Source organism: Benincasa hispida, chromosome 4, assembly GCF_009727055.1.
Source record: "Benincasa hispida cultivar B227 chromosome 4, ASM972705v1, whole genome shotgun sequence".
Lineage (NCBI taxonomy): Eukaryota > Viridiplantae > Streptophyta > Magnoliopsida > Cucurbitales > Cucurbitaceae > Benincasa > Benincasa hispida.
This window is the reverse complement of record NC_052352.1, coordinates 21,867,196-21,936,699: the sequence shown is the minus strand read 5'-3', so window position 1 is coordinate 21,936,699 and position 69,504 is coordinate 21,867,196. Positions and strand designations below refer to the sequence as shown.

Genomic DNA, 69,504 nt, shown 5'->3' with positions numbered 1-69,504 from the left:
ATTTAAAAATTTAAATAGAATATTATTAGGGAAGGAAAAAGGGGGTAGCCGGTACCCGGTTGAGGTGGGCCCCACAGGCGGTACCTACCGCTCATGTCCGTTGCCGGTCGCATTCGCACTAATCAACAACTTATACGGTTGCACGCCATGTTTTCCACGCCCACCTTCCTTCAACAAATAAGAGAAATTTTCTCTCACAAAATTATGGCATATTTGCCCATTGTAAGTTAATATAAGGTCACGTTTATTACCATGTAATTGAAATTGTTGCAATTATAATGAATTTATATTTTTCTATCAATACTAATGAACCTCGATTATTAAAAGAATGAGAATTTGTTTATTTTTATTTTTTTTTCTTTGAAGGTATTATAATTAAAGTGTGATGTGGAGGAATCAAACCTTAGACATCGAGATCGATAATACAAACACTATATCAATCGAGCTACGTTCTTGTTGGCAAAAGGGTAAATAATGAAACGTTAGTAAAAAAGATGGTGTAGGTCCCAAGTAATAATCAAATGTAATTGAATTAATGATCTTCTCCTCTAGAATAGGACTACATTTGTTGATTACAAATTTCATAGTAGGACTCACGATTACAAAACACTAGTAAACAACAATAAATATAATCATATGGGATCCACTTTTCAAATTATCGTTAATGGACTACATTTATTAAGAAGTAAGCATGACCTAAATTTTATTTTATATTTTTTTAGTTCATTGAGTTCGGTTGACATTTATAGTAGGTATTTTTGTTTAATGTTGCTTTTATATTTCATGAATCAAATAGTACAAATTAAAAAAAAAAAAATTATTGGTTTTTTATTTTTTTTATTAAATGTATCTAAATTTTGAATTTGAAATTTCAAAATGTGAAATTATATTTTAAAAAATATAAAATTATTAATAAGTATAGTGTTTATATTGGACAATCCATTCATTTTTCTTCAACTAAAATATGTATTATAAATTATAAAATAACAATTATACCAAATTAGAACAAATACGTATTTATCAATTATAAATATATTATCAAACAGTTTAAATTAATATCTAATTTATGAACTTTCACATATCTAAAAACATAAATTTAAATATAGAATTATATTTTATATTTCCTGATTTTTTTTTTTTTTTTTATCAAAGAGGCCCTTATAATTGCAGTTTTATATTTTGGATAAGATTTCTATTCAAATTTTTTTAAAATGTTACGCTTATTTAATTTGAGTAGTTTAAATTTGACTTAATATTTTATATGATTTTAAAATTATGTTCACTATTAGGGATTTTATATTAATATTGTTGTTTTCAAAACTCATTAGAGAAATATTTGTTGTTTTGGGAGTTCGAGACTAGAAGTCGAGAGTTGAGGATTCGACTAATGTAGAGGTGGAAGGTTGAGAACTCGACAAACAAAGAAAAACTTGGAAACAATACGTAAATTAGGGTTGTCAAGGGTTGAAGTTTCGACTTCCAACAAGGAAAAGGAAATCTCGCTAGTTTTGACATACATAAGTCGTAACTTCAACCCTCGACAAGGAAGATAAGTGGGTGAAGCAGATTGTAAGAGAGAGCGAGATTGAGAGCGAGATTGTAGGATGGGACAATCTCCAACGTTTATAGGATTTATGCGCCTCGCTCTCTCCTACAATCTCGCTCTCTCTCACAATCTCGCTCTCTCTGAACATCTCGCTCTCTCTTTACAATCTCGCTCAGATCTCGCTCTCTCTTACAATTCAAAATTCTGTTATTGTTTTATTTTTTCATTAATGATTACTAGCTTTTTTTCTCATTGGTCATGTATGTATATATATATATTTCTATTGAAAAGTAAATAAATTTATTGTATATTCAATTTTTTTATTATAAAGTTGTACATTATTCTTTTAATTAAGTTGTACATTATTCTTTTAATTAAGTTGTACATTATTCTTCTAATTAAGTTGTACATTATTCTTTTAATTAAGTTGTACATTATTCTTCTAATTGAGAAACAAATATTTTTTTAATTGAGAAATAATTTTTTTTTTTTTTCAGATCATGGCTTTAAACCCAGGACCTGTTGATCTCGATGTTTTGTACGACCAGTCCATTCATCTATCATCTGTTGTATGGCGAGATCGTACTACTAGAGAAATATCTTGTAGGCGTCGAGAGGCAGTTCTCCAACGCACTATCCCATTCCACCCTCGAATACTACCGCTACTGCGCACATCTGGATTCTATGGGGTTGCCAGATTAAGATTTATTCGGTTGGACTAGCATCTGATCACAACCTTGGTCGAGAGATGGAGGCCCGAGATGCATACATTCCATATGTCTGTTGGAGAGTGCACTATCACTCTATAAGACATAGAAGTGTTGTTGGGGTTACCTGTTGACGTTGAGCCGGTCACCGGAGTGATGTACGATGACTGGTTAGAAGTTTGTCAAATGTAGCTCTGTGCGACCCCACCTCCCGACAAGATTAAAGCATCGAGGTTAAGTTTAATATGGTTAGGAACACAATTTCGTGAGCTCACAGATGATGCAGACGAGGAAACCGTCATAAGATATGCGCGAGCTTATATACTACAAATGATGGGTGGAAGTCTATTTTCAGATAAATCAAGTCATTTTGTTCACTTGATGTTCCTGTCACTGTTAGCTAACCTTCATGATGTGGGGCGGTATTCGTGGGGTGGATCATGCTTGGCATGGTTATATAGACAACTATGCAAAGCAACAAGACCTGAGGTTCGAGAGATAGCTAGCCCTCTCATACTTTTGCAACTATGGGCTTGGGAGCGATTTCCAACAATAGCTCCACAGCTACAGCATGTTAATGACGCTCAGTTAGTTGGACGAGCCTACGATTCTCGGTATGTTGTTTTAATTCAATTTAATATTTATATCACTGATCTAGTTAATTTAAATTCTAAATTATCAATTTAAAAATTTAGGTGGAGAGACAAATTTTGTATGACTAGGATAGCCACACATGTAGTCAGCCAGTATAAATACATGTTTGATCTGCTTCAACCTGAACAGGTACATTACACTAAACCTAATTGATTATTTTATACACATTTTTATTGTATTTGTCTTTAATATTCTCTAATATAATATTTTGTGTTTCAGGTTATTTGGGAGCCTTACAAAATTATTATGCATACTTTACCTAATTTTTATACGAATAGTCAAAACATATGGCGGACGATGAGTCCTCTCATATGTTTTTACATTGGTGAGTGGCATCTTCCAGACAGGGTGATGAGACGATTCGATTTTTAGCAGAATGTCTCATCGCCTTGTAATACTGAACTCGTACTGCATGATATTGACCTAAAGATTGGAGATTGATCCGAAAAAATTGCACATTTGGTAGTGCGATGGCACTATCGTACAAGGTTTATTACAGTGGGGTTTCTTTTGAACAGTTTGACACAGATGTCACTCCAGAATATATTCATTGGTATAATAATATCACAAGACACTGCGTCATTCGTCCGGGAGCAGTTGTGGGCCATCTGGTAAATGAATATTATCTAATTATTTTTAATTTAAATTTATTTTAAATATTATCTAATTGTTTTATAATTCACAAAGATCGAACAACCGTAGACTCCGTGAGGTTGCGAATGATTCAAACCAGGTTCTTGCTATATGTAGTGACAACCAAAGCTATGTGGAGGAAATTCATTATATGTACGATACCTATTGTTCCTCCACCAACTCCTAGACGTAGAGGACCTGTTCGGGAAGAGGACGAGTTTGATGAGGTTGCACATAATGTGGAAGAGTTGTCCCTATGATGTAGACGTAGAGTCAAACTGATTATGTTAGGCCGATGATGATAATGCCAGCACTTGGTTCAGGACAATATGACTCAGAGGCTGGTCCTTCGTCTTCATACGTGCATGGACACGGTCGGGGTCGTGGAGAGCATAATGGATATTTATATTATGAAGTGCCTGCAGAGGTACCAGAGCAACATCAAGAAGAACCCAAGCAACCTCAAGTTTGAAGTCGACGACGACAACCAACTCGAAATCAACGACATCCGCCTTGTGGGACACATTGATTTTTGTAATTATTTTTATATAAATGAGTTATTTAATTTACATTTTATTTTTATTTTTATGAGATACTATTTTTTTAATTTATTCTTTTTATATATTATGAATAGTAATTATATTGATATAGAAACTTTTAAATGTCACTAACATAAATAATAATATCAGATAGTCTAAATCTAATTAGTTAGGTAAAAAAAACTTCAATATTCAAATTTACATATTTTAGATAATAATTTGGGGACATAATAAATCAAATCAACACTCAAAACCTTCACATGCAAGTCTATAAATAAGACTGTATTAATAATACAGTCTTATTTTGGTACCAAGATTTTGATGGAGTTTTTTTTTTTAATTATAAATAATAATAAAATATTTTTAGAAATTGTTTTTATAAAATGAAAAATTTTAAAAAAGAAAAGAAAAGAAAGAAAGGAAGAAAGAAAGAAGAAGGTGGAATGTGTAATAATTAAAAAAAGAAAAAAGAAAAAAGAAAAAAGAAAAAAGAAATTTATACGGATATCTCACTCTCGCTCAAAATCTCGCTCTCGTTCTTAAAATCTTGATCTCACTCTCGCTCTCTCTCAAAATCTCGCTCTCTCAAATCTCGCTATCTCTCTTACTCTTCCCTCATTCGTTCTCTCCCAATATAAAATTATTTTTAACACATCAAATAATTATGAGTGTTATGAGGAAGGTCTTTCGTTCTCTCCACATCAAATAATTATGAGGAAGGTCTTGATAATTAAACAAACTCAATAATAATGTTAGGGCAAGGTCGATAGTTCAAAGTTTGACGTGCAAATGTAAAGCGAAAGGGAAAGGTCGAGGGTTTAAAATTCGACCTATCTAGGTCGAATTTTCAACTCTCGACTTATTTTTAAAAAAATAATAATATTTTTACAAATAGTTTGAAAACAACAATATTTTCCTAAATAGTTTATAAAATGACAATATCCTTTTAATTTATCCTCACTATTAGTCATCTTTATTAATTAATTTAACTCAACTCATTTATAAATATTTGGTCTTGGTTAATTTTTCTTCACTATTGTGATTAATTTAAAATAAGTTGAAATATCTTATTGGTCCCTATACTTTAGATTTTTTTCAAATTTGCTCCTCATACTTTCAAATGTTCAATTTTAATTTATGTATTTTCAATCAATCTTAAATTTATAGTATATACTACTAATTTATTGTTTTTTTTTTTTTTTTAAAAAAAAAACTTTTGGTTATCCATTAGATTTTTCACTATAACTTTTGAAAACATATTCTTCACATATTGTGTATTTCTTTACATGAAATTTATAATTATTATTTAGCTAATTTCAATAAAATTTTACTTTGATGGACTAAATTTAAGATTTATTAAAAGTAGAGAGACTAAAATTGAATAAACTTTTTGCCACTTAACTTCCCAATCAAATTTGAGAGTGAGATTATGAGAGACAACGAGAGTTTGAGAGAGCAAGATTTTGAGTGAGAGCGTGAGCATGAACGAGAGCGAGAGCGTGAGCGTGAGCGAGAGCGAGAATACCGTACAAATTTTCCTTTTTTTCCTTTTTAATTATTACACATTCCACCTTTTTCTTTCTAATCTTTTTTTTCCATTTTATAAAAAAAAATTCTAAAAATATTTATTATTTTATTATTATTATTTTATTTAAACTCTAAAAAGAATAAATTAAAAAAAAAATAATAACTCATAAAAATAAAAAAATGTAAATTAAATATCTCATTTATATAAAAATAATTACAAAAATCAATGTGTCCCACAAGGCGAACGTCGTCGATTTCGAGCTGGTTGTCGTCATCGACTTCGAACTTGAGGTTGCTCGGGTTTTTCTTGATTTGCTTTGGTACCTCTACAGGCCGCTTCTAATATAAATATTCATTATGCTCTCCACGACCCCGACCAGTCCATGCACGTATAAAGACGAAGGACCAGCCTTGAGTCATAATGTCCTGAACCAAATGCTGCAATATCATCATCGAACTAAATAATCAGTTGACTCTGCTTCTGCGTCTGCGTCATAGGGGGCAACTCTTCCACATTATGTGCAACCTCATCAAACTCAATCTTCTTCCCGAACAGGTCATCTACGTCTAGGAGCTGGTGGAGGAACAATAAGTATATCGTACATATAGTGAATTCCCCATATAGCTTTGGTTGTCACTACATATAGCAAGAACCTGGTTCGGATCATTCGCAACCTCACGGAGTCTACTGTTGTTCAATCTCTGTGAATTATAAAATAATTAGACAATATTTAAAATAAATTTAAATTTAAAAAAATAAATAATATTCATTCATTTACCAGATGACCACAGCTGCTCCGACGAGTGACGTAGAGCCTTGTGTTATACCAATGAATATATTCTGGATGACATCTGTGTCAAATTGTTCAAGAGAAACCCAATTGCAAATAAACTTTGCACGATATGCCATCGCACTACCAAAGGTGGCAACTTTTTCGGACCAATCTCCAGTCCTTAGGTCAATATCATGCAGTACGGGTTCAGTATTACAGGCGAGGGGATATCCTATTGAAAACCGAATTGTTTCATCACCATGTCAGGAAGATGCCACTCATCAATGTGAAAACATATGAGAGGTATCTCGTTCGCGCCATATGTTTGGACCATTCGTAAAAAAAATTAGACAGTATGGACAAGGCGATGGGATGACTTGATTTATCTGAAAATAGACTTCCACTCATCATATTGTAGTATATATGCTCGCGCGATATCTTATGACGGTTTCCTCGTCTGCATCATCTGTGAGCTCACGAAATTGTATTTCTAACCATATTAAACTTAACCTCGATCCTTTAATCTTGTCAGCAGGTGGGGTCACACCGAGGTACAGTTGACAACTTCTAACTAGTCATCGTACATCACTCCGATGACCAGCTCACTATCAACAGGTAACCCCAACAACACTTCTATGTCTTGTAGAGTGATAGTGCACTCTCCAACAGACATATGGAATGTATGCGCTCGGGCCTTCACTCTCTGACCAAGGCTTTGTTGAATCTTTTGAATTTGAAACTGACACCCTACACGATAAACATAAACTGACACCTGAAAAGTTCACGTTATCATATTCAATTTTTTATTATAATTTATTGTATATTCAAATTTTTTTATTATATTTATTGTATATATATTTTTTTATTATAATTTATTGTATATTCAATTTTTTTATAATAATCTACTGTATATTCATTTTTTTATAATCAATAAAGTTTTACATTAATACATTATATATTATGTAAATAGTATAATAATCCAATCTATTCAATTTATTGTCTAATGATTATTCAATTATAGTATAATAATCTAATATATTCAATTAAGTCTAATGATTATTCAATTATAGTATGATTATTAGATATTTTTTTCTCTTTTTTTAATATATATTTCTATGGAAAGTTCAAATAAAGTGAAGACTCTCGCTCTCTCCCAAGATCTCGCTTTCTCAGTATCGCTCTCTCCTAAGCTCTTGCTCTCTCTCCTAAGATCTCGCTCTCTCTCAATATCTCGCTCTCTCTGTTATTGTTGTTATTTTTCCATTAATGATTACTAGCTTTCATTTCTTCTGGAACAATCACAAACAGTTTTTTTTATTATGGATCTACTTTTTTGTTTGTAGACAAAGCTAATTCGGATTTGTCTTTCATTCCAAGGCATAACTTGTATCCATGCACTTCATATTCGCCTGGAGTTTGCTCCCAGAAATATAGTCATCCCCACCCCCTCATGTCAATCCCACAAGCCTTCGTCTAATTTGAAATGATAACAAAATGCATAGGTTGTTAGAAGCAGCTCGAGTACACAGATGCATATAGTATACCATCTCATTACCTTATTTTCTCTATGAGGGAAAAAAAAAGTAATAAACCTGTAATCTCGAGGGTGGATGTGTGTCAAAACTTCAACCTTCGACGACCTAAGCGAGATTCGCGAGATTTCCCTTGTCGAGGATTGAAGTTTCGGCTTATGTATTGTTTCCAAGTTTTTCTTTGTTCATCGAGTTGTCAACGTTCGACCTCCACATTAGTCGAGTTCTCAACGTTCGACCTCTAGCCTCGAATTCCCAAAACAATAATATTTCTCTAATAAGTTTCAAAACAACAATATCAATATTAAAGGTCCCTTGTATTAGGGGATTCTATTTTAATTTTTTGTACTTTTAAATATCTAATTTTAGTCTATATATTTCCAATAAATCTTTAATTTAGTCCTTCAATTTTTTTTTTTCAAATTTGGTTAGATAATAAGAATAATATTTTAGATACAAGAAAATATACTTTGTGAATATATATTCACAATTTACAAACAGAATGCTAATAAAGACTAGTCATTTTTTTAAAATAATCAACAAAACAAATTAATTAACTCAATATAGGATAAATTTAAAATTTGTTGAAACCACAAAATTAAATTGGACATTTAAGAGAAAATAAACCAAAACGTAAATATAGTCTAAAGTACATAAACCAAAATATAACATTTGAAATTGAATAATTCAAAATTTTGATACAACTTAACAAAAATCTTCAAATATTTTTATGAGTTCAATAAAACATTATTGCAACATTTTATTAAACACATGAGTACTCGTAATAAAAATAAGATTGTAAAAAAAAACATTTTAAAAGCACTGTAAAAACATATGATGTTAACATTAGATTGGAATTAAAAATTTGAGCTTCAAACCTATTATTAGTATTGAGCTTCTAACCTATTAGTCGATAATGTACATTTTATTATATTATTTAAATAGGTTGACATATTTTACTGATGTTATTGCTTATATTGAGGCTAAAATCTTAGGAAATATCACAAAAGTATAAGCTTATTCACATGATTTAATATTGGTCAAATTATTTACCTACTTTATATTAATTAGTAACATAGGGAGTTTTAAAATAATTATATAGTGTGGGTTTCATGTGCGTCATAATCAAAGTTAAGGGAAATTTTAGAGACTTTCTTGAAGTTTGTAATCAACTGGTGAAGGCTTCAACTGTTTGACAAATTATCGTCAATGAACGAAATCTTTGCTCAACAGACCCGCCGTCCTATTTGATCAAACGCCCTTTTTTTTCCCCTTCTTTTAATTGAATAATTCAATTACTTAAAAAATCACATTTAGTCTCTAATTCTTACGTTTTTTTCATGAAAATTAAAAAATAAGTTAGTCTTTGATTATTAAAAAAATTTATATTTTATAATTTGTGACAACTCCCTAATCTGAAAAATAACTATCGAAATTTATCGATATTTTTTATACATGTAGTTTGATAAAATGATTAAAAGTTTCTTAAAAAAAAAAAAAGAAGAAGGAGGAGGTTAAGGGTCAAATTTGTTAATAATGTATAAAAATAAGTAGTTACATCATCAAAATTGGTAATTACGTTTGATGAAAATTTTCATAATATGGACTAAATTGTTGTAGAGATGGAAATATAAAAATTTAATTCTTGTAAAATTTGAAGTAAATGAACTACATTATTATATATTAAAGTTTAATGACTAAATTTTTATAAAATTGACAACACAAAGACACCGAATCATTACAAATCAAATTTTTGAAACTAAATAGCTACTTTACAGCAATTCAGTATTTAAAAAATTGGGTTTTATACCACAAAAAATTTATGATTTCAAGATAAAATTGACATAGTTTAATTGTAATTAATATGTGTTGAGTTATTTGAGGGCAGAGAGGTTTAAATCTCCATTAATTTACTTATTGTACTAAAAAAAGATGATGATTTCGCTTTTGTGAATATCATTCATTTATATGGATTTTAAGATAATTCATGTATAGACACACATATCATATGAATTCATTAATCCTCAAAATTATACTCGAGCATCAACAAGGTTTCTTTCTTTCAAATGATATGCCCATTCATGTGTGTCTAAATTCGTTAATAAAATAATAATTTCATTAAATATAGACTCCATTTTGAACGGTTGTAACTTTTAAAATAATTATTAGTAGTCAAGTTTTTAGAAAAATCTGCTATAAAAAAAAGTAAAATAGTGTTTGGTAAATATTAGTTTAAATTTTAAAAAATAGGTTAGAGTGTTTGGTAAATAAATACAAAAATATCTTTAGATATGATAACTAAAATAGACTTATAAACATTTTTAATTTTTTTTAAATTATAAATTTGAAAATTAAATATTAACAAAAAAAAATCTACTTGATTTTAAGAGAATCTAAAAACTAGAAGGATACTGTTGTTTTTAAAGTTGACTTGAAATTAACCTATTTTTAAAAATGATTTTAATAGATTTAAATTTTAAATTTGTTTTACAAAACAAAAAAAATGTTAAGATTTTTTCCAAATGGTTTTTTGACACCGTTAACGAGATAGCAAAGGTAGCCATGACCTTTTAACAGATCTTTAAGAGTGTATTTGGAACAAGAACTATCCTAATGCTATAATAACCACTTTCTACTACAGTAAATATTATTTTGTATTTGCTACAGGCAACATTATTTTAAAATCTCATTTACTACCGTATTTATTATTTGTTATAGTTCTATTTTACGTTTATCAATTTTTTATTCTTTGCTATACTATTTCATTCTCAAAGTAAAATAATTTACAACCCAAAACTATAATAACCAATTTCTTACCCCAGACTTCCCCTAAAAGATTATGAACCAAGATGGTAATTTAATCCTAGTTTGCTTGATTAACTAGCTTATTCTTTTCCCTAAAAATAGGGTTTAAATTTTTTGTTTTAGTCAACAAATGTGGAATAAGATATCAAACCTCTGACCTCTTGAATCGAAATACATATTAATACCACTTAACTAAGTTCACTTTAGGAAAAAAAAATTCGTTTCGTGATTTAATCTTTTTGCAGTACTTTTAAATTGATAGTTAAATTAAGAAATATAATAATAATGATAATAAACAACCTTTATTTCTTAATAAAAAATAAGAAAAGTAAAATTTTATTTTATATGAAACGGACCTATAATTTGTTTAGTTCTTCTAGATACAAGATCCGAGAGTTTTGTTGACCTATTTCTTTGAAAGCTGTTGCCCTTCTAGATTTCTAGAATTATTTTTAGAATTATTATATCCCTCCATTATTCTAATTATAATTTATAAAATAGTCAATTTATATTTATATTTTATAAAATAGCATTCAAAAGTGGGGGGCATGCATTACTTTTAATATACGTATAACTTCTAGATATAGGAACATGGAATCATTATTCTAATTGATTTTTTTTTTTTTGCTATTTTAATATACAAATATAATTTTCTTTTCTTTTCTTTTTTCTTTTTTTTTAATAAAAAAACAGTATAACTTTTATTCTAACAACTTAAAAATTTTCTCCGTTCTTTTTAATTAAAAGAAAAAAATTAGAACCCTGGCAAACAAACTTGGAGGTGACCCATCTATAACTATTTATTTTTAACTTCTAAATTGTCACAAGTAAATCAATACAGGCCCTTTAGTAAAGTTACCTTTAGAAATCATCAATACACCAATTTTTATATGTGTGCAAACTTCTTTACGTGTTGGATCAACAATATCGACGTTTGGAAATGACACAATGACCATTTTCAAAGATAATTCTACCAAAGAGTCCAAATTAAATTGCTTATCAAAATTTGGAATTTTAATTGATAAATTATCTCATTTGATAATCATCCAAATGCAATCTAATAGATAGTATAACTATAAATTGATACAATTGTTAGTACAAATTTAGAATCAACACAATTTCGAAATTTATAATTATAAATTGATTGTTTCCAAAAAAAACAAAATAGTCTCATTCATCATTTTCAATTAACAATTAACAAAGGCAATTTTGTCAAAAAGAAACAAAATAAAAATATTCGTACACTTAACATAAACTTAACTTAATTCGTATAAATACGTATGTTTGCTAAAAGGATTAGAAATTTGAATTGGAACTAAAAGAAAAAGCAACAGCCCGTCAAGTTTTACTATAGCTTTAGAAACATTTGACTTTTCATAAAGTTTGACCAATAGTCCCAATCGGTCCATTTTGCCCCCCAAAACTAATCATATATGCAATTATGTACACACCAACAACGTTGAAATCTATTCCCTGTGTTTTCTCCTTGACTTTATTGGGGGCATTGACGGGAATACGACTTTTCATGTCGCCGCGTATCTAATATTTTATTATGATTAATTAGGAGAATCCGTCTCATGTATTATTGTCACTATCGTTTACCTGCTGCTCTATTTACTTAATTAACAAATAAGTCATATTACCACGCCCCTCAATATTCAAGAAAATTGTCGAACTTAATTTTCAATTTTTTTTTGAAAAATTTCAATTTTATCCTGTTGTAAATTCTCATTAAGGTCATAATTTTTTAATTTGTATTTACTAAATTTGTTGTGAAATTGAGAGCATAGATATGGAAAAAATATAATATAATAATAATAATAATAAATATAATAGAACATAATATAACATAAAATAACTAAAATTATAAAATTGGATAATATGAAAATTAATAAAATTTTGAAGTAGATTTCTCACCGATGTGCATTATTTTGAGATCCACCAAATGTCACTACTTATAGGCAAGTAGAATGTGGATTTATATAGACACCAAACATGAATTATTACAATGCACATAGACAATATGAAAAATGATACATGGCTTTTAGGACACTAAGCATCAAACATCTATTTTTATGATATTTATAATACTCCTCATTAGATGCCCATATATATATATATATATATAAAATATGTCTGGTTAAAACCTTACTAGGAAAAACCCAATGGGAGAAAACCCTAGTCAAAGAAAAAAAGTACATATTTCATATAATACAAACTTCTAAAAGAATACAATATATTTACTCTCTCTCGTGAAAATATCACTTAAGATCTCTAAGTCGCTGCAAATGTTGTGCACCAATTTTTCAAAAGTTGTGGTTGGTAATGCATTTGTGAATAAGTCTGTCAAGTTATCATTCGAACAAATTTGAATTTGCTGTACAGAGATGCCACCATTTTCTTCAAGATCACGAGTGTAGAAAAACTTTCGGTGAAATATGATTTGTTTTATCTCCTTTGATATATCATTTTTTGATTTGGGTTATGCAAGTTATGTTGTCTTCATATAATATTGTTGGAAGATTTTATTAGAAGACAAGCCACAGTTTCACGAATGTGTTGAGTCATTAACCTTAATCATACACATTCTTGACTAGTCTCGTGAATTGCAATAATTTCAACATGATTTGAGGAAGTGACCCTTATGGTCTGTTTCACCGATCACCATGATATAATAGTTCCTCCACATGTGAACAAATAACCTGTTTAAGATCTAGCTTTGTGTAGATCAGATAAATATCAAGAATCTGCATAATCAACTAGATCAAAATCTGATTTATTTGAATAAAACAAACTCATATCGATTGTTCCTCGGAGATAACGGAGTATATGCTTAATTTCATTCCAATGTTTTTTTACAACATATAGCTTTAAAACTTAAAATATTTCTCTTTGATTGACTAGAAAACAATGCATTGTTAATTGTAAAATTTGTTCTTTTAGGCAAAATAATATTTGTTTTTCCAAAACCTTTGATCAAGTTTGCAAAACCTGATATTTATTTACTTTTGCTTTCAGCGTTGTCAATTTGGAAAAGTATTTTTCATTTGTAAGCATCGTATGTGTAGTTCCATGTCTGCCATACATAGATCTTATCTGCTTGCTTTTAAATACCCAACATACAAAAATGATCTATGTTTCTTTAGGACCTACCTTCAACAATGGGAGCAATAGGAGTTCGTGCTGATAACGTGTTGTAAAATTGAAGAGCACAACGGGAACACGGATATGGAGAAAAAATAATATAATAATAATAAATAAATATAATATAAAATAAAATAACTAAAATCATAAAATAACTAAAATTATAAAACTGGATAATATGAAAATCAATAGAATTTTGAAGTGGATTTCTCACCAATGTGTATTATTTTGAGATTTACCAAATGTCACTATTTATAAGCAAAGTGATAAGCAAGATGTAGATTTACATAGACACAAAGCATGAATTATTACAAGGCACGTGAATAATATGAAAAATGATAGATGACTTTTAGAACACTAAGCATTGTGCATCTATTTTTATGATATTTATAATAAAATTACTATTTTGGTAATGTATTTGCATACTTTGACACATGTTATTTGGATCTAAAACAACATCACTTGAGCCGAGAGGTACATTTCGATAATATTTATTTATTTATTTATTATCTACATTTCAATAATATTTTAAAGGTAACATCATCATTTGGTTATACAAATTAATGGTAACTCTACTTACAACAAATATAACATCAATACTAAACTATGGAGATTAGACATCTCATTACCAAAGTTCTAGGCAAATAGAAATCAAATATCGAAATCTAGAAATTAAATAGAGAATAAGTTATCTAATAAAAAATGATTCTTACGAATTACAAATCCTAGATATATATATATGTTAAAACAAAAATATTATATAAAAATAGTTCATATATAATTCAATTGACCAATACATAATTAATTAATGATTCTCAATAATAATTAATATATTAGGGTCTCGTTTGATAATCATTTATTTTTTATTTTTTAAAAATAAAACTTGTAAACTCGGTTGGTTTATTTGTCTAATTGTCTAACTTTTAGAAGTATCTTCGAAATTCAAGTTAAGCTTTAAACTTTTATAAAAATTAGTTTTGAAAAATTATATATGTTTTTTAAAATTGGTTAATAATCAAAATCTTCACATAAGGAAAATGAAAGTATAATTAAGAAATTGTGAAAAACCATCACAATTTTAGAAAATTAGTAAATATAAAAAAACTAATTAAATGAATATCAATGGGGGTGTAAGTTAATCAACAAAATGTATGTTTATAACTATCATGTAAAATAAAATTGTAACAATTACCATATATTTAAGCAATTACTTATAAATCGAAAAATGTTTTAAAATACATTTTTTGTAATTAGTTTTGTTGAGAATATATATACACAGAGACCATGAATATATTAAAAATATTTATATAAAAAATTTAGAGGGAGGGGTTCAGCTTAAATCCACCTGGATGTCGTATGTCACTGATATACGACTTAATTAGGACCTAAAAATATGCCATTAGACAATAATAAATTACATTTTGATGTGATCGAGTATTTTTATAACATTGAGGTTTAAATTATTTTTTTTAATGTAACAAATGTTGGAAAAAAAACATATAACCTTATAATATGACAACTACACCCAGTTTATTTGACTGGGAGAAGAGTGTGACTGGCAAAGAAAGAAAAGTTGTACACTGTCACACACATTCCGATACTCATGAAGAAGTGCAACAAGTTAAAAATTTTGAGAGTGAGATTTAACTTACTTTTTTTAAAGTTATAATGATGTATTTTCAGGGATGGTTGACTTAGGTCCTTCGTGATAGAATTATGGGATCAAATTAAGATAGTTGTCAATCTTACTGAGTCAAGGTATGTCCCATTAAGAATTATGCTAGGTTCGGTGGAAGTCGAGTGTGTGTTGGTTTGGGCCTTTAGCCAAGGTTATTCCTTCTACTAGGCCCATTTGATCATAGGGTTCCATTTTTTGTCCAATCTTTTTGTTATTTTCTAGATCCGTGGCATTTGAACCTTTCACCTCAAGTGAGGAAGCACATGACAAATTAAATTAAATTTCACTCATGCCTATGACATAATTTAAAATCTTAAAAAAATTTAAAGAATAAATCAAAAGATTTAAGAATCATGGGTATATTTTGCATGATAAATAGTGATAGACAATCATATATATATATATTTTTATTATATTACTTTGAGTGCATCTCTAGTTGCACTAATCTTCATACACATTTCGTTATCAAACTACGGCTTGTCGTGTAATAAGCTCTCTATTTTTTTTAATTATACTTTTGATGTTTTTTATTTTATTTTATTTTATCATGTAATTAAAAAGGTTATACGAATATGGATACAAATTAGGAGTGCATCAACTATCATCCTATTTCTCATGCATGAGATTTTGGTTTAAATTCTATCAAAAAGAAAAAAAGAAGAAGAAGAAGAAGAAAAATATTTATTTATATTGTAAGACGTGCATCTTATGACAATTAAATTAAAATTAAAATAAACACATGGATTGCATAAATCAAATCACGCTATTTTTTTATTTCCACGTTCCAAATGGGATTTTTTTTTAAATTCAAGTAATCTTTTTATCTATAAAATATAATTATTGGTTGATATATTATTTATATTTGTATGGTGTCTATAATATTTGAAGATGTTTATAATTTTTCTTTTTCCAAAAATAATCTGTTGTTTGTCTTTTCATTCAATGTACCATATTTAAACATGGTATATAATTTATCGTTTCATTGATTTCAAAATATAATATTTTTTTTTGTCAAAATAATCGTAACTAAACAATAATTAATATATATTTTTTAAAACTTACAAATTATCGTATTTTTTATTGTATTAATTTTTTTTTTAATTTTTATCATTATTAAATAAAAGAGTGCAAAAGTAGATTTTGTTTGTGTTGTATTGAAAATTTTATTATCAAATAAACAAACTTGCCAACGTCTGGGAGCCTCAGCCAATCAAGTTTCAAGGTTTGATCCAATGGCGTTGAGAATCTTTGCAAGTTGCGATTTCTCTGAATTAACACAAATTTCATATTAGGAAAAATGAAAATAAACTAAAATAATCCCAATAAGTCAGTGTAATTATGTGTACTATTGCATGCTTTTCTTCATGTTATTAAATATTGAATCATTTGTTACTAATAATAAAGTTTAACTTCTAAAGCATTATTTTCTTCATGTTATTAAATATATAATCATTTGTTACTAGTAATAAAGTTTAACCTCTAAAGCATTATTTTCTTCATGTTATTAAATATCAAATCATTTGTTACTAGTAATAAAGTTTAACTTCTAAAGCATTAGTGTTGCGGAAAAAAATCGATACTATTCTTTTTTTTTTTTTTTTTTTGACAATATGAGAATTTAACTATATAAAGTTCGTACTATCGATTTTAACGTTAGATGTTCGATAAATACTTCAAATTTTTGTAATTGATTTAAAAATACCGATTTTTAAAAAAGTTTCTTTAATATTCTTAAACTTTACAAAAATATAAAAATATTATTGCTTTTTGTTTAAAAAATATTTTTAAACTTTTGAAATTTTCATCGATACCCTTTCTAGTTGTTGACAAAGAAACAAACAAAATAATCTTATAGTTTGCAATTCATTTTAAAAATCTAGTTGAAATTTCAAAAGTTATGTTTATACCTTTAACTCTATAAAAAAAAAAAAAAAATTAGAAAACGTCTATAATTACCATTAATATTCAAAGGCAATTGTTATCTATACCTCCATCTCTCTTTTCCATAAATTCCTCTCTCATCTACTTCAATCTAGAGCTTAACATTTCCCCATTTCTCATAATTTTATCCTTTATTTTTTCAATTCAAAATTCTCATTATGGGCCCAAATAAATGGAAATTACCCTTTGGATGGTCCAATAGGTTAAACCAGTAACCCATTAATGGGCCCGAAGTTGTGTGGCCCATGTGACTTGTATGTAGAGTTGTGCAAGTTTCCAAAATTGCCCCCCACTTTTATGTTGCTTTCTTCTTCATAGTGAGCTACCATCACCAATACCCATGATTTCCTTCCTTCTTCAACGTTCACCGGCCCGTCCTTCTCCGACGAGGTGATGGCTGTGGCGGCCTCCAAGCCTTCCTTATTTGCAACTACCATCAACGACACCGTAATGCCTGAAGCGAAATAATCAAATTTCTCAACGGAAGCGTATGGACGTGTGTGCCAGTAAAATTCCTTTTTAAAACACCAGAAAAATAGAGAAATCACATCAGGATAAATATTTAGAATATGTTTGGAATACATTTTCGCATTTAATTTAAAAAATAAGTCATTTTAGAATAAATTCAGTGTTTGGCAATCATTCCAAACAAGTTTTTAAATGTATTTTAATCAATTTTGATCAAGAGTGTTTAAATAAAAATATATATTTTTTTTCTAAGTCAATCCAAACTGGTCTTTAAACTAGAACATGCTTTACGGAGTAGAAAAGTCATACTCACTTTATTCTCAGGATTCTTTTCCATGTTTCGAATAAGGATACTATAAGTTGAAAATTTTGTTATTCTTCGAACAGAATCTGGGATTATAGGATCCTTTGGAAGGGATGAGTTTTTGTGTGAGAGAGAGAATTTTTGAGAATGAAAACTTTATTGTGTAGAGAACACCCTCAGAAAAGAACACTAACATCTTTGTGTACCAATTCTCTTTTTACTTGAGACAGATGAATGGAGGAGTAACAACTCCCCTCCCCTAAACCGTGGAGTTATTCTAATTTTCTTTTATTTATTTAATAAATACTAAATCAAATTTAATATATTATTAAATAAATATAAATTAATTAACAAATTAAATATCATATATTTAGTTTCATTTGAATTATATTCAAATAATATCCTCTTACATAACCTTTTTTTTTTTATATGAATTTCATTCATTTTAATTTTAACCTATAATTTTAATATGAATCTCATTCATGTTAATTTTTAATCTATAGTTTTATATAAATTGTTGACATGAATCTAATTCATGTAATTGATATTCAAATCAATATTTAAATATCATAAATTCTTCAATTTTGTTTAATTTCAATAAATTGAACGTTAAATAATTATATTAAATATACTTTATACAAACCCCAATTTGAATTTGAACTTATCCAAATTCAAACCCTAATTTCAATTTGAACATTTCAAATTGATATAATTTCAAATTCATTCAATAATTCAAGATGTTCATGTTTTACGAGTTAGTAGAGGGACCTTATGGACTTACAGATTAAGAGCTCCAACGATTAAGATTAATTGGCTAAAACTCTTTAGACCAAATTAATCAGTATTCGTTAAACATCAAGTTACACCACTATAGCTCAATAGTTGCACTCTCCTCACTGTAGATATATTTGTGTCCACATGATTTAACCATAACTAGTAAGTCGATCTTTCACAGGTTGTTCGTAATAACGGCTGGGTCAATATGTTGTTTTACCCCCGATATTACGTATTGTTCCTTAAGTTCCTACTAATCCTCTAATGAACAATTGGTTTATGATCCAGTCACTAAACCAGATCCCTCTCAACTGAGTGAGAGGGTGGGCCCCATGTTCAAGACCTGGATTTAGTACTTAAGAGAATAACCTTTCTCCTATCCCTAAATCGGGTAGGCGTGAATTCCGTCTTACACCCTATGTCCCCAGCTATCTACCCGATCTTACCCTTGAAATAGGAGGCTTTTTGAGCCGATGCTATTGAGCCAACCCTCACATATGCAAATCTAAGGATAATCCCAAATGAACAGGAGTTCATAGTTAGCTCACGATTAAGATCGAGTTACCTAGGTCATCTAAGTGAAATAGTCAGTCTTATACAGTAAACAACGTTATAAAGTAAGAGTAACTTATTTCTTGGTCCGAATTTATGCAAACTCATTGCATAGGACACCCTCACTCCTCATGTTAGTACATGAATGAATCTGGATGACTTCATTTGTAGTATCTTTACAATAACTTGTAACAACTACAGAGTAGGCCGCATCCAATAGTGTTACCAGAATAAGGTACCCAATCTTAATTATGTACCATAGACCGTTTTGGCTATTTACTCGAACTTGATCCATCTCTATGTCTCTACATAAAGTTCAAGTATTTATATAGTAGGCATGAACTTTAGTTTATTGGATTTAGACTTTTATGAATGCAATTAATAAATTCAATACCTTTATTGAAGAAATATTGAATAACATCTTTATTGATAATAGAATATGTTTAACTTTACAAACTGTGAGTTTTAGGACATAAAACCCAATAGATACATCGACTCTGATTTCAAACTGACAAAGATCCTAAGAAATCTATGTCAGGATCAGTGTTTACCCTAAATGGGGAGTTGTAGTGTGGTGTAGCACCAAGCAAGAATGTATTGCAAATTCCATTATGGAATCTAAGTATGTAGTTGCTTGTGAAGTAGAAAAGGAAGAAGTTTGGCTCAGAAAGTTCCTAAGTGATTTGAAAATGGTTCCAAATATGGCTTACTCATCACCTTATACTGTTACAACATTGGAGCAATAGTTATTGTTGGTTTATTTACGAAGGCTCTCTCTTGACTAAAGTTTATGAGGGTTATCCAGACAGTCTAGGTCTACGAGAAATGTACATTGGATAATCTAGGGCAAGTGGAAGATGTGTAATGGGTATTTGGAAGCCCTAGTTTATTGTATTTATTGACAATAATCCCACATTTTGGACCACAAACAGGTTGTTCATTAGAGGAGCACTAGTACTTAAGGAGTCAGAAGTAACCCAAGGGTAAAATGATAATTTGAACCAGTTGAAGTTACGAGCACTCGTGAAGGACTAACTTGCTGATATTAGTTTATATTTGTGGATACAGGAATATATTTGTAGTGAGAAGAGTTTAGATGTGGGTCTTTAGTGGAGTGTACCCACAGTTAACGAATATTGATCAACTTGGTTAATGAGTTTAACCAATTAATCTCATATCGTTGGAGCTTCTGATCTACAGGTCCACTAGGCCCCCTCGTTATCTCACTAGAGGATACTTAAGATGGATAATTTAAATTGTCCAAATTAATTTGATGAAACTATATATTATTGTGATTAATATATAATTAATTATAGATATGATCTATATTATATTGGAAAGTCATATTTGAATAAGATTCGAATTAATTAATTCAAGTGAATTAGATTCACAAAGAATTAATTAATTGAAAGTTCTTGCACATATATATGGGATGTATATAATAATTAAATATATACATTAAATTGGATTTAATATATAAATAGTTATTTAATTATTGTACAAATTAAAATTTAATGAGTATTATTTAATTGGCTAATTAATTAAATAAGTGTTATTTAATTAAATGGATAATTAATTAAATAAATGTTATTTAATTAATTATAGAAAAGGAAAGTATATATTGGGAAAGAGATTTGATCATTCTCTATATAAAGACCTCTCTATGGCCCTTTAGGAAAGCACTAAATACACAAAGAAAATCTAACAATACACAACTCCCTAGTATTATTGTGCATAATTTTCTCTGAGTCTCTCTACTCTCCAAAACATTATTCTCCTATCCCTCTCCCAATAGTTGGATACTACATATCCTCTATTGAAATCCTAAGAGAATAACGAGATTACTCTCGTGGTAGTATTCGAGATCACTGAAGAAGTTGTTCATGACCAAAACTGTTTGGAGAATCGTTTGTTGGAACCTTGGAGAGGCTTGTTTGTGACATTAGGGAATCTACGAAGGTAAGAATCATTTTAATACTTTCCCCAATAGCATGCTAATTTACATGTTTATATATTTTGTTTTATACAATGGTTTTGTTTAATGTAAAATCGATTTGAGGGATGCAAGGCGTTCTAACAAAACGATTCAATTGCAAGATTCGATCCTCCCTTTAGTTATGCCACACAATATTCTTACGACCATTTATAGATCTTCTTTGGTGTGAAATAACATTTTCTTTTGTATTAGACTAGACTTATCTACACATCTTTCCCTTTCCTCCAATGTTGATCCTTGTCACAGGCCAAATTAGTAATTTTCCATTCTATTTGTGTGAATATCTCTGACAGTACTAACTCGTTTCATTTTCTACATTTACTTTTTCTTCAAAAAATTCATCAATTTTTACATCAATATCGGAATCCCTACTATTTTCAGGTTCAAGGAATGACTAAATCTTTAGGATGAAACAACTTAATCAATTTGTTTATAACTGTTATAGTCAAGAAAATATTAGTCCAAATTTCAAGTCCATATTAATAGCCCAAGGACAATCCAAATCCAACATTAGTCTAAGTTACTAATTTTTAAAAATCAATCTAAATTTTGAGGGGAAAAAACCTACATCCCAATCCAACATCAATCCAATTAAAATAATAAACTCCAAACAACAATCATATTTTTCAAGTTCAAACTCAAACAATTAAAAAAAGTTAAAGTCCAAACTAACGGTCAAAAAACTAAATTTCAAGCCTAAACTAACAGTCAAAAAATCAAGATGAATCCAAACTTCAAACTAAACAAGCTTTACACACTCTAGATCCTCCGAAACAAAACAAACTTTACACTTTAGAGCTACAAGTTTATTCCTCCATACATTTACAAAACATTAGATCTATAGATTATTATCATATATTGAAAAAAAAAAAAAAAAAAGAACAATACCTATAGTTGCCGGATGGATGGGAGTGGTGGCATGGGAGCAGATAGGCGATGGAACACAATGATGAACGGCAGATGGCAACCGACGACTGGCTTGGAGAATGGAAGGAAGAAAGGAAAAAAGGAAAAGAGAGGGAAGAGTGGGATCGATAGATGGGGGTTGGGGGTTTAGGGACCACAAAGTCGTAGACCCAATCCACAAGTAGGATACTCGTAAACAGGGTCCACGATTAGTTGGTCAACCAAGCATGACTATCCTGTGGTAGCCTGGTGGCACGGTCAACAAGGAATCTGGTGACATGGCATGCTAATCGTAGATCCTGTCCACGAGTATGCTCTAAATCGTGGACTGGGTCCATGATTACCTTTATTTGTAGACCCGGTCCATGATTCCACTATCCCACTTTTGTTAATATTTCTTCTCAACTCTATTTTCGTCAATAAATATTAAAATAACATTACTTTTTTAAAAAAATCTTTAAAATACTCATATCGTGAATAAAGTGATCAATTTCTTTGAAGTTTTCTTAAGTTCGAAAGAGCTAATTTTAAAACAAATTATATATATATACACTTTATTTTCTCACAATACTTGTCCAATTCTTACACCAATTTTGTCACAACGAAATGTAAACCAATACTTTAAGTTAAAAAATAAAACTCTACATAATTCAAATAAACGATAATAGCTTTTTAGTTTTTTTTAAAGTTAAAAGTATTAATGAAACTTTTGAAAGTTTAATGGTATTTTTGCAACGAAGTATTAATAATTTTTATTCATATATTAACAATGAGGGTAATTTTGAACTTTTACTTTAAGTTTAAGGGTATTTTTGAAACTTTTGAAAATTCAAGAGTATTTTTGAAACAAAACACCGACGATTTTCATCCAAAACTAATGGTAAAGGTACTTTTGAACTTTGTAGAAAAAATTTAAGAGTGTTTTTTAAATATTTGAAAATTCAAAGTATTTTTTACATAAAATATAAATATATCAAAGATATTGTATATAATTTAACCTATTTTATTTTGTGTGCATTGAAGTCTTTAATTCAAAATCTTCTTTTGATTGTCGGTATTTTAGAATTCTTGAGATTAATGTCTTAAAATGCCAGGATTTGATATTAAAATAATTACGTTTTGAACAAAAATTTTGAGTCATTTTTCTCTTACCATATCTTTTTATTATTTTACTAATATAATAAAAATTTTCTTTTTTAAAAAATAAACATAAAAATATCCAATAAAAGACATTTATTTTAAAAAGAGTGCGAAAAGAATATATATATATATATACTAAATCTAATTTGTAGTAATGAAACAAATTAGCCGCTAAATCTAATTTTTCATATTAGAAAATATTCAGCAGCGAAAATATCTCGTTGCAAGCTTTCATCACTGAAGCCTAATCGTTGAAAGGTTTTTCCTACGTTTTATTAACAAACATTATAATATGCGACGAATACCTAAAATGTTGCATCATTGTTGCGACAAAATATAAACATCACAATATGTGACATCTTATTGGGACGTTGCAATATGAGACATTTATCAAAATATCACAGTTTACAATATTTTATTATTTGTTGCATTATGCGATGGTTTTTTTTTTTTTTTTTGCTATACAATAATCTTGTGATGTTGTATATTTTGTTACAAATTTTAGTAATATATATATATATAGAGAAAAAAAAATGAATTGAAATATTTACAAATGATAACAAAATATCACAGTCTATCTGTGATAGACCGTAGACTACTATATGTGTCTATCATGATATAAATAGACACAAATAGTAGTCTATTGATGTATAACGCGATCTATCATAGATAAACTGTAATATTTTGTTATTATGTACAAATATTTTTTTTAATAATTTTCTCATCTAAAATAAATAAATAAATAAATATATATATATATATAATGACTAATTTATCTTATAGTCTAACAAGTCCATTTTATATTCATTTATCTCACAATTTACTTGAATTAAAAGTACATATTGAGTTGATGAAAAGCCATAAAAACCCGACCCACCATAAAACCCATATCCATGAAATATTTATTTATTATTGTTTTTTATTCCTTATCGAAAATACTCCATAATTCCAAAATTTTGTTCTTCGAGTATTTTAGTCCGTTTCATTATTTAAAATTATCTATTATCAATATTCTGATTATTTATCAAATTAAAAAAAAAAAAAAAAAAAAGGTCAATAGCCATTTTTCAAAATAGCTATTAATACAAACAACCCTAATCAAATTTTGTATATAATGGTCACCTCGGTATGGGCTTGCTTTAAAATAAATAAACCAAGTCTATAAGTTGAGGGTTGAGGCCTACAAAAGCCCTACAATTGTTAGAGAATCTTTTATTATAATAATTTTTTTTCAAATATTATTTTCATCTTAATACTTTGAAATTTTTTAAATTTTTGTTTATATATTTTTAATAAATCTTAAGTGTAATCCCATTGCTAGTTTATTTTTTTTAATAATTTTTTTATTAGCATTTTTATAATAAAATTTTAAATCGTATTTACCTATTATATTTCGTTGCATGAAAATTATTTTCATTATTTAACCAATTTTGATATAAATTAGTTTTGAGGGACTAAAATTGAATAAACTTTAAAATATGTGGATCGGTATCTTAACTTCTCTTTTTTGTTCAGAGCTAGAGAGAGAAGAATTTGAATTCAAGATGATTTATTTATACCACTTGATAATTTCAACACCAACACTTAAATTTGGTTGATGATTTTTTTAAAAATAAGAAAAAAAATGAAGACCATATGGGAGCAAAGAATAGCTATCATAAAAAAAAAAAAAAAAAAAAATAGAACTTGTCCCATACAAGGTAGACATGTAATATGTAGAAAGAAATAGAATTAAAGAATATTTAGGTAGACACTAAAATGAAAAAGATTGTTGTGATAAGATAAGAGGAAGAAGGTGAGAAATCCCATTTGTTTGAAAAGAGGTTTGTCTCCATTTTTGCTATACATTGGCATTGGGGAAGGCCTCTTCTTGCCTTTTCTTCTATTTTTTCTCCCCCATTCTTTTTTGCTATATGGCATATTAGTTTTCAATAAACTTTATTGCTAACAATTTAGTTCCGGTAAAAGCAAACCATTGAGTTCCAATTTTCATGAAAACTTGATTGAAAAATAGTATTAGATGTATGAATGTAGCCGAACATTTATACATTTACGAAAGTTGATATGCTTACCAACTATAATTATATTTTAATAGTAAACAGACTAAAACGTTACAAAATGAGAGACTTAAAAATGATTCTTTGAATTTTTTTCTTTTAAAAAACTTCAATGGTTTAATAATTTCTATGTCATTTGCCAACACCAAGAGGTATGTGATTCAAATTCCCCATTTTCAATTTATAAAAAAAAAATGAGAGAAAAAAAAATCCTTCTCTATCCTTTTCTTACAAAAAAAAGAATAATTCGTTTATTCACCTTTTTTGCCATGTTATTTGTTCTATAATTATTGTTTTTTTTATTTTATTCTTAGATTGTCGGTTTATACTCGTTAGTGTAATGAAACAAGTAAATATTTCACTTATTTCTTATTTTTGTGTTCATAAAATTTATAAGTTCCTATTTATTATTAGTTTAATTTATTTTTCTGAAGATTTATAAAATTGTCCTACTTCATTAGTAATATTTTACAAATATTTTAAATTTTAATTATATTCTATAAATTAGATTTTTTTTTTACCATTTTAACTTGATAGTATATTCTCTCTCATTAAATATTCGTCTTATTTTATAATTAAAATATTAAAAATAATTCAAACCATTTTTAGTAATAATCATTTGGAGAATTTTTTTTAAAAAATAATTAATATCATTATATGTCAGCATTAATTATATATCTTCATTTCATGGTTTTTTTTATTCATTAACGAATGTGGTATATACCCCTTAATTCTAGGAAAATGTTTGTATTATTTTATAATACAATCTCTCTTATGTTAAATTTTTTTATATTATTTTATAATTAAAATATTAAATTCAAACCGAGTTTAGCAAATTCGGTTTATATTACTTTAATACAAGATATGTCATAATATCATTTCCTTGATTTTAGAATTTGAATATTTTTTTTTCAATTAATTATAAATTTGTCCCAAAATCCCCCCTCCCACCCTTTTTTTTTTTTTACATATTTAATGCATAATTATTATTGCAAATATTGGTTTTCATCTACCTTTCATTTTTTATTTTAAATATATACGAGATTTATTCCAAATATATTTAGAATTTATACAAATTTACTATGTACCGCATATTTTAATTTTAATCTCAATCTCATTTACATGAAGATCTATATTCCACATGTTTTGTCAAGCATACACACGTATATTTTTTAAAAATTGATATGTATATTTAGTTATCTTGTAAATAAATACTTGTTTTTTTTTACAGATTTTTTATTGTGACTTAAAATTTAGAATCTTCGATTTTTGTGGACTATATTTAATGTAGAATTAGGATTACAGATGTTCATTTTCTTTTGTGTTTCATTTATTATATATATATACGAGTTTAGAGGCTATTCTAAATGCATTTAGAACAAGTACTGATATATACTCCATATTTTAATTTTAGTCTTGTTTCCGAGATATATATTTCACCTAACATGTCATATATACACATTTATATTTAGTTATTTTACAAATATGTAATTCATATTATATAATAATAATGCTAACAGAATAAATTAAGATATAAACTATTATTTAAAATAAACTCATATATTTTTTAGATTGAAAAAATGTAGAGAAGATGGAGAAGGCATCGTAGGTGATGGATGAGGGACAGAAAAAAAAAATAGTGTAATTAAGGAGGAGTGAGAAAAATAAACCAATTTTAAAAAATAATTTAATGCACATGATTTTTGTATTTATATATTTTTTTATTTTTTTTTAAATGGCTAGAAATCAATAGGGGTGCTATGGACTTGGATTTGATTTTTATATAATATTGTAACCCATTAGGTCATTCATGAAAAAAAATGGTGGATTTGAGACATTCTGTAACCCTTATTTTTCTAATTATCAAACTATACTAAATATAAATAAGAATCAAAATCTAATTAAATATGGAGATTCAAAGTATTGTTTCTATGCAAATGTGAATGAATGTCTAACATGAATTTAACTTGACTTACATAAAACTTGTACTATAAACCTTAAGATTAGAAATTCGATTCTTCTAAACTCAAATAAACGAAATAGAATACCTATCCAAATTGAGTGAGGATCCCTTCAAGAACCTCCCCTAAGTGAGGTTCCACCGGGTTGTCTGTGACTGTCCTACAAGTAGTTGATGAGATGGAACTAGATACTCTTCTGAATGATTGGAAGAAATTAAAGCATACAGATGAAGAAAACAAATCGAGTGAAGATTTTGATAAGAATTTCTACAAAAGATTAACAGTCATCTAGGTTTTTGCCTCATCGAAAAAATCTTAACAAGTAGATCGATTGTTGCAAATATGAAAAAGAACGCGATGAACAATGATTGGAGAGTGAAAATGGGGTTTTCGGTAGAGAATTCAGGCAAGAACTATTTTCTTTTTAAATTTCATTTAATTAAAGACAATGATTGGATTTTGAAATTAGGGCCTTGGATTTTTTTTAAACACATGATGATTCTGGAGATACCGAAGGTTGATTCCATCATTTCGGATTATGTTTTTTTGTTTCAAGGTCTTCTGGATCAAAATTTTGGATCCTCCCCTTGGTTATCAAAGCAACTACATTGTTGAGAAACCGGGCAACATGATAGGAATATTTTTGGAAGTTGATTCAGATTAAGAGGAGTTTTGTTGGGATGAGAACATGAGATTAAAAGTTTTGATTGATATTTCTAAACCCTTACTCAGAAGAATTAAGATTAAGATAGCAAATCATCCTGAAGGACACTGGTTTGATATTCGTTACGAACGTCTTCCAAACTTTTTGTTTTCAGTGCAGTTGCATTGGTCACACTATTAAAGATTTCTCTTTTTTCTCAGAACATTCAGAAAGTGATACAAATGTTAATTTTTAGAACGGTCCTTGGCTTAGATTTCAAGGAACAGGTTGTTCGACAAGAAAATATTCCACCTCAACTCGTCCAGTTAGTGCTCCTTCCTCTGAAACAAACAAAAAAATGTTTGTTGATGATATTCTGCGAAGCACAAACATGAATAATTTTTTCATTCCTCTAAAGATAAACAATCGAATGATTAAATGTTTCTAATCAAACCATAGCAACGTGCTCAAAGCTTCAATCTATTCATTCAATCTAACATCAAACATAAAGAAAAGATTGACAAGCCTTTAGAGTCTTCCTTGTTAAATGGTCCTTCATTTGATTTAAATAATATATCAAGTCAAGAAATTGAAGAGAACACCCCAAAAACTCCTACTATTAAAGGGAATGATTGTGATACTACTTCTGTAAAGTTAAAAGCTTGGAAAAGAAAATCAAGATCGAATAGTTTATCATATCAACCTGTGAACCCTGAGGATAATCTAAAAAGGAAGATCCATATTGCTAAATATGGAAGAGGCAATAAGAAACCAAGGTCAAAGGAGGGTTTTTCAGATTCCTAAGATCTCAAATTTAAATAGCCTCTGCCCAGAACTATGAATATCTTCTGCTAGAATGCTTAGAGTTTGGGTAACCATGGAGCATTATGGAGATTACGAGAGCTCACTCACTTAAATTGTTGGGATTGATGTCCTAATTCTCCCGGAGTCTCGATGTTTTGTAAAGATACACATTGTTTGATGAATAAAATAAATGTTATTTAATTCTAGCATTTACTCATATCCAATAAACAAAGCTCCTTGGTTATCTTATGTGAACTTAAGCATGTATATGTGATATACAAATGGATCATGCCTTAATTGATAACCTAAATAGGTATGTAGTATAAGGATTAAGGTGGGATACCTGATCCTGGTGACACTATGGATACGGTTCGCTTTGTAGAGGTTTACAAGTATTGTAAACTACTACAGATGGTAGATCCTGACCATTCATGTGGAGACATACGAGCGGGGGTATCCTATACAAAGAGTTTGTATAAGACCTGGACTACGAGATGATTAGACTCTGTATATAACGACGTTGATACTAGAGACTTACATCTTACCTAAACGACCATAGGTGACACGACCTCAATCTTGAGTGTTTTGGAAACTCTTGCCTTTGAGGGTTGTCCTTTGATTAGTATGGGTGAAAGTGGCCAGAATGCCAACTCAACATGCCTATCTTTTTGGGGACTTGTCTAATCTGGGAGCTGGGAACTCAATCCACAAGATAGAATTCACTCATTTCCCGAACCAGGGATAAGTAGAGAGATTGCTCCCTTAAGGGCTTGAACATAGTGGTCACAACTTCTTTTTGAAAGAGAATACTCAGTCATAGTAGGACTATGACTTATGTTCATTAGAGGAATCAGTGGTACTTAAGAAGTTAGATGTAACTACAGGGGCATAACGGTTATTGGCCAAGTTGTACTTACGAGCGATTTGTGAAGGGTTGTCGCGCTGCTCCTTAGTTAAGATGGACACATAATAATCTGTGGTAAGGAGAGTTCAACTGTCGATCTTTAGTGAAGTGTCTGAAAGTTAACGAATGGTGGATCCCGTGACTAAAGAATTTAGTCAGTTATTCACTTACCGTTGGAGCTTCGAGCTACAGGTCCATAAGGTCCCATTGGTAGCTCAATGGATTCAGTTGAGGATCAATTCTTGGTGTTAATTTGAAATGTTCAAATTGACAATAGGTATTTTGATTATATATGATATTATCGGTATGATGTATGAGATACATCTAGTGGAGGATTGATGTAAATGAGATTTACATTAAGTACCATGGAATAGAAAAAGAACTATGATTTATATGTTTCATGAGATGAAATATTAAAACTATAGGTTATAAATATAGTATGATAAGTTGGTTTTCATTTATATTTATAATAATATTAATTATTGGATAATTAATTCTTTTTCTTTAATAACCAATTGAGTGGGTGGTTATCAGTGATTCATGTAACCGTGAGATAAAAGAAAAATGGTTTTCCTAATTTTAGTAAGTTTTTGTAAAATTTTTTTTTTTGAGATTTTCTCTCGCAAAAGAAAACTCACGATAATTGTCAAGTAAGTACAGATTTACAAAACGATAGCTTGGGTGAGCTAAACGATCGTGTAGTATTTACTAAGCGACAGCTTGCCCAAAGTAAATGATCGTGTAGTGTCTGTAAGCGACAAACACCGAGCTAAACGATGAACTAAACGATCGCATAGCTTTAGCTAAACGATTGGGCATCGACCTATACGATAGGTCTCCGCCATCTCCCATTTGCCCAATCGTGTACACGATCGGCGTTTCCTTCTTCGTCATCCTCAAACCAAGTTCGAACAGAGCCCACTCTTTGAATTCTCACACCGAGAATACCAAGGTAACCTTCTTGGTGGTGTCATAATCAACTCGACACTGTCCAGGTTCTGTGGAGGTCGTTCGTATTGCTGAGGAGTTTGTGACCGAGGCAATCGCTGAGGACAAGCGCAAAGTGTTTGTGCAGTGTTGCAGTCAAGTTGTTCGAGCATTTGAGGTTGTTGTGTTAGAGCGTTCGTGAGCAAGGAGTGTGGAGACGAGTCTACAAATGTTCGTAGAGTTTTCCCCTTGTTCATTTGTAGTTATTCATGCTGTTATTTGTGTTTTAATTGTATAACCGCATGTTTCTATATGACTGTAATTTTTGTTGTTCATTCATGATTATAATTTGGAATGATCTTATTTTCGCTGCTCATGGAAATCTCGAGTCCGATTTCCTTCACAAATAACCACCAACTACTTTTTTATCTGAAATGAAATGCGAAATCAGAGTAACAAATCGTATTAAATTTAGTAATGGATTTGATTATTTTCTTACTGTTTGTAGTAAAGGCGCTAAAGGCGGGTTATGTCTTATACGGAAAAAGGACGTTGATGTAAATATTCGTTTTTACTATTCTAATCACATTGTTGCTGAAATTAGTTGGAATTGTAAACTTTGGAGATTTTCAAGTTTATATGGTTTCTCAGGGAAAAAAAAAAGAAAAAAAAAGAAAGAAATATCTTATCTGGGACTTTGTTAGGAGATTACACAATAATGATGATTCACCATGGAATATCAGTGGTGAACTAAACGAAATTTTTGGGGATCGTGAGAAGTTAGGTAGTCTATTAAAAGAATACACTTATCTTGAGCGTTTTAGGAATGTTGTTGATGATTGTTTGCTTAAAGACTTGGATTCTTTTTTGGGAGAGTTTTAGGTGGTCAAGTATGAGACGTGGTGTTAGAGTTTGGGAAAGGCTTGATAGATTTTTGTGCAATGATGCTTTCAAAATGATTTGTTTCCTAATTTGAGAGTTTCTCATCTTGATTGGGGCGATTTCTTGTTACCTATGGAAGATTGAAATTTTAATCTCTTAAACGAGTTATTATGTGAGGATGATGTTGATTACATCAAAAAGATTCCTACTAACAGAAGGATACTTGATAACATTATTTGGCATTATGACAGATGTGGTTCCTATACTATCAAGAGTGGATATAAACCTTTTATGAAAGCTCTTATTGCAAAAGAGTGTTCTAGCTCCAATAATATGTCACTTGTTTAGAAGACTCTTTGGAAACTAAGAGTTCCTTCAAAGATTCAACATTTTCTATGGAGAGTATTAAATAATTTACTTCCTACCAGATCAATGTTGAAGAAAAAAGGTTTGAATATTGTACCTTATTACCCTTTATACAATGAGAAGGTGGATCACATCCTGTGTCGTACACTCCTTGGAATGAAGTGTTGTATGGCTTCAACGAGATTTCGAAAGAGAAGTACCATTCAGAGTGTGCTCGGGAACTATTCGCGAAGTACCAACGCTTGGCGCTTCGTTATCAATATATAAAAGTTTACCATCACGTATGGGTTCAATTGAGAGACAGGCCCCACAGCCTAATAGAGCCAAGAAGAAAGGTATGTCATAGATGATCTACTTCCATTCTATCATAAGTCCAGTGATGTAATATGTTGGAGAAGAAGAAGTCCTTGTTACTACGAAGTCCGACTCCGAAGAGTAATATGAGGCCCACTCGTCAGACTAAGACATAACTTTGTGGTTGTCCTAGAGCAATGGAGATTTGGTCTCGTTTAACGGATTGCTCCATAATATTTGAAGGTTTTAGCCTGAGCTTTGTGGATAGATGGATTAATTTGAATAGATTGTGCAGTCGGGGAGACCTCGCTTTATTTATTGTTGTCAACTAGAGGATTTGGACTGATCGCAACAAGGTAATCCATGATTCTCTCATAGTTGATTCATCCGTTCAAATTGCTTGGCTTCAAAAATATGTTATAGAGTTTGGGAAATATAAAGGCAGATCATCTTCATTGTCTCATCTAATGCAATTTGCAATTACCCATCGAATAACAGTTTGGCTAAAGCCTCCGTTTGAATGCATAAAAATAAATATGGATGCAAATGGTAGCTTAAGAGCCTTATGTCATGGGGTCAATGTCTGAGACAACCAACCGTGCGACACTTGGCCTATATTTCTATCAAAGAGCACCAAGTAAGCCTTTAGAGAAGAGCTCGTATCTATTGAATACACTTAGGTTGTAACAACCCAACCTCCTAGGACTACTAAAAAGGGGATCGCTACTACATGCATGCATAAATATTCCCGTTGGGGAAAATAAAGTAAAATAGAATAGAATAATCATGATTTTCAACTGCTTTAGGTATATAAGCAAATGTTCTGACATTATCTCAAGGTTTTAAATCGTTCAACCCGGGAATCCTTTTTAACAAGAATTAAATTATATTAAAAAAAAATTATAATAAAACCATGAATGTAATAAAAACAAAACATGAGAAAATATAAAGGGTCAAATGCGGAAGCGAATTCTGGTTCCTTTGGCACTATCACGGATTACTCTTGTCAGTTGCCCGAGTGTCCTTACCCTTACCTGAAAAAAAATAAAGATAAAGGTTGAGTATAAAATACTTAGTAAGTGATCCCATTACTGGGATCAGACTATGCATCCACGAGCAAAGAAAGATATCTCGTGACTCATATAGCTACATCGATTTTTGATGATGAAAGGAAAACCAAAAGACGTACTATCTTGCCTTGAAATGCATGTCTAGCGCCCATAGGCACACCATCAAACATGAAAATAATATGAACGTGAACCCGTCGACTCACACATGTCTAGCGGCCCATAGGCACACTGTCAAACACGGAAACAACATGAACGTAAACCTGTCGGCTCACGGATGTCTAGCAGCCTGTAGGCTCGCCGTCAAAACATGAAAATAACATGAACGTAAACTTGTCGGCTCACGCATGTCTAGTAGCCTGTAGGCACGCCGTCAAACATGAAACATGAAAAAGTAACATGAACGTAAACCTGTCGGTACGCACGTCTAGCTGCCTATAGGCACACCGTCAAATATGAAACTAGACCCGTAGATCATCTGAAATAAAACATGCGTCAAGGTGAGATAGTAAACTGCTCTACTGGTCTATTCATGCATCACATACATAATACCAGTACTAATTAGAAATTCGAACATGCTCATAATACTTGTAACTACCATGCAACAAGCAAAACGTAATGACAAACAAAAAAAATCATGCTCCAGAGTCCACTAAGTAACTTTATAGGTCTAATCTAAGCCACTTGGCACGAAGGCATCGGTAATAGTATCACTTACCTCAACTTGGTCTCAAAAGTTTACACAGATAACTCCTTAATAGCTCTTGTATAAAAACTCAAATCAACCCTAAGACATTAACCACAAGTTTAGTTTAGCAACTATGGCCTATGAAGTGAGTCAAAAATTAAGTAAATCCTCGGGGTCGAAGTCCAAAGGATAACTAACAAACTTACACAAAACTTACCTAACTCCAAAATTCTCCGTTGAAAATATTGGTCTCTTCATTAATAGCAACGCCCCAAAATCTTCCAAAATCCTAATTCTGAAAGTCGACATAATGGGTAATAACTAAAATTATTTCCAACACCAAGTGACACTCCAAAAAGACTCAAACACAAACCCTTGCCCAAAATAAACCAATTCTTACCCAACTCAAAAAGGCAGTGGCGGCGAACGACGTCGACTTGGCTAGGCATGGCGGCAGAAGTGAAACTGGACGGTTGGGTGCGGCGGCTTGCGGTCAACCCAACGATCCAGACAACGGCAAACGATCGGTGCTCTGTCGCTGTGACGAGACAGCGCTGGTGATGGTGAGGCGGCGACGGCTAGGGTTTGGAAGGAATAGAAGAAGAAGAAGAAAAAAAGAAAAAGAAGGGAAAGGCGCGTGGCTTGAGGAGGGAGAAAACTTATTTGTTTTTCTTTTTTCCTTTTCTTTTTTCTTTTTTCTTTTTAACTTTTCCATAAGTATATATAAGAAACTAAACTTCTTCCCTTTTTCCTTTAAGAAAACAAATTCCTTAATTATTTTCCAAAATATACTTATATATATATTTCTTTTTAAAAAAAATCCAATAAACACATTTAATTATCTCCATAGATAATCAAATCCTCCAAATGCAAGTCAAAATAAAACTCAATTAAATCCAAATAATTAAATCATATTTTAGCTTAGCCAAAAAGATAAATCTCATATAATTTATCCAAGTAGCCAATGTAACGTAGAATTTGATCTTATCTTATGTCACACAACGCATGGATGATTACAACGCAAGTTTATGATATATGTTACTAATGAAATGTTTGTAGTAAGCTATGCGTTGTCACAAGTTTCCTTGCGTTTAAACCAAGTATAATTTCACCGCAAGTTTCTCGGAGTGATTCGAGGTCGAACACAGAGATTGCGTATTAATGCGTTATGTTCGTGATATATGCGACCGAAGATTTTTCAAGTAATAAAAAGAGTATGTGTGTACAAGTATTTAAAATTGTTGTAAAGTAAAATATTGCGGTAAAGTAAAATTGCGATAATAAAGTAAAGTGCGATAAAAGTAAATCTAAGCTATTATGATACAAGATACAGGATACTGATACATGATACTGAGTTTGAGACTGACTGTGAAGATTATACAAAAGGTCGTGTCATGCGGTGGTAAGTCTTTATGTATGAAATAGAAATAGAAAAGATAACTAGTATAAACATCGCAAGTTATTAATTGCTTTAAAGACATAATTATGGTTCCGCTTTCCTTTGGCGTACACCTCTCGGTGATCAGCCGTGTTCCCACATCTCTGTGGTGAAGCAGGGATGAATGTAATGAACGCAAGGTTGCTTCCATCTCTGGAAGTACTTCTCGCTTTAGTTAACGTATTCTTTCAACCTTCTCTCGACAGGAGGAATGGCATCTTCACTTCTGCTCTCACAAGTGAAGATACCGTCTAGCATGCTTTAGCTAAACATATTCATTTCTTTAGCACAGATTAATTTACTTGTTAGATTCATGCTAATTACCAAGGGATTAAGAAAACATCATAGAGAAAGCGATTAATGGAGGAACGGAAATAGACAGAAAGATGGAGATGAAAATGATCACGATATTCAATACTAATATTTAGCGTCTGATACATAGTGCGAATGATAGATTAATAAGATGAATACAATTGATGATAAAGAGATAGAAACAAATACAGAAAAGTGTTAACATCTTCGCACAGATCTGGACGGTGGATGTGCTTGCCGGCGGATAGAGTGAATGTAGAGAAGAGCTTCCCTCTCAAGCTTGCTCGTCCGGTAGAATTGACCTTGGTACAGAGCTTCAACGACGGGGATTGAAAGGATTTGTCCTGAGACTCACCTCTTGGCCTTGTCTCTTAAATCTTCCCGAATCTTCTCCGATCAGGCTCTTCAGACCAGTCTCTCTCTCAATATACAAATATCAAAATATGCCCGTATCAAGTATCTCTTCTCATAGAATTTCAGAGGCTATTTATAGGCTCATCTTTGACTCTCTGACTTGTGGACCCCACTTTATTGTTATGACAATTCCGAAAAATGGTGGAGTGAATATTCCTTCTATTACGCGATCAATCCCGTTAGAAATGCACAACGGTCAGCTGTACACATGTCTGGATCCTCCGCAATTGTGTTACTCTTTTGCATATTCGATCGTTTGTCCGCATGTGGTGTTGTTTTTTTATTACCACATGCAGTTGAGATTGCGGTAATCGCTTAGTTCTTTATCGATTGTCGCATGCACCATCATTGCGTTGATCGTCTATTCATTTTTGAATGATTGGGGCAATGTGTTGTAGATGCGTTGTTCTCTTTATCTTGAGTCATGAATGCATGCGGTGACTTGATTTCCTACAAAACAGATTTGAAATATTCTTTTTTACCATCACAATGGTGTCAGTGGGTGTATTGACGACAATTTACAATTCTTGCATTTCTTAGCTAATTTCCATACAATTGACGCAACTTTCCTTTCTTTTGGCCGCAATATCTAAATAAAAAAGTATAAATAACTTGTATTTCTCAAGTTATCAGCCAACATAAAAAAAAAAATTAATTACAAAATAAATAAGGATGTTACATGAAAATAACGTGTACGTAAACTTGTCGGCTCACGCATATCTAGTGGCTTGTAGGCACACCGTCAAACATGAAACATGAAAAAATTAACATGAACATAAATCTGTCGGCTCACGCATTTTTAGCGGCCCGTAGGCACACCGTCAAACATGGAAAAATAACATGAACGTGAACCTTTCGACTCACGCATGTCTAGTGGCCCGTAGGCACACCGTCAAACATGAAACTAGACCTGTAGGTCATCTGAAATAAAACATGCGTCAAGGCAAGACGGTAAGCCACTCTATTGGTCTATTCATGCATCACATGATATCAATACTGATTAGCAATTCGAACTTGCTTATAATACTCTTAATTGTCATACAACAAGTATATCACAACGACAAAATCATGCTTCTAAAGTCCATTAATTAACTTTGTAAATGTAATCTAGGCTGCCTGGCACAAAGGCACCGGTAATAGTACCACTTACCTCAACTTGGTCATAAAAGTCGATGCAAATAATTCCTTAAAACCTTTGGAAAACTTGAATCAACCCAAAGTTGTGGCTTGGTCCAAGATAAATTTCAAAACTTGATTCAATTAGCCAATCTGATCAAGAATTAAATCCAAAATTAATAACTTAATTTTTCCACTATTTCTCTCAATCCAAAAGAATAACCAACCAACAACTTACCCAAAACTTACCGATCTTTATCAATTTTCTGCAAAACGAAAAATGGTCTCTAGCTTGTTGGTCAATGCCTCAAAACTTCCAAATCTTGAATCCAAGATTTTTCTTAAGATTTTGGCAAAGATCGGCCAGTGGCGGCTGATGGCGCATCGGCTCGTGGCAACCATAGATAGGCAGCGAGTGTTGCTGTCGGACGGCATAAATTGTTTAGGCTTGCGACTAGTAGTGAGGGTCTTGCATGAGGAGGGTTTGCGAGAGTGAGAGAAGGGGAATTTCTTTTACAGATTTAATTCAGCAGCGATTACGAACAAACTAAAGCTTCAAACAACGATCCAACCGTTCAAAATGAAACTCTATATGTCTCGAACAGACTGACCAAATTTGAGCACGATCGAACGATTAAAACTTCAGAAATAGACAATTTTGTGGAAGCTGTCGCTGAAAAATCGAATTGCTTTCTCCCAATTTTTTACCTCTTTTCACTCTCATTTGATTTTGAAAAAATCTCAATTCTTTAATTTTTTTTTTTATCAAATCTTGAAAAGATAAATATAATATTTTATCACAATATCTCCAAAATTTCCAAAGATTCTATTAAATTTAGAAATCAATTAACTTTTCAAATTATCGCTTCAAAAACTGAAATTAAAGGCATAAGATCCATCAATTTGATACAAATTAAATCCTTCCAAATATTTAAATCAATTCAAAACCACATGAAATTAATTATCTCTTTTATTTTTTATTTTTTTTATGTTGGCCCTAAAATTCAAAATCAAAGGGAAGCAAAATTCAATATTTTCAAGATAATCCGTTCGAATATCTAATCAATTAAATTCAATTTAACCAATAAATTTTTTTTAATTATTTCAATTTAACCCCAATTTTTCAAATGAAAGGGAAATTTAAACTCAATAATTTTAGATAATTAACTTAAATTTTCCTGAAATTCGGGATGTTACATTATTCTCTCCTTAAGAAACTTTTCCCCTTGAAAGTTCAAGTCCTTAAAGGCTTGTGATACTTAGTTCTTATCTCATCCTCATGTTTCCAAGTTGCTTCTTCAGATCGATAATTCTACCAAATAACTTTTAATTAATACTAACTCCACGTTTCAAAAAGTCTTCACCTCCTACCATGAATTGTATAACTTATCTGAGATAATATCATGTTACTCTTTAATCTTAAAATAAACACATATCACCATTTAGACCCTCCTATGCACGAGTCTGAAAATCTCACTTAAATGAGGCTCTTGAAGTCCCTATATACTATAGAGCATCTGTCATCTCAAAATACATCACCATAAACTCTTAATAGCTGTAACTATTACCTGATGCCAGTTTCTAAGATAAAAACCTTCATGATTGCATACATCTATATTGAGAATGTTCACAATCCATAGGGTAGGTCACCTCACTGTCCATGCAACAAAAAAACATATCTCTCATGGCATCTCAAGTTCAGGATTCAGAATTCGGATTTGGCACCTAATTTCCCTAACAATCCCCTGCAACCGAGATACGTTATTATATTCAATCCGTAATAGTTGATGTAAAGTCGCATGAATCAACCGTGCGACACTTGGCCTATCTTTCTATCAAAGAGCACCAAGTAAGCCTTTAGAGAAGAGCTCGTATCTATTGAATACACTTAGGTACATGATTTAGAGGTTTAAAGAGTGTTGGGTAAGTGAGTGAGTCTGAAAGAATGTTGAGAAGCTTTATTGATGAACACTTGTTGGATGTTGAGTATTTTTTTTAGGATTTGTGGGATGATTACAAATGAGGCCCATTTGGGCTATTTATAGAGTTCTCCCATCGACCGAAGCCCCCCTAAGGTCGGCTATGGCCCTTCTAGACACTTCCAAGGTGTTTTGACATGTCCCTAGGCCATTCTAGGCCATTCCATACACTTCCAAGTATATACATGATCCTTCTAGACTCTTCTAGACAATTCTAGACCATTAAAGAGAAATCTAGAGTATGTACATTTAAAGAGGTGTTGGGACGTTCTAGCATGTCCATGAACCTTCCAAAGTCATCTGACATGTTTCGACACTATCTAGACTCTTTGAGAGATTTTCGTGGCTGTGTGGGACTATCTAGGCCCTTTCAGCACAATGTGGGGCTGTCCAGAGGCTTTTAGATGTGTCTGGATACTTCTTATGGGTGCTAGTGCTGTCTCGTGGCTTCTAGGACCGACTGGGACTGTCTTAGCCTTAGACAAGTAGTTAGGCCATGTTTCGTGCCTTCTAGAAGCTTCCAAGACCGTCTAGGATAGTCGTACGTCTTCCCATGTCTTCCCAAAGCGTCTGGTCGTGGGCGTGTGCACAAGGATTGCTGCAGGCTTAGGGCATGTGTGTGCGGTGTTGTGCACACGCCTGGGCATCTGCATCTGTGAGGTGCGTACAAGGGGGCGTGTGCACCTATCGCATGGGAATTATCACTTGTGGGCGTCTCACACACTCCGGACAAGGGCGCGTGCTTGGTCGCGCGTTTGTGAGTTCCTTTGGCCTCTTATAAGGCCTTGCCTCTCCTGGGCGTGCGCGTGCTTGGCTGCACACACGTTGGCGCATATAGGCGCTGTCCTTGGCACCTGTTTTGCCGTGTTGCCTTGCCACGCCCTCGTATGCCTTCACCTGGGCATGTGGGCACCCTGACCAAGGCAGTCATGTCGGCCTTGCCTATCTTTGAGATACCTTCTGATGGGTCTTAACTCCCTCTTGGCCATGCTATGGAGTCTCATGTTCCTTAGTGGCGCGATTTGAAGAACGTTTTTTTGTGGGACGTTACACTTAGCTCTTAATTGTTTGAAATTTTTTCTTGATCCTCCAATGACAGAATTGATGGCTATTATTGAAGGTTTAAAAATTACATGACAAATGGGGTTTTCAAAATTAATTTTGGAATCAAATTGCCTTGAGGTTGTCAATTTGATTATTGGTAGATCAACGTCCCTAAGTGAAGTTCAATGCTTGATTGAAGAAACTTCATTTTTGGCTAAGAATTTTAATGTAATATTTTTTTCTCAATGTAAGCAGAAACTTGAATTTAGTTGCTCATGAAGTTGCTAGAGTGCTAGATGTTATAGACTTTCTAGTATTTGGTGTAATAATTTTCCCAATTAGGTAATTTCTCTCGTAAATAAGGACATTGTTTATTCCTATGTCCAAGAGGCTTAATGAAGTTTTTTTCTTCTTAAAAAAAAAAAAAAGGAATACCTATCCAAATCACTTCTCTCATATTTATATTTCTAATATCTTATATACTCATTATCCTTTTATATAAAACTCCCATCTTCTTGCATTTGATAAGTTACATTTCAACAAAATAAAAATACAAATAAAAAAGGACTAACCTAATGAACCAATACATACCCACCCCATTTAATAAAAAGTTGATCTGATTCAACAATTTTAAATTAAATTAGGTGATTTGTTGAGAGATTTTCTTTCAATTTGATTGATCAATTCATTTCTTAATTTACTTGATCCCATCTTAGAAATTTAAAATAATAGCCCTTCAATAAAGACAAACTTCATAGATCAAATTTGGAGGGGAAAAAAGGAATATTATTATTTCCCCCTATACACTTTATATAAAGTAAAAATACCCCAAAGGTTTATTTATTTATCTGAATTAAAATATGTATTTGGTTAAGAAGAGAGAAAATAGTGAAGATGTAATGTGTCAGTGTCAGTAATGAGAAAATTATACATAAGAAAAGGAAGCACTTAGAAAAGTTTAAAAATATGGGCATGTGATCTCACCGTAGACTTTGCTTTTTTATTTTATTTTTATTATGTTTTTATTTTCTTTCCTTTTTTTTTTTTTTTTTTTTTGTAATTGTCAGAATTTTAATATATTGTTTTTGCGATATTATTGCTTACTACTTTTATTTTTATTTCTCATGTAATTATCATATTATAAGCTAGATTCAACTCTTGTATGAGTTTGAATTTTGGGAGTCCAAATTTACATCATGAAAACCAAATATTTCTAATACTTGATTTTTTTCAATCATCAATCATGTTTTTCTTATTAAAATTTATTACACAAATATAACAAATTTAACTTGAAAAATAAGGGAGAAAAAAATGAAGTAGATTAATCTTATTTGATAATTATTTGATTTTTTTAAAAAAAATTAAAACTTATGACACACTATTTCTATCTATAGATTTTTTTTTAAATTTTTTTTTTTTAATATTTGATAAATGTTTTCAAAATCAATGTCCATTTTTTTAAAAAAAAAAAAAATAGTTATTATTTTTTTTTTAGATCTTTGTTGTGAATTCAATACTTTCTTAGGAAGGATGAAACTATAATAAAGATATTGTGTGAAAAAGAAAACACAATTAAAAAAAAAAAACCAACAATGACTCCATTTATTAACCATTTTGTTTTTTATTCTAGTTTTTGAAAATTAAATCTATTTCTTCCCTATTTTTAACAATGATTTGCATTTTCTTAAGGACATTGGTTGAATTCCTAACTAAATTCCAAAAACAAAAACAATTTTTTTAAAAATACTTTGTTTAGTTTTCAAATTTTGGCTTGGTTTTTTAAATCAAGATAACAAATAAAGAAATTTGAAAGTACAAGTAGTATCTATAGGCTTAATTTTTAAAATAAAAAACCAATGATCAAACAGGATCTAAATAACTATCAAACAAGATCTTAAGTTCGTGACTTTTGAAATTTAAAAATTAAGTTAATAAACATTACTTCAACATGTGAACTTCTTTATGTGTTAAAAACTTCTTAATAATGATTTCAAAATTCAAGAATAATTCTTAAAATCTAATTTTAGTTTTGAAATTTGGTAATCTGTTTATTTAGTAAAGATGATGAAACCTATTATGAAGAAAAGATGAAAAGAAAAACTACAATTTTAAATACTAAAATAAATATCAAATACAAACATTAGCTTTGGAGTTTTTTTTTTTTTTTTAATTTATAAATAAAGAAGATATTAAATTTCATTTTTTTTTATTTAACCAAGTAACCTCTTTAGTACTATTTCATTATAATATATATTGTTAAAACATATTATATTAATTATTAATTAAGTATGAAAAATCTTCCGCTTATGGAACATAAAAGCATTTGTGCTCAACCGATAAAGTTTTTCTTAAGTCGCAATTATAAATATCATGTTGCGTTTGATTTTTAATTGTATTTACCAACAATAAGGACGTTTAGTAAAAATTTAATAAAAAGAAAAAATATAAAAATATAAAAAAAAAAAAAAAAAAAATTGAATGTATTACCTAATATGCTAAAGGGAAAAAAAACCCCTACGTGTATAGTTCTCGCTCCAAGTTGATATTGAAATTAATTGTTTTTAAATCACAAATATTTATATTAAATAATAAAAAGAAGAAAATATTTGATGTCTACTTGTACAATTCATTCAAGTATCAAATCACAAGTTATTACGTGACAGATTTTTTTTTTTCAAAAAGATAATTTTTTTAATTGTTTGTGTTCCTTTGTGATTGAGAGTGCAGGGAGATGGATGTAACAAAGTATTATAATAATAATAATAGGTCATAATATCATTTTAGTCTCTATAATTTGGATTTCGGTCTCTTTTAATCTTTATGTTAATAAAATTTAAATTTAGTCCCTATGTTTTCAACAAAAAAAACCTTATCAGAATTAGTTAAATAATAATAATAATTTACATGCAAAAGAAAGTTACTATTTTAATAATACAAGGAAAATTATTTTAAATGATAAAACTGTTGAAAATATTTACAAATAATAGCAAATTATTATCGATAGACTACTATCTGTGTCTATTAGTTATCATGACACATATAGTAGTTTATCACGGTCTATCGCAGATAAACAATAAAATTTTGTTATATTTGTAATTATCTTGATTCATTTTTTTATATTTGAAAACAACTTAAACTTTTTTTTTTATAATATCATTTTCTCTTTTTTTGAACCATTTAATTATAGAAACTAATTTTAAGATTTATTAAAAATACTAAAATGAAACAAAAAATATATACTATAAGGATTAAAATGATTTTTAAACCTAATAAATATAGTTTAATGAGTAACTTTTTTATTTGAGAGAGAAAAGAAAAAATAAAAATAATAAACCGTTAGTAAACTCGAACTGTGCATGTGCTGAGTATTGATCCCGAAGGGAAAGGACTTCATTGGAAAAAAAAAATCCCTCAGGGATACTACTGCAAAATTTTCACTTAATTCCATGCCAATGCTCTCTTTTCTAGAACATAAAAATAGTGCATAAAGTGTTTAATATGATATAATTGAATGTTGGAAAATTTGAAGAAATAAACTACAAAATTACAATTTAGCATGGCTTCCTATAAAGTTCAAAATGAAACAACTATATATATTTGGTTAAAAACAACAATTGGAGTTTTATTTTATTTTAATTCATATATTTTTTAAGGTTCATATTTAATATATGTTCCTATCAATAAATCTAAAATTTAATGATTCAAAATTAAACTTAATAGAAATCGAGATTAAATAATAATGATAGTTTTACTTCTAAAATTTTAGCAATATGAAATAGACCTTTTATATATATATATGGAAACAATCGATAACAATTACATAAAAAATATTAAATCTAAATATTTAAAAGTCCGTAGGTTAAATAAAATAAGTTTCCAATTATAAAAACTAAAATGTTGTTTTGATTAGATTTTATTTCGATAAAATTTAATTTTAATTCTTGTATTTTGTAATTAGAATTTAATTCATATATTTTTAATAAAAAATCTCATAAATAATTCATGGTAGAGTGAGTATGATAGACCGAGAAATCGAACCGACTAACTAAACCAAAGTCTATCGGTTGGAGAAAGAGAAGAGTTGATCATTGTCGATTTGAAAAAATTCCAAATCGAATAATGAAAAAAATAAAAGATTAAAGAATAAAATTGACCGATTGACTTTTACTCCTCGACAATCAAGTTTGATTTAAACATTTACTAAACCGATCATAGTCGGTTCGATGACGATTTGATCAGCAAATTAACTCCGACCTACCCATGTTCACCTCTAATTTTACTAGAGAGTACTTATCAAAACTTCATCCAATCCTATGAACTAAATTTCAATTTTTAAAATCATGAATCACATTTTTCAAGATCCTCCCTATCATATACCAAACAATGTGGATTTAATGTTTTCTTTAATTAATCAAACAACTATTTTTCATCATTTGTAATTTGTTTCTTGTTCTCCAGACAATTAAAAACAATGTCTATGGGAAGAGAAAAATCAAAATCAAAATGTTAGAACTTCGAACAAAATCATCTAAAAATTTCAGGGGGAAAAAACCCAAAATGAATCAGATTGGCCGAACTCTACCCCTAGCGGCGGCGGGCGGCGGTCAGATCAGCTGCCGGAAATCAGGGCCCATATGTTGATGAATGAGATAATCATCACCGTTGGATGCATCAAAGATCATATCTTGATGATGATCCAAAAGCAAATGTTGTTGTTGCTGTTGTTGGGCTCTAAGAAGCTCCTTCTGCCGCCGGAGCTCCAAAACTTTCCGGTGAGAATTGGAGTGTTTGGTTAAAACGAAGGTGGGGCTAGCGGCGGGGCGGTACTCCGGCACCAGGCGACCGGATTTGTAGCGAACGCCGCAAGCGTTACACAGCGTTTTCGGGCCCATTGGGCCGGTCCGCCACTGCGGCGTCTTGTCGGTGGCGCAGTGCATGCACTTCCGCCCCTCGCCGGATGACACTCCGACCTCCGGGCTGTCCTTCTTCTTGGCTGTCGCGGCCTTGGGAGGGTTTTTTTTTATGGGGTGGGGTGGTCCGGCTGTGGCGGTAATTTCGGGTTCGGTGGTTGGAGAAAGAGGAAGGAGGCGGGAGTTGTTCCAATTGGATGGGACGGCGCGTGAGCGTTTGCTACGGGCTTTTGCCGGAACCGAAACGATATCGGGTTTGAAAATTGCGGCGGCGTTTCGGGTGGCGGTGGGTTGTCGGGAATTGGTGGGTTCGTCTGATCTGACTTTGACTCCGGAGATTAGTTCCAACTTTTGCATGTCCTCACTGGAAAATGATTCCTCTACGAAATGTGAAAGCCATTCCAACTCAGCTAAATCGTCGTACTGTACAAAAAATAAAATAAAAAACAAATATTTTAATAATAATAATAATAATATTCATTACATATGTTTTTGAGGATTTCATTACATAGAGAATTAAAAAAAAAAAAAAAAGAAATAGAAAAGAGTTGTCCCGTTGCAATTTTGTCGAAAAATTATTGAAATATTATTTTTTACTATCTTAAAAAAAAATTTGCTAAGAAAATTACAAAAATGAACTGGTTTATTTGACGTTAAGAACAATTATAATTTTTTTCCATAAAAAAACAATAAATTTTAAAAATGAGCGTTAAAACTGTATTTAAATATCTATTAAAAATTATTGCTAAATAAATATACGAAAGGGTTTCTAGCATTTTAGATAATTTTCCATTTGGTTTTTATCCATTGACCATTTTACTTTTTTCTTTTAGTATTCCATTTTACTTATAAAGTATAAAAAAGTTTGCAACCAACCATTTCATATTAAACAGATAAATAATTGTTAAACTTTAATAATAACATAAAAGAGCAAATTGAAAAAAAAATAGTAATTGCAATTACACTTTCAAACTTTCAATTATAAAAATTAAATCCTCAAACTTTTACTGATGTTAAAATTGGACTTCTCAAATTTACAATAATTGTAGATATTGTATTCCAAATGATAAAAATTGTACTTTCAAACTTACACCATTATTATAATTTCTACAGTTATATAAGTTTAAGAGTTCAATTTACACGCTTACATAAGCACTTAATTTTTACAATTAAAAATTTGAGACTATAATTATCAATATCGCCATACTTTAAGAGTAGTATTTGCAATTTACGTTCAACGACACAAAATTATCACTTAATTCTACTTAGACACGTGAAAGTTAACTAAGCATCAACAGAATCCACTTCTTTCCAGTGGTATCCAAGTGACATCTTCCTACGTACAAATATGTTAATAATACAAATTTTATTAACAAGTTAATTTTCAAAGTACCAATATTTGTTTTAAAAGAAAAAAACAAAGACCAATACCAAAAAGAAATAGTAATCATTTATATACAAATAAGGTAAAAACTTTAAGCTTACAATTAAAAAAGAAAACACACACCGAAAAATATATATATAATGCAACATTTAAATTTTCTCATTAAAAAGAAAAAAAATTATATTGAAAATCCTTCAAAACAAAATATTAAGGAAAAAGGAAAAAGGAAAAAAAGGTAAGAAATCCAGAAAAGAAAAGTTCGTGATGGTGGTTGGGTAATGAAAGAAAAAGGGGGGGAAGAGAGAGAGCGCAAAACTCATCGTTTTGAAGAAAAATGAGGGGGGGATTACCGGAACGCAGAGTTCGCTGGAGAAATGAGCGTCGGCTAAATTAGAGCCACTAATGTCTTCCAAAAACGACGAGTTTGGTTCACAACCTGAAAACGACGACGAATTGCAACTCTCAATCACCGTAACGGCGGAAGATTCCGTTGAATTATTGTTATTATTATTCCCATTGTTAGTATTGTAAAACAATCCTCCACCGTCGCCAACTACGCCGTCATCGTCGTTGGAGAAATCCAGAAGCTCTTCCACGATGAAATGCTCCGGTCCGGCAGTGGCGGTGGCGGTGGTAGTGTCGGTGTCGGAGGAGGAGTGCGTTGAGAATTGGGAACAGTACCCATTGATCTGGAAATATTCAGGAGCTTCCATTTGGGTGTGTGGGAATTACAAAATTTTCTCTTTTTTTTTTCTTTTTTTCTTTTTTTCTTTGGGTTTTTTTTTTTTTTTTTTTTTTGGAGGAATTTTGGTGGAAAAATGAGAGAAGATAAAATAGTGAGAGAGAGAGAGAGAGAGTAAGTGGCTAAGAGAGAACACTAGAAAATTATGGCTCTTAAACAAGAGAGAGAATAGGTTGGTTTGCGTTTGAAGGGGACAAGCGGACACCTAAAATAAAGCATTCACTTTTCTTTTTTCTTTTTTGAATTTGAAAATTCTATTATATACCTTTTAAAAATTTACTTCACAATTTAGTCTCACAACTTTAATTCATAACCATTTTACTTTTAGACCCTCTTAATTTTATGTATATCAATTTAAACCATAAATTTTATAAATATATCAATTAATACCCTCTTTTAGATTTTGTTCGAAAAATATCGTACAAAACGTATAATATTTTCAAATTTAACTTCTTAATTCTTATAAGTGGATCGATTTCTATCTTTTAATTATATTTGAGTTCGTGGTTTAAATTAATACAATTATTAATTTAGGTTTAATTTGATACAACTCCCATAAAGTCTCCGGTGTGAATCGATATTTTCCCTAAATTTTATTATATAATAACTTAGTACTTACACACCTGACGGTTATTGACAGGTACTATGTCTCTTGAGGTTGGAGGTTTAAGTTCCTCTATATACCTCACTTGTTGTAATAGAAAGAAAAATGTAGTATTTGTATATTATAAATATATGTAAGAAATGTCATTAATTTTAAAATTGTTGTTCATGAAATAGGTTGAATTGTTAAATTGTTATAAAAGTGAAGATATAGAGATTAATTGTTATCCATTAAAGTTTAAGAACTAAATTATTGCTTTTTTAAAACTATTAAATGTGGTTCGAGTATTTGAAATTTGGAAAATAAATTTTGTGTGTGTAATTACTTTGATAACCTTGATGAAGTGTAGAATTCTGAAAAAATACAAGTAGATTTTGTGGACCCTTGGATTTATGGTATGGATCTAACAAACTCAATATGTATATATTTTGCTTGTTGATTAAGGTCTTCAACAAAGCTCTTCTGATGTTTTAGATCTATAATTCCAAAAGGAAATAATTGGGCCACATGCACAACATCATTAGAAAATTACACTTTTTTCTCTTCTAACAAAAATATCTCACCTGTTGTATTCTTTTAAATTAGCTTATTAAAAGTGAAAAGGGTTCAAACTATAACCATCTTTGTATAAATGTAATTCTAAGTGAAAATCTTGTAAAATTCAATTTCATTTTTTGTAGGTAACAAAGATTTAAATGAGATCAAGGGCGGGCATGAAAATGATATTAGAGAATATGGATTTTAGAAATTAGATTCAAAATTAAAAGTTTAGAAATTTATTAGATTTTTTTTTCCTTAAAGTTTAAAGATCTATTAGATACGAAATAAAAATGATAATTTGTATCATTTTAAAATTTTAAAAACTAAAAAAATTAAATAAAAGTTATGTATCAAACATAATTCTAAAGGTTAACTATTCATATGAGTATTACAATTAGTTGGTTGACGTTAGAGAAATTATTAAATATCATATGAACATAACATAAATTGATAAAGGGCAATTTTGGAATTGTGCAACACAGGTATGTGGTGATTTTTTGAAAGGTTAATTTGAAAAAGAAAAAGTATCCGAGAGAAAAAAACACCGAAAATTATAAAAAAATAAAATAACATGTTTAAGTTTTTATCTTACAAAATTAGCATATATTTTTTTTAAATCTAGTAAAAATAGTTTTTCTCAATCTATCTTTGACGAGATCGATCTTGAGATTTTAGTTAAAAAATCAATTTTTTTCCAACTTATCGATTGTTTGAGGTTTTCTCGATACCTCTCGTCAGATTATATATCGAGATTATGTGCATCTTGATGTTAATCTCAGACAAAATAACACTGATATTCTATATATTTAGCTTTCTCGATGAAATCCTAGGGATAATTAACACCGAAATTCATATATTTGAGCTTTCTCAGTGGAATCTCGGACATGATTAACACTAAGATTCTATATATATCCCAAATCTTATCTAATTTTTTGAAAAAATTATTCTATCTCAAAATTTAAAAATGTTGAATCAATTTGGAAAATCTAATTTGATAATTGAAAAACGCATTTGGAATTTTGGAAATTCATAAAATTATGAAAACATAAATTGTATTAGATATTTGAAAATTTTCATAATAATTTTATATAATATTCAGTAAACATAACTAAATTTGGAGAAAATTTGAAAATAGTATAAGATTTGAGAAGATTAAAAAAAAGAAAAAAGAAAAAGCATAGCTCGATGTGTAATCAGGTAACGTGTATCGAGAAGTCCCAAAACAATGGATAAATTGAAAAAAGTTGATTTTTTAAGTCTGTTTGGTAACCATTTTGTTTTTTATTTTTGTTTTTAAAATTAAGTCTATCATCTACATTTCTTATACTGATTTGCATCTTTTTTAAGTACAATGGTTAGATTCTCAGCCAAATTCCAAAAATAAAACAACTTTTTGAAAACTATTTTTTTAGTTTTCAAAATCTGGTTTGGTTTTTTAAACCATTCGTGAAAAGTAGATAGTAAAAGAATAAATTTGGAGGTAGAAATAATGTTAATAGGCTTAATTTAAAAAAAAAAAAAATGGTTACCAAGTGGGGCCTTAACTAATTCTTGGTAGTCCATCTCGAGCAAATTTTCAAAAAGTGTACTAGTTTTGTAAGATAAAAATCTAACGTGCTATTTTTCACAGTTTCTCAAAAAATACACTTTTTAACCTTTCAAAATTTTCAAACTTTAGGAAATGGTAAAACATAAAATTGAAAGTCATAAATTTTAGTCCATAATCTTTCTGAAAACAATAATTTATTTTTTAAACTTTGATTTGTAACGATTTAGTCCCTGTACTTTCAAATTTACAATAATTTAGTTTCTAATGTGATAAAAAAAACATCAAAATTAGATGTCAATTTTTATTATTTAATGATGTAGATTTTGTAGTTTGTAATAATATCGAGTCTCTAATTAATTTATCAGTTTATTGATGCAATAAATCTCATAAAAACCTTAATACTAATTTCTACAATATGGACCAAATCATTATAAATTCTAATATATAAGAACTAAATTGTTACGATATAAAAATTCAGAGACTAAATTGTTACTTATCTGAAAGTTTAGGGATCTTAAATTTATTTCGATTAAATTAAAACTTCGAGGCTATATCAGATATTTTTAAAAGTTTAGAAAGTAAACCAAAGTAATTAAGAGGTAATTGATTTAACAAAAAGAAAAAAAATGATTTTTAATTTACAATTTTTATTTTTTTTAAAAAAAAAGGAAAGAAAAGAAAAGAAATTACAAATTCAACAAGCAACCGATCTCAGCTGGTCTATCGCTAAAACTGGTGGCATTAGGTAGTCACCAATTTCCCACAACCCCATTTTCTTATTTTCCTCGTGAAAAGGGTTTTTGTTTTTTTCAAAAGGTATTTATGTGTATTTTTAAATGGAAATTGAACAGAAAAAACCTCCGCAAAAAAAGTCTTTAACTATATCTACTGAATTTGTTAGTGAAATTCCTATTATTGGAGGGAGAACAAGCTTCCACTTTTACTTTTCCTAAATTTTGGTGGAATGGTCCAATTTATTCTTAAACGCCCTAAATAAACCGTGAAAATTAAATATATCGATTTTTAAATAAGAGTTTTAACTTCCCCTCTATATAGTTTTGGCATAATTTCAATTGAAAATCTTTAACTTTTTTATTTTAGTTCCCATGATTTAGTCAAACTAATAGTTCCTTTTGTCCTCTTTATTATTATTATTATTATTTATTGGAGAAATTTGTTAGGTTGCAATATTTTACTAAATTACAGGTCTCTCACTGTGTCTTGGGAGCTGCTTGAGATCCGAGGTCTTATTCAGGCAGTTGGGCCTAGAGTGAGGGGGAGGATTATTGGATTTGAGTGTCGGATGCTAGTGGTTGGTTTCTATCGCTAGTGCGTGGGAGAGTTTGCGTCCTCATCGTCCTAGGGTGCCTTGGGCTAGTATTTTGTGGGCGGGGGTGGTATTCTACGTCACTTCTTCTGTGCGTGGTTAGCTATAAGGGACAGGTTGGGTACGCGAGATTGGTTGAGGAGTTGGGGTGTGTTGTCAGAGGCGGGTGTCTTCTGTGTGGGGGAGGCGTGGAGTCGCGGGATGATTTATTCTTTGAATGTTGGGTTTGGGAAAGAGGTGTGGTCTGATGTGCTATGTTAGTTGGGTTCGTCGCATTGGGTAGCGGGTTGGGATGTAGAGTTGAGTTGGTGTGCCGAGTGGGGTTGGATAAAGGGGTACATAGTAAGTTGTTCCGTGTTTCTGGTTGTGCTTCCATATACTACATCTAGCAGGAGTGTAATCGGCGGTTACATGGAGGTCGACTGAGTCGGTGTCTGCTCTGGTTCACCTTATGGTCTCTACGATTCGTGCTCGTGCTGCTTCCTGGCGGATTGACCTTCTTGGTCTTATCTAGTGTGTTTACGGATGTTTTTTCTTTTTGAACTTTCCGTTGTTCTTTGTTTTGCTGTTGTCCCTAGTTTGTAGGGTTTTGGATTCTTTTCTTTGGCTTTCTCCCTGGTGGTTTGCGAGTTTGCGTTTATGTATTGGTTTTGTTCTAGTCTTATCTTGTTGGCTTTGTTTTGATTTTGTTGCCCTGTTTTTGTCTGTGCTTTGTTGCTTTGATGCCTTGATCCCGAGCTGTGGGATCCCCCTTGTTGTTGTATAATAATATCACGTATTCTAAAAAATATATATTTAACTAAATTATGGGAACGAAATTGAAACTATATGTCAAAGTCATAAGGGTCTCATTGAAAATTTAAAACTATTGAAAAAATTGAAGTTAAGTCCCATGAAAACTCTATCGAAATTATGGACCAAATTAAATTAATAATCGTTGTAAAAAGTTCATTATTAATTTTACTCTAATGTTAAATCGTTAGGAATGATTATTAAGGAGAAGCTAAAGATGACCATGTCAGCAATAGCAAGGTCATCTGACACCTCAATCCAACATAATCAACAGCTGAGTGGATTGCATATGTGGCTAACAGAAATTGGTTAGAGAATAATCTGATGGTGTGAGGACCACCTCTCTTTAGTTGCCACTTATAACTCTAAGTCATTCCTTATTCATTATTGTTTTTGCCCAAATATGCTAAGGCTCTTATTGTATAAAACTGAATGTATTGGTTGAATAATAATCATTGATTCACAGAGAATTCTTCAGCCTTTTCGTCTTCTTCATTAAAGTTGTCCCCTGTCTCTTCGTTTTCTGCTTTAACTTGGTATCAGAGCTATTATGGCCAACATTAATATCAATGACAACTCCCCTTTTAACCTTAGCAGCACCATGTTTAATAGCTCTCCCTTAAACAAACTTCTGAACCAAATCACCTCGATAAAAATTGGATCGAAGTAATTTCCTGCGGTGGAAGAATCTTGCCCTACCTATTATGAGGAGCTACAAGCTTGAAGGTCATCTGACCGGCTAGAAGACTTGTCCCTCGATGTATCTTCAAACGTCTATGGGAGGAGAGTTGAACACTGTGGGAGCTGTAAATGTTGGCATTAGTGAAGCTGCTGCTGGAGCATCCACGTCTGAAGGAAGCTCAAGTGGGAGTGTTGGAGCTTACTTTGTTTCCTGAGGTAAATCCTCAATATGAAGCGTGGATGGTTGTCGACCAACTCTTACTCAGCTGGTTGTACAACTCAATGACCCCCTAAAGTTGCCGTTCAAGTAATGGGGTGTGCGTGTGCGAAAGACCTGCGGGACAGCATTCAGCAGCTATTTGGAGTATGATCTCGTGTAGAAGAAGACTATCTCGGGCAAGTTTCCAATCTACTCGCAAAGGTAATCTAAAAATGGAAGAATATTTAAGAATTATAAAGAACAATTCTGATAACCTTGAATAAGCTGGTAGTCCGATTTCTACGAGAGCTTTGGTGTCACAGGTTCTCTTAGGTCTGGATGAAGAGTACAATGCTCTGGTGGCCACAATTCAGAATAAAGCATAAGTGTCTTGGCTTGATATGCAATCTGAGTTGCTCCTATTTGAGAAACGCCTAGAACATCAAGCTGTACAAAAAACCTCTGTGGGATTCAGTCATAATGCCATTGTTAATGTAGCCAACTCCAAGGGACCTTTTATCAACAACAACCAAAAGTCTCAGAATGCAACTAATAACAATGGAAGTCAGCAAGGTGGAAGTAATAGAGGACGAGGTAGAGGCAGAGGCAACAAGCCAATGTGTCAGGTGTGTGGTCGACTTGGTCACACTATTGTTATGGACGTTACAACAAAGAACTAACACCACCAAATTTTTCACAAAACAAAGGAGGAAGTTGAAGGAACTCTTATTCAAGAGTACCTATAAGCGGAAGTAGATCTTTCCAATTCATTATGATAGAATTACCGCATATACATTCAAATATACTTTCCTAATGCTAAAGAGATCAAGACATCATACCAAATGAAGATTTCTTCTTCACAGCGAGTCTGAAGCCCAACCGTCTACCTCGAACAATCACCACTCAGACAAAAGGAAACGGAGAAGACAACACCACTCAGAGCCTTTAGTATTCTTGGAGTGAGAATCCAAAGTGTGAGCTTTGTTCGGATTTGGTAGAGGGAAGGAGAAAGAGAGACAATACACAATGATCAAGCAAGTGAGAGATGCGGTAGTCTATCGCATAGACAAAATGCTTGATCATTTAGGTGAAGTATATGATCGTGTAGGAAAAAATAAGCGATCGTCTAAACAATCGTCTAGGAAAAGGTAAACGAGCGTCTCGTGTAGGAAAAGGGTGAGTGATCGTCCAAATGATCACGTAGGAAAAACTAAGCGATCGTCTATATGATCGTTTAGTAAATACTGGGAGCTAAACAATCGCTTAGGAAAAAGGTAAACTATCGTTTAGATAATAGTGCATGACGGTGTAATCGGTATGCGATCGCTTAGCAACATCGTATATGTAAGCGATCGTGCAATCAGTATCGTATAGGCACTGATTTTCTAAACGATGATACTATATTTTTCACAATGTCCATACGCCCCGAGATCAACACACTGTCTGCTATTTATAATGCACTCATCTATTATTTAGAACAGAAGAGGCGCCTTCCTATTTCCTTTATAACTGTCCAATGAATGTGATCTTATCATATTCATAACATATAATTAATATCATATATTAAATATAATATTTTCCTCTACTAGATATAAATCATATTTATATCCAATTTTCTCCAAATTAATGTATCTCACATATAAAGTTAATTATATCATATTTAATTCCCTCTTATCAATTATATCATATATAATTGAACTCCCTCTTATCCATTTGAACATTTCAAACTAACCCAAAAAATGATTCTTAACTTGTATCCAAACTACCAAGGGGACCTTATGGACCTATGGCTCGAAGCTCCAACGGTACGTGAATAGTTGATTAAACTCTTTAGTCATGATATCCACCATCTGTTAACTGTCAGGCATTCCACTAAAGACCGACAGTTGAACTCTTCTTGCCATAGATATATTTCTATGTCCATTAGATATAACCAATCATAAGTACGATGACCCTTCACAAATACTCGTAATTACAGCAGACCAATTTACCGTTTTGCCCCTGTAATTACATCTTCCTCCTTAAGTACCACTGATCCCTCTAATGAACAATACAACATAGTCTTACTATGTGTGAACACCTTTCGGGCCATGAGAAGGTGTGTGGTGCCACATTGTTCAAGCCCTAGAATCAGCCCTTAAGGGAGCTATCTATCTACTTACCCCTGCCTCGGGGAAGGAGTGAATTCCATCTTGTGTATTTGAGTTTCTAACTCCCAAATCAGACGAATCCCCAAAATGGTAGGTTTGAGTCGACATTCTGGCCACTCGCACCCATGCAAATCAAAAGACCACCCTCAATGGCAGAAGTTCCCAACTCACTCAAAATTGAGGCCATGTTACCTTTGGTCATCCTAGTGAAGTGAAGTCTCAATTATGAACGGTGTTATATAACGAGACGTTAGAACTTCATAGTCAGGTCTTATACAAACTCTTTGTATAGGACGCCCTTGCTCGCATGTGCCCTACACGAATGATTAGGATCAGATCATCTGTGACAAGTCAGAACATTTGTGACCATTCCACAAAGCGGGTCGCATTCATAGCGTTACCATGATAAGGTTTCCCTTCTATATCCATATACTACAGGTCATTTTGGTTATCACTCAAGACATGATCCACTTGTATGTCACTACATACATGCTTAAGTTACATACAGATAACCAAGGATATTAAGTTTATTGGTTTGTGGTAAAATGAAAAATATCTAAATGTGCAAAGTCAAGTAGTGAAGTAAATATCATTTATATCATACATCACAAGTATTTGTACAAAATTGTTTACAAACTACTGGACACGAGACTTTAGGGTACAAACCCCAACAGAAACAACTTTAATTCACAGGAAAATAGGGGAACTCCTCAAAATCAATCAGTCTTAGCAACCTCACAAAGTTCTCATCCTTTCACTGCAAGTCCTGAAACACTCATTGATTTAAGTTGGTATGTTGACATTGGAGCCTCGAGTCATGTAACAGCTGACTATGGTAATCTTGGGAATGCCAATGAGTATGGAGGTAAGGAATTTGTTGTTATTGCAAATGGTGTCAGCCTTAACATTTCTCATATTGGTGATGCTTATTTATCTAGTAATAAAGGTTATGTTGTGTGTACCCAATATTGCCAAAAATTTAGTAAGTGTATCCAAGCTTACTAAAGATAATAACATATTTATTGAGTTTCATGATGACTTTTGTCTTATCAAGGATAAAGATACGGGGCTAATCATACTGAAGAGGCAACTTAGAGATGATATTTACCAACTGAGAGATGTACAAGTTTGCTCTAGTGGAGGTCTCTTGAAGAAGTCTGGTAAGAAGTAGTCAGTGCACAAAAATAATAGTTTGTTTGCCTTAACCTTATCTAGTTCAAGTCAGGTGTCTAAAAGTATGTGGCATAAACGTCCTGGTCATCCCTCTTTAAGAACACGAGTTAGTTTTAAAGCAATGTAATCTTCCTACTATCATCAATGAAGATATTCAGTTTTGTGATTTCTGTCAATATGGCAAGTTTCACTCTCTTGCTTTTCCTAACTTTAAGTCTCGAGCCACTAAGTTGTTTGATTTAGTTCACACGGACTTATGGGGGCCTGCACCAATATTATCTACTGATGGTTATACATACTATGTTATATTTGTTGATGATTACAGTCGATATACTTGGATCTATCCATTAGGTTGAAGAGTGCTTATTAACACTTCACTACCATGATTAAAAGACCGTTTGACAGTACTATCAAAATGCTCCAATATAACAGTGGGGGTGAATATGTCAAGGTTCATCAGTTCTGTGGACAACAGGGCACTATTTCCAGATTTTCTTGTCCCTATACATATGCACAAAATGGAAGAACTGAAAGAAGGCATAGGGATGTTGTTGAAAAAGGCCTCACAATGCTTGCTCAAGCTTCCATTCCCCTTCATCATTGGTGGGATTCCTTTGTGTATGCTACTTACATCATAAATGGCTTACCAACCATGGTACTTCAAGGTAAGTCTCCACTTGAACTCCTTCTAAATAAAAAGCTGGACTTTGAATCTCTAAAAGTGTTTGGTTGTGCTTGCTTTCCTTGTCTGAAACCATATAAAACCCACAAATTTAATTATCGTACAGAAAAATGTGTTTACCTTGGACCTAGCTTGCATAATAAAGGTTATAAATGTTTGAATGAGTCTGGACGAGTCTTTATTTCTAGACATGTTATCTTTAATGAGCTTGATTTTCCCTTTAAGTTCAGTTTTACAGCAGCACGACAAAACCCTATACAATAGTCTGCTCCTACATCTTGACTACCCATAGTCCCTATGGTTCAACCTGTTGTGCCTTCCCTACCCTTACCCAGCCCTGTTCCTTGATATCATCAAGATGTGTCCCTGACCTATTCTCCTCCCATTACAAGTCACAACCAATTTCTCATCCACCAATACTCCAACACTATCAGTGTCCCCCCCCCCCCCCCCACACACACACACAACCCACATCCAACCCCTTCTCCACCAAATCATCCCAACACTCCTCAGTCCACATCTAGTTTACAAACCAATGCCTCTCCTTATCAAACACCTTCTTCTGCGACTACTAACTTACCTGCAACAACAGTCACACCAATGCCTCCTTTTCCATTTCCCACACGCCCAATGATAACTCGTGGGAAAGCAAGCATCTTCAAACCTAGAATACTACTCACTAAACCTTCAAGGGATTGGTCAACAACATAACCTACTCGTGTTATTGATGCACTCAAAACACCGCAGTGGAAAGATGCAATGGATGCCGAATACTCTGCCCTTGTTAAAGAATGATACTTGGCCCCTTGTTACCTTTTCACTCTCCTATAATGTTGTAGGCACAAAGTAATTTAGTATCAATAAATTTCAACTATACTTTTTGAGAAGGTTTATTTTGAGACAACTAGGATATTTAATTTGACTATTTTAGATATTTAAGAATAAAGTTTTATGACTATTTAAATATGTGAATTCTCTATAATTTTATTTATTTTGTAGGATTTGTTTATAAGAATCTTATGCCCGATAATATTAAATAAATATTTTGTTTATTTTATAGATTTATGTATATGAAAATGTTTAATTTCTAGAAATATCCTCGAGTTAATATATTACCAAGTTGTTTATAGGCTAATTTTATTTTAATTAAAATGATTAACTTGTATGTGACTTGAATTATATATTATTTTATATCATATATAATATATTAATTTTGCTCATACACAAAACTAAATAAAAGAACATAATTGAAGAAAAAATTATAACTACATATAAAACTCATTATTTTGGTAGATCTCAAATTTTAAATTTGATATGATATTTGGATTAATGTTGCAACTTTTGTGTATATATATATATAAATGAAATGGATATTTGAGTGTAATTATGATTGTTTTACTAGACGAACAATATTAATTATTCCTTTTAGAAAAAAATAATAACGGTAAGAGTACGGAATCAAACAAACAAATTTTGTGACGATAATTGATGCTATATTAATTGATTTTATATTTGAATTGACGACGATATCTTTCTATATGTATGTAAAAATTCCTTTTTAGTCTCCCATTTCTGTTTATTTAGTTTTTATCCGATCCTTAGATTTTAAAATATTATATTTTTAAGTTGTAAGTTTTGAACTTCATTTCAATTTAGGGTTTCGAATATTACATTTTACTTTGAATTATGTTTCAGTTTGATTCATAGACTTCAAGATACTTTTAATTTTGATGTTTCAATTAAATACTTACTTCCAATCTTTAATATTAACCATCTCTATTAATTAACTTAAAAGAATTGTAATTAATCAAGTTTCACTATTTTTCATTATTATTAAAATTAATTTTAAAATGTTACATCATAACTATTTTTAAATTAATTTATAAATATCAAGGCCAAAATTAAAAGTGAGCATTGAGTGAAAAATTGAAGTTATAAGTATAAGTTTTATAGGGACCATTGAACAAAACTCAAAACTTAAAAATAAGAAATTTAAGCTTGGTTTAGTAACCATTTGTTTTTTTAATTTTTTATTTTTGAAAACTAAACTTATAGACACTACTTTCGTCTCCAAATTTCTTTTTTTGTTATTTTCTTTTTGCCAATGATTTAAAAAATCAAGTCAAAATTTGGAAACTAAAAAAAAAGTGAATTTTAAAAATTTATTTTTAGAATTTGAAATTTGCTGAGAATTCAATAATTGTATTTATAAATAAATATAAATTATTATAAGAAATGAAGGAGGAAATCTGCTCAATTTTAAAAAAACAAAATGATTATGAAATAAGATCTTAATATTATAAAATTTATAGGCTAAATTGAAGTCAAATTAAAAAAATATATAAAAATTTAAAATATAACATACTTTAGATAGAAACTAAACTTAATACTTGAAAACAAAAAAGGTTTTTCTTGCTCATATAATACATTATACATGTGAAAAAACAGAGAGACAAAAAAAGTGGGGAAAAAAATGTCAGTAATTTGATAACGTGGCAGACAGCAACAGCAGTGGAGACTAAGTGAGGTGGGCCCCATCCTATAATTCATTGAATTTGATATTTATTTATCTATTTCAAATTTGCAAGAAACATTGTATTGGATCTAAGGAAGAAAATATTATTGGAGACATTGGATAAGGTTTTCATTTCTATATATCAATTGCTCCTCTTTTAGATATTTTTTCTTTCTTCTTTACTTATTTTTTTTTAAAAAAATTATTGAAAGTTACATTGATTGCTTCACTTGAAAGGAAAGATTAGGGAGAAAAAAAGAGGAAAAAAAAAAAGAAAGAAAAAAAGAAGGAAAAGCCAATACACAATAAGAAACAATGCGTATAATTAAAATTTTAAATTGTAAATGATATGAAACTTAAAAATGACATTAAAATTGGTTATTTGATTCATTTATGTAAATAAATGAATTGAAGTAGTAAATTTTCTAAGTGTTGATAAATTTTACGTTAAAATGTCATTTTGGTTCGTATATTTTTAAATTTTACTTTTTATAGATTTTAAAATTAGATATTTAGTTTTTATAGTTTGATAAACTACTCTTAAATGGTCTAGGACTATAGGAGGAATTTATCAAAATATATAGAAGATATTATAAATATAAATCATATGAACTAAATTTTAACTTTCTTCAAATTATTGGAATTAAATTTATAATTTAACCTTGATTTTCTTGTCATTATCTTTTATTATAAAATTTTAAAACTTATTTACGTTTGTTTTTTTTATGATGATGATTATTACTGTTATTTAACTCATTTCAAACGTTGTATAACTAAATTTAAGATTTATTAAAAGACTAATTAAGTTTAAAAAAAAACATTTAACCTAACCAACTTAGCTGAGCTGAAAGCTAGTGTATGGAGACAAAACAATTTATTTTTCTAGACTTTTAGCCTCTTGCAGTCTACTTTAGTTTTCTTAAAATATAATTTAACTATGATTGTCAATCAATAAAATTTTTCTAGTAAAAAAAAATATATAATTAAGAAGAGACGTGGATTTGTACTTCCAACCTAAAAAAAATGTATGTCGATTACCATTAAACTAGAACAATTAGTTCTTTTCCAACTTTGAGTTGAGTAATTCATTCTTTAATTTACAATACATTATTTATCCGATGTTTTAAAAATTTAATGATGTTTATGGTCTACCTAATTTTAGTCTATACATTTAAAAGATATTAAATTTAATCCATCATACTTAATTTTTATTAAATTTGGTTAATTATTAATATTAATTCATACCATAACATATAATATGAAATTTATAGTAAAAAATTTGAAGACTTTCAATGTCGGTTGTAATCGATATTAAAGACTTTCAATGTCGGCAACGGACATTGAAGGCTGTGTTATTGGTGTTATTGAAGCCCTTTAATGTCATTTTAAAACCAACATTAAAGGGTTTTAATAACACTATCTTTCAACCGACATTAAAGCCTGAATTTCTTCTACTGATTAGTTCTTATTCCATATAACACAGGGTAAATAAATACAAGTTCTTTAGTTATTTTTAATTTTCATTATACGCGTACTAATATTTCAAAATTCTTGCTTATTATAGTTATCATTGGATATTGATTGTAATCAATCTACAAAAAAAAATTTTATTTATAAAAAAAAAGAAAAAAACTAGTATTAGGAGTTAAGTTCAAGATCTATTAAACTTCAAAGTATAGAAACAAGTTTCTATTACTTTGCTTGTATAAAATTATTCTTGTATTTCAATTAATTATTTTCTAATATAATATACCAAAAATTTAAAAGTTTGAGTCGAAAAACTTTTTATATTATATCTTGTTTTGAAAATTATATACAAATTTTGTTCCTTGAGTTTTTTTCTCTCTTAAATATCTAAAATAGAGTAGAATTTTTTTAAACAAAAAAAATATATTTTCAAACCTAACAATTTATAGGGTTGCGGTTGCGTTTTTTTCCCCTTAATAAAAGGGGTTAAGAAACACTTTTGGTCCCTAAATTTTGATTAAAGTAACAATTTGGTCTTTGAAATTTGATTTATATGTAACAATGAGTCATTATACTTTTAAATTTGTAACAATTTAATCCCTAACATAAAAAAATTATATTTTTTTTTTTCTTATTTTACAATGTAGACTTTATATTTTATAAATATATTTAGTCTTTTATTAGTTTATTGTTTTATTCATGCAATAAATTTCATTAAATCTTAACACTAATTTCTAGAGTAGGGACTAAATTGTTATGGATTTTGAAATATAAGAACTAAATTGTTACATAGTAAAATTCAAACTAAACAACTACAAATTTAATAATTTTAGGCTTATAAAGTCTCGAACTTGGATGGTTTAGGACCAAACGACATTAAAGAGACATTTGAGGCGAAGAGTAGATTTATCAAGTTTCAAGAGTTAGAACTCACGACGTAAAGAATTAATAAGTTATGATATTAATATATTTTTAATCCTAAGTCGATGTGTTTAAGAACTTTTAGGCCATACATTAACACCACTCGTCAAATAACAAAAAAAAAAAAAAAAAAAAAAAAAAAAAAAAAAAAAAAAAAAAAATCTAAAAAAATTTAGTACTACCTCTATTTATTCATTAGTGGTATGATATTTAGAATAATATTTTACGTTGTTTTTGGGTAAGAACTATCTTAAAACTGTAATAACCGCATTTTGTTACAGTAAAATATTATTTTTCATTTCCCAATTAACTATGGTTAGCAATATTCAAGATCGTTTGTTACAATATTTACTATTTGCTATAGTTTTATTATTTTATATTCATAATTTTTTTTTTTACTACAATGTTTACTATTTTCTTTTCAAACTAAAATATTTTACATCTCAAACACATACTTTTATAACAAAAACTAAAATAATCTACGTCCCAAATACAAGCTATTATAATCAAACTATAATAATCAGATTTTTGCCCCAAACACCCTCTTAAATATCATTTCATTTCATATCCAAATACTTCACTTTTAAATAAATAATGAAAATCTTCTTTAAAAAAAATGAAAATGAAATGTTTTTTTTCTTCTTTTAATATTTGTATGATATTTATAGGCTTTTAGGTTTAGTTAGAGTGGGTCCATTAGGCACGTGATAGTGATGGGAGTAAGCATCAACTAACCATAACCATGTGAGGTCAAAAGCCAAAATTGGCAGCGGTCAATCCACGTGGCGAAATTTCATAGCACCTTCCTTTTAATTAGTCTTTCTTAAAAAAAAAAAAAAACTTTTTATTTAAACCTTCCTTTTAATTAGCTTACAACCTATATGTACCTCCATGTTCCGGGTATACAGTAACGTGATGGCACGTGCGTAAGAAGTCACGTGCCTCATAAACTTGCGGGGTGGGCACGTGGGAACCTTTTCTTTCCCCCTTTTTTTCCTTTGTTCTTTGTTCTTTTTTCTTTTTCTTTTTCCATTTGTTGTGATTGAATTGAAGGTTTTATTAAGGTTTTATTTGTTTGCATAAGAAATTTTTGTTTCAATTCAAATACATCTTTAGATAGACTAATCAAGGATGGGATTCTTATACCAATTATGGTTATAACTCAATTTTGGTTGGTCAATCTAATATAGTTTAGTAAAATTACAGTCTCAAAAGTTTATTCGATTCTTTGTGCATCTTTTTAAAAAAAAGTAAATGAAAGCAAAATATTTAGTGGCGGATGGTAAAAATGGGACTTTTAATATTAATATTGTTGTTTTCAAAACTTATTACAGAAATATTGTTGTTTTGAAACTTATTAGAGAAATATTGTTGTTTTGGGAGTTCGAGGCTAGAAGTTGAGAGTTGAGGATTCGATTAATGTAGAGATCGAACGTTGAGAACTCGACAAACAAATAAAAACTTGAAAATAATATGTAAATTAGGGTTGTCGAGGGTAGAAGTTTCGACATACATAAGTCGAAACTTCAATCCTCGACAAGGAAGATAAGGGGGTGAAGCAAATTATAAGAGAGAATGAGATTGAGAGCGAGATTGTAGGAAGAACGAGATTGAAAGCGAGATTGAGAGAGTGAGATTGTAGGAGAGAGCGAGATTGTAAGATGGGACAATCTCCAACGTCTATGGAATGTATGCGTCTCGCTCTCTCCTACAATCTCGCTCTCAATCTCGCTCTCTCTTACAATCTCGCTCTCTTTTACAATCTCACTCAGAATCTCGCTCTCTCTTACAATTCAAAATTCTGTTATTGTTGTTATTTTTTCATTAATGATTACTAGCTTTTTTTCTCATTGGTCATGTGTGTGTGTATATATATATATATTTCTATGGAAAGTAAATAAATTTATTGTATATTCAATTTTTTATTATAAAATTGTACATTATTCTTTTAATTAAGTTGTACATTATTCTTCTAATTAACTTGTACATTACTCTTCTAATTAATTTGTACATTATTCTTTTAATTAAGTTGTACATTATTCTTCTAATTAAGTTGTACATTTTTTTTTTCCAGATCATAGCTTTAAACCCAGGAGCTATTGATCCTGATGTTTTGTACGACCAGTCCATTCATCGATCATCTGTTGTATGGCGAGATCATACTACTGGAGAAATATCTTGTAGGCGTCAAGAGGCAGTTCTCCAACGCACTATCCCGTTCCACCCTCAAATACTACCGCTATTGCGCACATCTTGATTCTATAGGGTTGCCAGATTAGGATTTATTCAGTTGGACTGGCATCTGATCATAACCTTGGCCGAGAGATGGAGGCCCGAGACACATACATTCCATATGTCTGTTGGAGAGTGCACTATCATTCTACAAGACATAGAAGTGTTGTTGGGGTTACCTATTGACGGTGAGCCGGTCACCGGAGTGATGTACGATGACTGATTAGAAGTTTGTCAATTGTACCTCGGTGCGACCCCACCTGTCGACAAGATTAAGAATCGAGGTTAAATTTAATATGGTTAGGAACATAATTTCGTGAGCTCACAGATGATGCAGACGAGGAAACCGTCATAAGATATGCGCGAGCTTATATATTACAAATGATGGGTGGAAGTCTATTTTCAGATAAATTAAGTCATTTTGTTCACTTTATGTTCCTGCCACTGTTAGCTAACCTCCATGATGTGGGCTGGTATTTGTGGGGTGGAGCATGCTTGACATGGTTGTATAGACAATTATGCAAAGCAACAAGACTTGAGGTTCGAAAGATAGCTGAGCCTCTCATACTTTTGCAACTATGGGCTTGGGAGCGATTTCCAACAATGGCTCCATAGCTACAACATGTTAATGACGCTCAGTTAGTTGGACGAGCCTACGGTTCTCGGTATGTTGTTTTAATTCAATTTAATTTTTATATCACTGATCTAGTTAATTTAAATTCTAAATTATCAATTTAAAAGTTTAGGTGGAGAGACAAATTTTGTGTGACTAGGACAACCACACATGTAATCAGCCAGTATAGATACATGTTTGATCTGCTTCAACCTGAACAGGTACATTACACTGAACCTAATTGATTATTTTATACATATTTTTATTGTATTTGTCTTTAATATTCTCTAATATAATATTTTATGTTTTAGGTTATTTGAGAGCCGTACAAAATTATTATGCATACTTTGCCTAATTTTTGTACGAATGATCAAAACATATAGCGGACGATGAGTCCTCTCATATGTTTTCACATTGGTGAATGACATCTTCCTTACAGGGTGATGAGACAATTCAGTTTTTAGCAGAATGTCCCATCGCCTTGTAATACTGAACCCATACTGCATTATATTGACCTAAAGACTGGAGATTGATCCGAAAATTTGCTCATTTGGTAGTGCGATGACACTATCATGCAAGGTTTATTGCATTGAGGGTTTCTCTTGAACAGTTTGACACAGATGTCACTCCAGAATATATTTATTGGTATAATAATATCACAAGGCTCTATGTCACTCGTCCGGAAACAGCTGTGGGTCATCTGGTAAATGAATATTATCTAATTATTTTTCATTTAAATTTATTTAAAATATTGTCTAATTGTTTTATAATTCACAGAGATCGAACAACTGTAGATTCCGTGAGGTTGCGAATGATCCGAACCAGGTTCTTGCTATATGTAGTGACAACCAAAGCTATATGAAGGAAATTCATTATATGTACAATATATCTATTATTCCTCTACCAGCTCCTAAACGTAGAGGACCTATTCGAGAAGAGGATGAGTTTGATGAGGTTGCACATAATGTGGAAGAGTTGCCCCCGATGATGCAGACGTAGAGTTAAACTGATTATGTTAGTCCGATGATGATGATGCACTTGGTTCAGGACATTATGACTCAGAGGCTGGTCCTTCGTCTTCATAGTGCATGGACATGGTCGGGGTCGTGGAGAGCATAATGAATATTTATATTATGAAGCGCCTGCAGAGGTACCAGAGCAACATTATGAAGAACCCGAACAACCTCAAGTTCAAAGTCGACGACGACAACCAGCTTGAAATCGACGACGTCCGCCTTGTAGGACACATTGATTTTTATAATTATTTTTATATAAATGAGATATTTAATTTACATTTTTTTTTAATTTTTATGAGATATTATTTTTTTAATTTATTATTTTTATATATATTATGAATAGTAATTATTTTGATATAGAAGCTTCACATAGGATTTTTGAAGAAATTTAATTCGTGGAATTTTTGTATTGATTTCAGTATAGTATAGTGGATATAATCTCTAATGTTTGATCCTCTTATGTCTTCTCTCAAACAAGGGATAAAGTTTAAAATTTCTAATTCTTCAATCTTCAAGGAATTACTTTGAGCTTCGATCTTCTGGAATTCAAGGAGATTTTAATCTTCCAAGTTTTCAATCTTCAGGAGGTAGTAATCTTGAGATCGATTTGAGCTTCATTCTTCTGAAATTTAAGGAAGTTCTAATCTTCCAAGTCTTTAATCTTGAGAAGGTGGTAATTTCGAAATCGATCAGAACTTCAAGGTCTTGAGAGCTTTAGAGCTTCAATCTTGATCTCTAAACCTTCAGTATTTCATTGCCAATTTTTTCAACTTCTCCCAAATGAAAGGGGAAGATTTCTATTCATAAAGGTTTTTTCATGGGCTTTTAGGTGAGCTTGGATCCATCTACTTTTGGGTTATTGAGCTAAAGTTTGGGCTTGGACCCAGTCTTTTCTTCGGTCCAAAATTTTCATTGCGGGCTTGAATTGTGAGTCGGATTTTGGACCTTAGCGATTTTAGTTACCTGGTCCAGTCCAATTTATGACTTAAAGCCCAGTCGAACCTCCGACCAAATTTATCGATCGTGGTCTAGGTCCCATCGTGGTTGAAGTTGATAAGCTCATTATATTGATCAAATGGCCAAGCGAAAGACACATGATATTTTGTAATTGATTGAAATTTCTTCTCCAATAAATGTCTCTGAAAAATTTATCCACGTTCATGTATGGATGAATTTCGAAAATGATAGTTTTGAAATCAATGTATGATTTTGATTCCTTTTGATGCATCAACTTGATTAAAATATGAATTTATCTAAGTGTTTTGATTTGAAATTCTTTTGCTTGACACATTTTCACGCTAAGTCTACAAAGGATGTCTGTTATTGCTTTGACTTCATTATTTGGGGGTAAACTCTTATTTGAATTAAAATAGAAATATTGTGCTCAACCAAAATTTGACTTTGATTTATTTTGAATAAGTTTTACCATTTTTTTTTTTGATAATTTGGAGTAGAATTTGTGAATTTCACAGAATTATAACTTTGAATTTTGCACAACACTTGAGAAAAAACACAAAACCAAGTCACTTGGAAATTTCCAAATTGAAGATCTATCAACTACCCAGATCATGAAGACTTTAGTTGAGGGTATTTAGGCGCATGGATTTTATCCAAAATCTTGCAAAATTTGAACTTCAAAATAATTTAAACAAATTATTTGGCCAAAATAAAATAAAAATATTTTATTCCATCGCCCAAATCCGTCCATCGATTTATTTGAGAGATTAAATCTCAAATCTAATAGGATTTATACTTACATCTCTAATTATTTGGATTTCATATATTTTTTGGGACGCATGCCTAAAACCTCGTAGTTATATGTTATTCAAAATACTGGTTGATTTTTTTATAAATGCAATAATCCAAAGATCCAAGGTTATTTTATGTAGGTTGACATACAAGTGGATCATGTATCATGTTTAAGTGATAACTTAAATAGTTTGTAGTACATGGATAAGGTTGGATACCTTATCCTGGTGACACTACGAATACGATCCACTTTGTAATTGTTACAATAGTTGTAAAGTGTTACAAATGATATGATCTTAATCGTTCACGTGGAGACACGTAAGTGAACGTTCATGTGGAGACATGTGAGTAAAGGAATCCTATATAAAGAGTTTGTATAAGACCAGACTGCGAAATGGTTAGTCTCTCTTTATAACACCATTACTTGAATAGACTTACATTTCACTAGGATGACCATAGGTGACTCAACCATAATCCTGAGTGAGTTGTGAACATCTGTCTATGAGGACGATCCTTTGATCTGTATGGGTGAGAATCACCAAATGCGCCGACTCAATTACAACCATTTTGGAGATTTGTACGAGTAGGGAGCTGAGAACACAACTACACAATATGAAATTCACTCCTTCTCGTCTTAAGGGTAAGTAGATAAATTGTACCCTTAATAGTTGATTTTGGGTCTTGAACAATGAGGTCTCACCCTCTCACTAGCCCTAGAGGGGTCAGTTTATAGTTAGACTATAAACTATTTATTCATTAGAGGATCAGTGGTACTTAAGAAGTTAGATGTAACTATAGGGGTAAAATGATAATTTGGCCCAGTTGTAGTTACGAGCAATTCTTGAAGGGTCGACTTACCGTCGATTGGTTATATCTATGGACACAGAAATATATCTACAGTGCGAAAAGTGCAACTGTAGGTCGTGGAGTGACCCACACTTAAATGAAGGTTGATCAATTTAATTAAAGAGTTTAATTAATTAATCTCGAATCATTGGAGTTCTAATATGTAGATCCATTAGGTCCCTTTTCTAGCTCACTAAGGATAAAAATAAGAATAAGTTAATTTTGGATTAATTTCAATTGTTCAAATTAAATAAGGGAACTAATTGTATAAGATACAATTAATATAATGTATATAGATACATTTTAAATATAGTTAATTATAAATATGATTTATAATTAATACTATATGTAAGGGAAATAAATATTTGAATATGATTCAGATATTATTTATATAAATGAGATTCATATAAAGTTATAAGTTAAAATTAATATGAATTGATTCATATTAAAACTATAGGTTATATAAGAGAATAAGGTATTTGAATAAGATTCAAATATTAAATAATATGAATGAAATTCATATTAAAACTATAGGTTAAATTTAATGTGAATGAGATTCATATTAAAACTATATTATATGAGAAGAAATACATGTGAATATGATTCAAATGTGACATTAATTAAATATATGATATTTAATTAATTGGAATTAAGTATAAAATTTAATTCCTCTACAGTTAGCAATAGAGTTAACTTAAGATTGAAAGGAGTTATCTCCCCTCCCCTTTCACCTGTTATTCACTAAAGGAGCGTTTATGTGAAATTGATGGTGTTCCTGTATGTTGAATTCGAGGGAATTGCTTATGGAACGAGGTTTTCATGTCAAGGAGAGGAAAACATTGAAGATTGTTTTTTCAAGGGTTAGTTTCTCTTTTTCCTCCCTTCCCCTTAAAAGCA

General features: G+C 30.8%; 1 protein-coding gene across 1 annotated transcript; it reads right to left on the bottom strand.

The window, feature by feature from the left end:
* Positions 1 to 45,044: 45,044 nt before the first annotated feature.
* LOC120076523 (GATA transcription factor 12-like) lies at positions 45,045 to 47,638 on the bottom strand. Its single transcript, XM_039030378.1, has 2 exons — positions 47,160 to 47,638; positions 45,045 to 45,848 (listed from the first exon to the last, which is right to left on the bottom strand). Exons 1-2 carry the CDS (start codon positions 47,520 to 47,522, stop codon positions 45,120 to 45,122), a joined length of 1,092 nt encoding a protein of 363 aa, XP_038886306.1. The 5' UTR covers positions 47,523 to 47,638; the 3' UTR covers positions 45,045 to 45,119.
* Positions 47,639 to 69,504: the final 21,866 nt, after the last annotated feature.

What these genes read in the sequence shown, in the direction of transcription:
- LOC120076523 (XM_039030378.1), bottom strand. Translation starts at nt 47,522, where the DNA reads ATGGAAGCTCCTGAATATTTCCAGATCAATGGGTACTGTTCCCAATTC. An exon ending in CCAGCGAACTCTGCGTTCCG is followed by an intron (nt 45,849 to 47,159) that starts GTAATCCCCCCC and finishes TTTTTTGTACAG; the next exon opens with TACGACGATTTAGCTGAGTT.